Source organism: Cricetulus griseus, chromosome 2 (genome assembly GCF_003668045.3).
Source record: "Cricetulus griseus strain 17A/GY chromosome 2, alternate assembly CriGri-PICRH-1.0, whole genome shotgun sequence".
In the NCBI taxonomy this organism is placed as follows: Eukaryota; Metazoa; Chordata; class Mammalia; order Rodentia; family Cricetidae; genus Cricetulus; species Cricetulus griseus.
In genome coordinates this window covers 355,909,543-355,981,631 of record NC_048595.1, presented here as the reverse complement: position 1 = coordinate 355,981,631, position 72,089 = coordinate 355,909,543, and the positions used below count along the sequence as shown (strand labels likewise).

At 39.8% G+C, this 72,089-nt stretch overlaps 1 pseudogene; it reads left to right on the top strand.

Moving 5' to 3' along the window:
* Positions 1 to 33,205: 33,205 nt before the first annotated feature.
* On the top strand, positions 33,206 to 64,038 carry LOC100755675 (annotated as a pseudogene).
* Positions 64,039 to 72,089: the final 8,051 nt, after the last annotated feature.

Sequence of the window (72,089 nt, the reverse complement as noted above, 5' to 3'; positions counted from 1 at the left end):
TTATGTGGCAATGGGACTTCTTTTTGTGGTCCAATCTATTCGATGTTCTTTAAGCTTCTTGTAGTTTCATAGGCATATCCTTCTGTAGTTTGGGGAAGTTTTCTTCTATGATTTTGTTTAATAAGTTTTCTGTACCTTTGAGCTGAATTTATTCACCTTCATCTATACCTATTATTCTTAGGTTTGGTCTTTTCACGGTGTCCCATATTTCCAGGATATTTTGTGTTAGGGATTTGTTGGACTTGAGATTTTCTTTGGCCCATGGCTGTATGTCCTCTATTGAGTCTCCAACACCTGAGATTTTTCTCTTCCATCTCTTGTATTCTATTGGTATGCTTACATCAGAGGTTCCTGATCGTTTACCCAGCTTTTCTATTTCCAGCATCCCCTCATTCTGTGTTTTCCTTATTGTTTCTAATACTGCTTTCAAACCATGAACTGTTTGAATTGTTTCCTTCACTTGTTTGGTTGTTTTTTCTAGGCTTTCTTTAGATTCTTTAAGAGATTTATTTATTTCTTGAATTTTTTTGGTTTTCATTTCCTCCATTTCATGTAATTTTTTGCTTGTTTTTTCTTCTATTTCTTTAAGGGAATATGTTGTTTCCTCTTTAATGGTCTCTATCATCTTCATAAGGTAATTTTTAAGGCCCATCTTTTTTTCATCCTCTGAGTTGGGCTTTTCAGATCTTGCTGGTATGGAGTCCCTAGATTCTGGTGGTGTCATATTGGTCATTCTGTTGTTGAGTGTGTTCTTATTCTGTTGTCTTCCCATCCCTTCTTTCAGTGGATGCAGGTGGGGTCTCTTCCTTTCTCAGGTGGCCGGTGGAGGGTGGAGAGGTTACAAGGGTCAGGTGTGTCAGGACTCAGGGTGGGCCTTCCTGTCTGGGCAGGTGCACTCTTGTCCAGGGAGAGGCTCAGGAAGAAGCGATCAGGGGGTGATGGGTGAAGCTGGGGGCAGAGCAGTGCCCAGACTCGCCTCAGGCAGCAGGCAGAGGGCAGAGGGGGGACAAAGGTGAGGTGCATCTGGACACAGGGTGGGCCAGCTTTTAAAAATTAAAATAATTACACCATTTATCTTTCCTTCCTCCAACTCCTTTGTGCTTTCTTACTCTCTGCCCCCTAATAATATACTCTTTTTATTTTGATTAAAAAACTATTTTTCATTTTACATATGAACCCCGGTTCTCCCTCCCTCTTTTTCTCCAGTCCCCTGACTCCCCCCTTTTGCACACCCCAATCAACTCATCATAGGGTGTAAGGCATTAATTGGGAATTCAGCAATTCTTGCATACTAAGTTGAGGCAGGACCAAGGCCTTCCCCCTTGTATCAATGTTGAGCAAGATATCCCACCATAGAGAATGGGCTCCAGAATGCCAGTTCATGCCCCTAGGATAGGTTCTGGTGCCACTGCCAGCTCCCACAACAGATCAAGTCACATAACTTTCTCCCACATTCAGAGGATCTAGTTTGGTCCCATGCAGGTTCCCCAGCTGTCAGTCCAGAGGCTGTGAGCTCCCACTAGCTTGGGTCAGCCATCCCTGTGGTTTTCCTCATCATGGTCTTGACCTCTCTTGTTCATATGATCCCTTCTCCCTCTCTTTAACTGAACTCCAAGAGCTCAACCCAGTGCTTGGCTGTGGGTCATTGCATCTGCTTCCATCAGTTCCTGGATGTAGGTTCATGATGACAATTAGGGCAGTCACTAATCTGATTAAAGGGGAAGGCCTGTTCAGACACCCTCTTCATAATCGCTAGGAGTCTTAGCTGGGTTCATCCTTGTGAATTCCTGAGAATTTCTTTAGGATCAGTTTTCTCCCTAACCCAATAATGACTCCGTCTATCAAGATACCTTTTTCATTGCTCTCCACATCCCTCCCTGCCCTACCTTGGTCTTCTTGATCCCTCATGTTCATCCCCCATCCTCTCCCTTCTACCCCCTTCCTCCCAGTTTACCCAGGAGATTTTAACTATTTTTCCTTCCTGGGGCTCTCCATGTGTGTCCCTATTATGGTCTCCCTTTACACATAGCTTTTCTGGGGTTGTGGATTGTAGCCTGGTTACCCTTTGCCTTACATCATTATTATAAGTGAATACATACCCTGTTTGTCTTTCTGTGTCTGGGTTATCTCATTCAGAATGGTTTCTTCTAGTTCCACCCATTTGCCTGTGAATTTCAGGATGTCATTTTCTTTAACTGCTGAGTAGTGCTCCATTGTGTAAATGTACCACATTTTCCTTATCTATTCTTCATCTGAGGGGCATCTAGGTTGTTTCCAGGTTCCAGCTATTACCAGTAATGCAGTACAGACTCTTGATGCATAGCCGAAGAGTTACTGTTTATTGTCAATTTGATTGAATCTAGAGTCATCCAGGAGAAGGACCTCTGCACATGCCTCTTGCTTCGTTAATTGTGAGAAAACCCAGTCTGAGTGTGGATGGGTCCATTTCATGGGTAGGAGATCCTGGATTGCATAAAGTGGACAAAGCAAGTTGTTCACTAGCAAGCCCATCTGTTGTTCTTTGCTTTTCAGCTCTGGATGTGATGTTACCAGCCATTTCAACCTCCTGCTACCTTGGCCCCAGGCCAGGATGGGCTAGAATAAACCCTGGATAGTTTATTCCAGCATCAGAAAAATAAGTTAAAAATAGCAGCTTAGAACTCACTAAGTATGCTGGCCTGGCCTTGAACTTGCAACCCTCTGCCTCCCCAGTTTTGGGATCAAAATTGTGTGCTTCCTACTTGGCTCTGAGAGTATCATGGCCTCTCTGGGACTCAGTCTTCTATATAAGATAAATGCTGGCTTGAGTCTCTTTTGGTCCCAAAGTTTTGTTTGTATTCAATTAATGTCCTGATTAAAATTCTCTTAATTTTCTTGCTGTCAAGAAAATAGAACACCTTCTAATTTAATATGTGTTGTTTAAAAATAAAAAATAAAAAAGTTAAAACATCTGAACATGTCTTTAACTACATTTCTCCCAGTCAATCAAACCTATTTTGGAAGGTAATGGCTGATCAGTGAACTGGAGTTGCTGAAATCCCTGTTTACCAGAGAATAATCTGGACAAAAGCAGCTTGATGGAGGAAATGGAGAACAACGGTGGAACTCAGTAAACAGCTGAGTCACAGCTAACACTCCTGGCAGAGAGAGGTAAGGGTTTGTTTAGAGGCCACAATGCCTTGCCATAGTTTCAACTGGCAGGAGGCACTGGCACCAGTGGTGGATAACATTTAAGCTCTCCTTTCCAGAATGGCAATCAATATTGTGATTTGCTTTAGTCAGGGTTGCTATTCTTGTTGGGTAGCTGTGGCCATGATAGAAAGGTAGTAAACCCATCAAGAAAGGCTGACCTGTGTTGGCTGGCTGTAGCATAGAATTTGAGAACAATGGATGGCACAATAATGCAGTGTGTAGCTGTGTTTGGACCTGGCTATCATTCATAGGTTGAACACAAAGCTATTTTTACTGGTGTAGTTAAACATTTGGCAACTGCTGATCAGACATTGTACTGGATGTCCTACTGAAGTAGCATGGTTCAGTGGGCAGAACATTGATTGAACTAGAATATAAAAATATTTGTACTTGAGTGAGTCTGTTTTGCTATTGATTGCTCTTGTGGGTTTGGATGTAGTCATTTGCATTATGGTGTGTGTGTGTGTGTGTGTGTGTGTGTGTGTGTTCATTACTTTGTTCTACATGCAGTCAGAAGATAGAGTAATTTTTGGAATACATCTTTAAAATACTGAAAGAAAGAGTAAAATCACACATTAGAAAAGAAGCAAAATTGAACAAAATTACAAGAAAACTAAGCATTTATGTGAGGAGACTTAAAACAGAGTATTTGACATGTCTGAGACCTGTGTGCTAGAAACACCAAGAGATGGGAAGATAATGGACTGTTGACTCAGACTTGCTAAGTATATCATGTTTACTTATTTCCTATAGCCTTAGGATGGTTTTAATTATGTTAGAAGTCACTACTCCTGTGTTCAAATCCAGGCCCATTTTCCACTGTGAGAACTACATAGATTTTACTCTCCCTTTTTCTCTTACTTGGCTTCAATGCATATACCATATACCATGGTGGAAGTCTTTATCATCACTCTTTGTGGTGGTGGCACCTTAAGCTTTACATTTATGTAGCACTCTGGGCAAGTGTATGTGTGCATCTCTCTCTCTCTCTCTGTAATGTTTGTATGTATGTACCTGTACTCACATCTATGGTGGCCAGTATCTTCATCAATCACTCTCTACCTTACTTTTGGAGACATTGTCTTTCACTAAGTCTACAGGCCATCAATTTATCTAGACTATATGGGCAATTTCCTCCAGGGATCTATCTGTCCCCCACCTCCCATCCCTGGGGTTACAGGCATGTGTTGTATGTCTAACTATTTCTATCTGGGTTCTGGAGGTCTGAACTCTGACCTCTATGTTCATGCTGCAATCATTTTACCAACGGAAACATCTCCCCAGCCATATGTAGCACTTTTGTTTACACTTAATTTTAGTAGCGTATATATATATATATATATATATATAATATATATATATATATATATATATGAAATGTAACGTAGATGATATTGACAGTAACAGTGATAGTTCTAGGAGCAATCTACCTCCTTCTCTAAACGGGTGATGACTAATTTCCCTCTTAGACTAAACAAGTTTCTCTCTTTCTTGTGTACTTGTCACCAGGTTCCAAGGGTTTGAACTTTTGGAGTAGTGGCTTACAGAAGCTGGAGACAAGATAAACTAAGCTCCAAAGGCATAGAGTTGGAACAAAGTACCACACAAGGAAAGAAGCTGTAGGGCTACACAGACAGCACTCTAGTCCTCAATCCACTTAAGGAAATAGAGCATGCTGGAGAAGTGACTCCTTCATTAGTAGAGATCCAACATGTTCAGTGGAGTTTGGGAAAGTGCATAATTAGTAGTAATTTTTTCCCCACAAAACTCTAAGAGGAAAGGAGACACATGGAAGGGAGAGTAAGGATGCACTGAAGAGAACAATCCCCAGAAGACAAGCTGAGATATATATATTTACTTTATTTCAGCCACAGGAAATTCATGCTCACTCTGAATTACAAGATTTCAGCTCTGGACTATCCATGCTCTCCCACTCCAGAGGTGCTGTATCAAGGGAAATGGTGCCATCTCTGCACTCATTCTCCTTCCCTACTCTTCACTGATTTCTTCTATCTTGGCGAAGATACCTTAAACTCCCCAGACCCCAGTTTACTCAAGGGTATGATGTTAACATCACAGTATCCCACCCAGGAGTGCTTGCAGGCATTCAATGTGTGAGGAGCAGTAGCTGAGCCCTCGCCCAGTTGGGATGAGCACACTCATTTCCTTTAGAGAAGCAGGTGAAGAGATTTTGATTATTGAAGATGTAACTGGGCCCTTGTATGTCATGACATTATTTGTCTCAAAGTGCACTGATATGTTAGCTTGAAAATGAATGTGGACACCAACCAGTTCCTGTGTTGTGATAAGTTAACAGGAATGTTTGGGTAATTTCTTTTAACTTCTGAATTTTAGGCTCCATTGAATTTATTGCTTTTCTCTCTCCTTTTCTTTTTTCTTTCTTTTTTAAAATCAGAGGTGTTAATATTCAGGCATCTGTGCTGGCCTGTCCTTAGGGTTCTGACAGGATACACCCTCAGCTGCAGCCACTAAGAGCACCACCTGTGCACAGTCACTATGTTCACCTTTAAAAGGGCTCTGCCCACCTCCCACCCTTCTCTCTCTCTTTCTGTCTGTTCCCTCCCTCTCTCTCCTTCTTTCTTTCTCTCCCCCTTTCTTCTCTCCTCTCTCCTGCTGCTCTTATCTCCAGAGGCTGGGTCTCTGCACCCTTTCCCCCTTTTATTATCACTTTCCCTAATAAAAGCCCCTCTGCTTTAACCCTATGGCATGGTGTCTTTCTCTAGCTCATTGCTTTTCTTAAACAAAAAGGACCTCTCCTTTTGTTCCTGAAGAGTAAGCTCCCTAGGTGGGCTCCAATCTGGTTCTACAGTCTGTCTTTCCATGCTCCTGGTGAAGTATCTTCTATGCATATACTTTGACTTAACTTTCTGCAACAGGATCCTGCTTTAAAATGCTAGGGTTTAATAGTGGAATACATGCAACAATCTGCAGTACTCTCTATAATTTTGATGATATATATTCACTCAAAGATGAATGAAAGTTTAGTTGAATATTATTAAATTTCCACATGTACTATAAAGCACATTCATTTTACTATAAGGTTAATGTATACTTAATTTAATGAAAATCTTCAAATACTATCATATATGATGACTAATTCAAAGTAGTAAAAATGCTCAGTTGGAAATCTCAGAATTTCTTATGTCCTACAATTATTATTATTTTATTTTAGAGATATTCATGATGGCAGGGAAGGATTTATTGTCATTAGGGAGTTGAGTGGTCACCACTGTCATATTCTGCATGTGACATAAGAGAAAAATTCCACGGGGTGGTGACGGCAGAAGCATAGGAGTTAATAATAATTACAGAAATGAAGAGAGCATTGTTTGATAACTTTGAGGAGGATTCCAACTTAGTGATGGGAGAGCACGTAATGCAGCCAGAGGGTGTATGAAAAGGAGTCAATTGTTTTCAACATAGGAAATATTTGACAGTATTCAAATATGTATAGAATAAAAGCATTATGACTAAAGGAGAGATAAGTAAGGATTTTTGCCAGAAAGGTTTTAGTGATAGAATAATTCATACGTAAGGGAAGAGCCAGCATCATGATGATGAAAGAGATCTGAATAGCTGATTTGAGGGCAGATATGGATACAGATGTGGTAAGAACAAAGTGAGTTTTTATCTGGAAGAAAAATGTTTTCATATGACATGACTGTCATTTCTTTTGATTTCACACACCTTGCTAAAAATGGGCTAACACATTCAAATTCCATAGTTGGAGACTCTACAGACTGAGTTTGTGGTTTAGGTGCTTAGGGGCAGGGAATAGACTCAGCCTCACACAGCTAGCAGGCCCTTTATCACCGAGCTGCATCCAGAGCTCAGCAGCCTTCTTAGAGCAGAGGAAAGAGCACAAGGTATACCAGAGGTCTGTGCACAGAGGCTAGGTGAGGGCTGATTGCTGTGCTAGGCAAGGATTCAGGGTCAGAGGGTAGAGAGCTATTTTATTCCTCTTCTACCTGGAGATATGCCAATCAACTCAGGACAAGCTTTTCAGGTTTTCCTTTCTTTTCTCTCTCTCAGTCTTTCTTCCCATCTGTCCTGATCTTTTCATTCTCAAAGAGCAGAGGTGCCCACTATAAGGAAGACCTACACCAAGCTGGTGGAGATGAAGACTTGGGGTATATCTTCCCATGCTACACAACACAGTGTCCTGTTGGGAAGGGCATCTTTCTCTGCACCTCGTGGGCTTTCTCCCTTTACATCAACCAGTCTGGAAAAGGAAGCATGAAGATAGCTTATAAGCATTGTGTGGCTTTCACCTCACCATCGGCTCATTTCCAAGCCACCACAGTACTACATCGGTTAACAGGAATTCTGGGAAAACAAATGGGAAGTTTCTGATAGCTGTATAAGTGACTTTTTAAAAATTTTATGTTCACATTGAATATTTTTTCTTTATTCTTTCATGCAGTACATTGCAACCACAGCCTCTCCTACTTCTCCTCCCCCCCAGTCCTCCCTGAACTCAGCCTCTTCCCTGGACCCACTACACTTCCATTTCCCTTCAGATAAAAACATACTTCCTAGGGATATCAGACAAATACAACATAGCAAGATGTAATAAGATTAGGACAGAGGCAAAGCTCAGGGGGTGTGTCTCAGGGGCTGCTCTGCTCACCTTTTTGACACAGGGACCTGGGGCTCACTGATAAGACAGGAGATCTGGCTAGCAAGCCTCTGGGATTCACCTGACTCTGCCTCTCCAGTGCTGGAATTCAGAATCTGTATCACCACACCCAGCTTTTCCCTCAGGTGTCATGTTTGCAGAGCTGTGACTTTCTGACTGAGCTATCTCTGCAGCGTAACACGCCTTTAAATGAAAATGATCTCTGAATATGAGCACATGATTAAGGACTGACTACTTTGGCATAAGCTTGAGTGCTTTGAATTCTTGGAATTGCCCATTTTGACATCAAGGATGGTCTGCATATTTTATAAATACCATGCCGAAAGACATGAGAACATGTATGCAGAGGCAAAAGGTATTGAGAAATTGTTAAAAGTGATACTGAGTTATTTCAGGTGGTGGTATCATGAATGTTATGGTGTGAGTTATGTATACTTATTAGCATTAAATTATAAAATCTAGAGGAAGCAAGTTTAATCATTAAGAAACAATAATGAATGACTCTGTGGCATCAGGGATAATAACTTGGTTGTTAAAGCACGGGTCATGAAAGTGGAGGATTTAATTTTAATCCCCAGAATCCACATAAAAACGTTGTACTTGATCATGCATATTTGTAATCCCTGCACTATTAGGAATAGCACAAGGAACAGGAGGATCCCTGGAACTCATTGCCAGTTAGAGGCTCACTGCCAGCTAAACTAGCATGATAGGAGCATTCTAGGTCCCTGTCCAAGGTCTTGTTCATAAATCCGAAGGGGACTGCCACTCAGCAAAGATACAGAGATTGGCTTCTGGCCTCTGTATGCACATGCCAATGCATGCATCTGCAAACATATGTGTATTCTACACTTAAATATAAACACAGAAGGAGAGAGAGGGAGAGAGGAGGGAGAGACAGAGAGGGACATACAATAGATAGACAGAAGTCAGAGAGAGTGAGACAGAGACAGACAGACCGATGGACAGACAGTCAGAGAGTGAGATAGACAGAGACAGATAGAGAGACAAAGAGGAAGGCAGAGAGAGAGAGAGAGAGAGAGAGAGAGAGAGAGAGAGAGAGAGGAGAGAGAGACTCTTACCCAGATGAATCCAGACAGATCAAACTTAATTGATTGTCTGGGTCAAAGAATGTATTTCCATTGTGGGAGAGAGTGACAGAATGAATATCATTATAGGGAAACAAGGTGGGGAATTAAGTTGAGGAGACCCTAGTGTATCAGAAAGCAATTAGTTTTGTTACTTGTAAGGGATTCTTACAAAACAGGTAGGAAAGCCACAAACTGATAGAAATGAGCTTGTTAAGTGCAGAAGGATATTTATCCCCACAGTTTTTGAGATTGACTCAAGGACAGTTATTAATGAGGTCAGGGTCATGTCTTAGATCCCCAGATAGCACAGTTAATTTGCAAAGAGAAAATTGCATTTTTGAACTGTAGACTTTATGATCAACTTCATGGGTTCATGTTTGAAACAAGCAAAAACAAGCACAGATGTTCTAGAAATGTGGTAACTTAATGCCCAAGAGCATAAACTCCTGCTACAGAATTACAAAATGTAATTATATTAAGTTTATCAGTCAGTACTTTCTGATAAAGACTTTATAAATTTCTGACATAATTTACACCAGTGAATGCCTGTTAAATGAGTAGAATTACACTGGTGACGCAGGAGAAAAATGAGGGTCTGTGGACTAGTCTCATGGTGATTCTTATATCTCCCAACTTCACTGGCTTCCTACTTCCTCTAAAACAATTGTTAAAGTGTGACAGTGGGGTTCTGTTAAACACAGTGGCTCAAATACTTATCTAGCCAGACACTATCATTTAAGAAGTGAGAAAATGGTAATTTATCTGTGACTACCCAACCAGGTAGTGGTGAAGCTGGGCTGTCCACTCTCATGTTGCAATTCTGTATTTACAAGGTGATCTATATTGACAGTGATTAGCAGTTATTCGTCTTCTGTTTAGCAGACTATGTCGAGCTTTCCACATTTCGAGTACCTGCACTTCATATGATGAGACTTGTTCTTTAGAGTTTAGACTTCTAGCTGTCATATTTTTCCACCACCATTTTGGGTACTATGATTGACTTCATTCGAAACCAGGTCCAATGGTTCTGATGGTAGTAACAAAATAGTGTGGAGAAGACAGAATCATTAAACTGTGTCCTAGACTTGTGAGTGGAACTCAGACACCTGACCCCATTTAGCTGTAAATGAGCCTGGACAGTCATGGTCCCCAAAGATAAGAGGGTAGTTTTTGACGGACAAATCCAAATCTCTCTCATCAAACCCCTTTGTGTCCTCAAATTGTGTAGTGGGAGCATTTCTTTCAGTTCTAATAACAAATGTTACATACTCTGTTTAAGAAATCTTGATTTACATTTGTTCTTCTCAAGTTATGCTGCTATAACACAATACTTAAGACTGGGTGACTTCTGAAGAAGATTAGTTATTAGAGTCTGAGGAGCTCAAGATCAAGGTGCCTACACATTTGGAGTGGATGCTTTCTGATCCCAAGACAGGACTCTGTTATAATACCTGTATGTGCTAGAGGATAGACCAGAAAGACAGTGTTTGCTTCAACCTTAGGGTATTTTATGGGTGCTATCCATTTGTGAGAGTAGAGCCCTCATACCTAATTACTTCCTAAAACCCCACTTCAGAAATCACTACAGTAGAGATTAAATTTCAACAAGAATTTTCAAGGGAACACATTCAAATTACAGAACATCACCAAGTGCTGAAAACACCAACGTCCTTAGGGAAGAGGAATTTCCCAATAACCCATTTTAAATGATTTCTTTTGTTTTTGAGATTATAATATAATTACATAATTTCCCTCTCCCTGATCCTCCCATCAAATCCCCCATATATGTATATACATATATATTCCTAAATAGAAACTTCTCCGTTTGTGTATTGTTATTTATTTGTGTGTTCTCAGTACTGACCATTTGGTATTGGATAATCAATTGGTGTGTTCTTCCCTGGGAAAGACTGTTACTCCCACTGTCAGAATTCTGTAGTTGCCTGTAGTTCATTGTGTAGGGTAGAGACCTCTTGGGCTGTCCCCAGTCAACTTTGGCATGTCTATTGTTGTTGTCTTTACTTAGCTCATATTGGTGAGACTTTATGGGTGTTGCTTCTGATGTTCCCAGAAACACAGTTTCAAAGCAAGCTCCCTGATCCTCTGGCTATTATAATGTTTCTGTCCCTCTTTTACAATATTCCCTGAATCCTAGGTACCAGAGTTGTTTTGTAGATGTGTCCACTGGGACTGGACTCCACTACTCTACTTTTTTGTTTGGTCATGATTTTCTGTAATGGTCTCTCTCTGTTACAAGGAGAAGTTGCTTTGAAGAGGGGTTAGGACTATGCTTATCTGTGGATATAAGGACTAATATTTAGAATGTTCTTAGGGATTATGCTGGTTTAGGAAAGTGGTGTTTGTAGGTTCTCATCTAAAATGTATAATTTCATGAGCCTTGGATATGTGGGTAGGTTTCCAGTACCAGGCATGATTTCCTTCTTGTTCAGTGGGTCTTAAGTCCCTATTGCTGAAGACACCATGTACTTCAGATATAGAGTTCAGAAGCCCTTAAGGATGGCACTGACCCGAATGCTTCCTCTCTGAGTACCAGCTTTCATGGTAGCAGAGTGTCATTAGAGCTTTTGTAGGAGGGAAGCAACCAACATTCCTATCAGCTATGATGCCTGTGAATCTCAACAACAGCCAACATGACAGCATAACATCAAGAGTGCAGCAGTAGAATGCATGTCTTGGCAATAACCCAGTCATCTTAAGAGTGAGCTTAACTTCTTTAGAAGTACAGAATTAAGAGCTTTTAAATTTAAAGTTTGTTAAACCTTTAAGAAAGGCAACTTATTAGTAGAGATTATCCTTTTGGTTAGGTTATAAAATCTCCCTATTAATTCTCATTCCCTTAAGGATATTTCAGGTACTATTTTCTGCTTCTTAGTAGTTTATAAACAAGTTGAGATCTCCTCCTGTATTCTCATAGCCCACGAAGGATGCCTTAACATAGAAGCTGGATAAATCTCATGTCAGTTCTAAACACTGATGCCTGCCCCAGCACTCATGATCAGCTGGTAGCTGTGCTTGGCTATAGTCTTGGTTGGCTTGTTTTGTCAGCTTTCCCATTACATCAATGGTTACAAATTGATACCAACACTTTCTACACAATGAAGGGACATAAAACAGACATTAACATAAAATAGTATTAGGCAGATTAGTTTGTAGGCAATTTGAAACTTACAGATGAACACAATGTTCAGGGATGCGATTGGTCAGTAACTGATGAGCCACACTTATACAGATAGATTAAATGCTTAGTTGAAATGATATGTAATTTTATATGATGAACATATTCTTTATGATAAGATACTAACTGTGAGATCATAAGTTGGCGAGCTCAAGAACAAATAAAAGTAAAATATTTCCTTGGTTTCCAATCCATTCCTTTCTGAAGGTTAAAGAAAAGTTACAATTTAACTAAATGTCTCCTTGTTTCTGTTGTGTGAAATCAATTTTGGGACAAGGTTTAACAAGAATGACACAAACAACAGTTATTTTTCCTGAAATAAAATTGGAAGTGGCATGTGCTATTCTGTTCTGGAGAGTCACTCTAAATATCCACATAATAAAGGACTTAAGATGAGTCTGGCAAAAAATAATGGGGGGGTACCATTCTCTAGGCAGGGGGTCCTGAACTATATAATGATATGAAAAAATCTAGTTTTAAGCAAGCAAGCAAACAAACAAACATCAAGCATACAAACAAACAACAAAAAAAAAACAGCAAGCAAGCAACAGGCAAGCAAGCAAGCAGCAGGCAAGCAAGCAAGCAGCAGTCAAGCAGCAAACAAGCAAGCAGCAGGCAATCAAGCATGTGGTGCTTATTTCTCTTTGTTCTTCACTTCAGATATTTGTGAGTACATGCTTGAGCTCCTGCCTTGGCTTTTTCTCAGTGATGGACTGTAACCTGGAGATGAAAACCAAATAAACCCTTTTTTTTTTTTCCTAAGTTGCTTCTGACCAAGATATTTGCCACAGCAACAGAAATCAAACTATAGCATACCCACTGAGCATCAATTCTTCCTTTCCTGCTCTCACCAAATCCTGGTGTCCATTCTATCTGTGAATTTAGATACTCTAGATACCACATACTAACGGGCTCCCACAGCCTCTTCCTTCTTGTGCTTATCTTATTGCATTCATCTGCCTCAAGTTTCACGTATGTTGCAGCATGTTTTAGAATTCCATTCTTTTTAAAAAGCTGATTCAGATTCCATTGAGCACATTTGTCATGCTTGGCTTTCATTTCTCTTTGGTTCAGGAGACTCCTGAGTTGTTTCTACCCTTTTGTTATTATGAATAACACTGTTAAGTATATGAGTGTAGCAATAGCTCTTCAAGACTCTCCTTACTATTTATTTGAATACACAGCAATTAGAGTAGTTCGTATTCTATGGTAATCATGTAGGACGATCCAATCCTATTTTTCATAGTGGCTAGACCATTTCCTTACATTGGTGTCTAATTAGGTGAGCATTCTAGTAATATTTTGAGCTTAGAATTGATCAATATCATTCAGATTAATTAGTAGGAATTATAAAAATGGTTAAAAGCCCTGGCAAAGTCTACTAGACTGTAGAGCATCATGTAGAAAAGGGTCTACCTGATACAGAGTTGATGTAGCTGCCACCTATTGTAGTAAGAACAATTAGGTAATCACTTCCACAGGAACTAAAAGGTTAATCTTCTGACATTTAATGTATACTAATTATAACCTCATGCCTTCATGGTGCTGTTAAGAGCTAAGGATTCATCTATCTGAAAATGTCAGTGCTTTGCTGTTAATGGCTTGTAGTTTCTTACTAAGATTTGGTACTTAATTTGAAGCATGTTTTGTTTCCCCATTCTTCGTGTATTCTATATTTGAGGTTTAAAGTTTCAGAAAAGCAAGTTAACTTATACATAACTTCTGGTAGTGTATGACTCCATATATTATATACAAGCTGCATCTCAGTCATGTAATTTTAGTATTTATAAATCATGCCAAAATAATTGCTATTCAATGCCTAGAAATCAGCACTGGAGTAGATCCCAGCTGCCCTGAGCTGTGCTTTATTAGTTAAGACAGTAGGATCTACCAGTGTTTTCCCCTAAACTCTAACATCCGTATAAATTAGTCAGTCATACTAGTTCTGATCCAGGAGATGGGGTGGTCCTACAGCAGGATTCTTCCTCCTCAACACTCCTCCTCATCTGACCTGTAGTCTAAAGACTGTGCCTTTCATGGCTGGTGAGATAGCTCAGTGGAGGAAAGGAGCTTATTGCCAGCCCAATGAGCTGAGTTCACCCCCCAAGATCCACAGGGATGGAAAAAGTGGATTTAGCTGTGAAATCTGTCCTCTTACCTTCACACACGTGTATGTAGCATGTCCCCCAATAATTTTTTTTTTAATTTCCCACATCTAGAACAACAGGAGAATGGAGGACCAACAACAGTCTCCTTATGGCACTAGATAAATTGACCTTGGAAGGTAGTTTTATTCTAGGAAATTATCATTATTAAGGATGTATTTTTCCTGAGGACAAAAAATTCATTTAGCCCAACCCTGTCTCAAAAAACAAAAAAAACAAAAATATTTCATTCATCCCTAACTTGATGAATTGATTCTCTTTTCTGTTTCCTCATTCTGTCAGCATCACATTCTTCTTAGTTTCAATTAGCAATTTTCTTAGTCACAAACTTTAGGTATTTTTCCGGCTCAGCACTGCAATTTCTTGTTTCTCTAAACCCCTAGATTAATTATTTTCAGCTGCCAACTCTTCAACTTTTAATTTACATGACATGTTGGAAAATGTTTATATATATATATATATATATATATATATATGATTATATACATATACTACACACATAATACATTTAAAATTTTGATATAAATACTATGATAGTTAAATAATAGTGTTTTGTTTTTCTAACCATTAGAGACTATGTTGAGCTTGGGGTAGGAGAATAATGACTTTTGCGCTTAATTTTTATCTTAGAGAGATATACTATTTTGAGCACTTACATTGTGCATATCTAATACTCTGATATATATATATATATATATATATATATATATATATATATATATAACAGCTGTATCACCATTGGCATTCATATAAAATGTTATCTTTTAAAAAACAATAAATCAATACCTGTAACTGCCTTCCCCATTATAACACACAGTGGTCTCACATTAATTTTTCTTACTCTAGTGGGGTTTCTATAATCACTTACTGGAGTGATGTTTGGGAAAGTAATTTTATTCAAATACAGACTGTATTATTTTCTGCCTCATTTGCTACCCAGCATGATATTTCTTAGGATGTAATATTATATCCATAGTTACATTTCATGTAATCATAAAGGGTTTACCAACAGAATTCTCACCTTTCCATTTGGGGATTCATTGGTGTTTGTATTTATTTATTTTAGGTTTAGTTGTATTTTCTGACTTTCCCTTCATTGAGTGTACGTTGATTTAAGAGTAAAATTAAGCAAGAGAATTTATGAGAAAGAGTTAGCTTGGTTTGAGTCCTGTCACTATGTAAAGTCTTTCTTCGTGTGTCCTACTCTCTCAATATGCGGTGCAGGTATGAGAATTTTTAGATGGATGTATGTCCACTCTACAAAGTAATGTGTTTCAATATTTTATCTTTCATGCATATATATCATATACTTTGATCATATTCATCCATTGTTGTTATCCATAACCACTGGCCGCCATCATCCTTCTACTACTGGACTGGTTCTTTTTCATTTCTACATTCAAGTCTTTTTTTCTTCCATATAAGGCAGAAAACACACAATTATAACTGTGGTTTCATTTGCTTAACTTAATGAATTTTGTAAGTATATGTGACGAATTTTGGTTGGAATGTCTTGGGAATATAATATGAGGTATGTTATTGCTCGTATCTGTTCACAACCATTGTACCCGTTCTCAACCATTTCAGCAGCATATGCTTCTGCTTTCCTTTGCTGTCCCCCACTATAGAACACTTAAGGAGATGCTCAACAAACAAGCTTGGAAGACTAAACCCCCCCCCCAAACATAGGTTACATAATGCTTTATTTACACTAAACTTTCTTAATGCCAATGAAAAAGGACAAACAGCTACAGAAAGACACTGGACTACGGAAAAAACTGCTGAAACTCAATCAGCCGGTATACTTCAAAGATGTACTAACCTCTGTATGGAAACCAGGACACGTGTTCCGTTGGGGTAGGGGTTTTGCATTTGTTTCTACAGGAGAAGAAAAACTTTGGATACCATCAATGTTGATCAAGATTCGAGTGGAAAAGGAAAAACTTCTCGACGAGGACAAATGACAGGTATTCTACTAAGGTATATCTTATAAACTAAATAGAAACCCCCCAAAGGAAAGGGAAGTGTTTTGCTTTTATCTTCACAGGAAAACTCATCTCCAGAAGGCAAAGGACACTACATGGGTAGATACTTGGGAAAAAAGGTAGCTATAACCATCAAACAAAAGGAATGTGCCATATGGTAAACTTTACAGCTGTCTCTCAGAGAACTATTTCTCTTTATTTCCTAGTCCCTATTCAATTAAACCAATGCTGGGTTTAGAGGTGGATTTGGCTTTCCTCCTCTAAAATCCAAGCACGTTATTTAACTAAACTTTAGTGTTTCTGTGTTGTATCAAGAAGCCAATTGATGTAATACAGAATAAAGGAAGAATTTGGGGACTGTCTTTTTTTTTCTTGGAACTTTCTCTCAAGGTGTACACCCTCTTATAATTGTTATGCTCTCATGGTTGCATTCCCCAGCATGTGTATATACACAAGCAAACATTTCTCTGCTGTTTATGTTTGAGTCCCACACAGCCAATGAAGACCTGCCTGACAGCAATCCCTGGACACCCTGGAAAGGAAATGGGCCACACCTCCTCGACTGCACTGGATCCAACTTGCTCCATTTCAACTGACACTCCGGCCAGAGGTTCGGGTACTGACTTCAATCAAGTTGAGGATTTCCAGCAAGATCTTCAATCAAGTGAATCCCATCTAACATGGACTGGATAAAATTCATTCAATACTTTCACTATACTAACATTTTCTTCCTATAGGACCCCACATGACTATCATCGTCCTATTTCAGCAGGAAGTAACTTGGAGAATGCTACACCCCCTTTCCCCATTGTTGCCACTTAGGATAGTGTATATACCTAGTTAGGGATAGCTTCCTATTGTTTATGGTTGGGATTGGAAGGAGGTGTTCAGGCTTGGACACCTCTTTCAGATGACTTTAGGGTTTAGTTAAAATAGATAGTTAGGATGTGACATAAGCAGATCGTTGTATCTTCTTATATTTTACCTTTATTATTGTTAATTTTGGTTACTTTAAACTGTTAAATTTTAATCCTCTTTTAGATTAAAAGGGGAATTGTAGGGGAAGCTGTAGCCACGCCTACTTAGGGCTGGCTACAGGTGTGACTGACCACACCCTCACAAGCTTGCGAGGGCATGGTCAGGCGACGTAGGGGGACTGCATTTGTTCTTTCGCTTTCACTTTGCTTCTTGCTGGACAACTGCTGCCAAGCCAGCTGGCTAGGTCACTCTGTAAGTAAGGCTTTTCCCTATTAAATACCCTTATATTTCTACCTGACTCTGTATTAGTAATTTCCCACTATAGAACTGTTTCTGAAAATGCGCACATCTCTTTGCTGCTCAGAGCCCAGACCATTCCTATCCCGACTAAGGAGAAAGGTAAAGATATAGGACTTTGCAGACTTAAGTTTTTAATGGCCACAAAATCTGCACCAAGTTTTAGTGCCACTAAGGTGAAGGAAAAATGTTGGCTTGAACAAAATGGATCATTGCTTACATGGCATGAGATAGGAGCAGCAAATGTCCAGTGCCTGCCATAGAATTCCATCTTTCCCTCTGTGATGGAAAGAGTGCATTTCAGGTTTGAAAGGTTAGGCCAGGGCTCTTGCTAAATTCCTGGGAAGGTCTTATCTCCACTTCTCTTGTATTATCTGAAAAAAAAAATTCCAGAGAAAAGGCACCAGGACATTCTTCAGGGTGAGCATTCCAGATGGCTGGGATTAGAAGAAATTCCTGGCAGCCTCATCCCTGTGATGTGGTGGTCTCATGAGCTCTCACTATTGGTCTGAAACTTAACGATGTGAATCATTGGTGTCTGTGTCTAAAGAAATTATGTCTCAAAAGTGAAATGTTAAACAATCGAAGTCATTATCTGGATGGTGAGAGATGTTGCTAAGACTGAGAACATGACAGTAGTCCAAGGTGACAAGTCTGTATCTAAATACAGTCGTTAGGGTATATGTTGTAACACTGTACTAACAGGCTGCAAAGATATCTGGTATTTGTGGCCATAAGAGAAAGGGGTTTGGTTACTATTTTCCTTAATCTTAAGAATTTGAATAACCTACTAATAATGGAGTGGCCTAACAGTAATTGTAATGGATTAAACCTGGAAGGCAAAAGAAGATACTTAAAATTCTCTCCATGGTTTCAAGTAATTTAGTGAGGTTGTCGTTTTTGTTAGATATGGGATGACTTGATTGTCTGAAAATATGTGTACAATTTTCACTCTCATTTCTGCCTTGCCCAGTACTTCTCAACATTTGGCACCCCTAAGAATGGCAGTGGTGGAGTTTAAACATAAGACACTGTGTGCTATTCTTTGTTGACAATTTAAGAAAACTTCCAGGATTTTTTTTTTAAGTATACAGGATTTCCAGTTTCTATTTAGGAATTGAATCCATGCCTAGTGAGTGTCTCCACTTGCATATTTTTCATTGCAGCAGTCACAATTCTGTGAAGTAGAAAATGTAGGTCCTATCTCCCCTTGGAGGATAGGTAAGTAAGGCTGAACACTCATGAGCACAGGAGATAAGCTCTGAAACCTTATCTACTGATCACTGGTTTCTCCCTCAGCATGTCCTGGTGGGTGCTTCTTTCTCCTGAGGAGGAGGTGTGGATTTTGATTGTGACTCTTACAATGGGATTGCAATGGATGGAATCAACTCTATGCTCCTCCAATTTTGCTGAGAGAAGAAATGCTCTTAGAAAACTCAATGGAAAGTCCCAAGGAGGCAAGATGCACTGTTTGTGTCACAGTGATAGACTGGAGAAGAAATAGAATTATTCTCCAAATTCTGACTTGCTGGGAGACTAGAGGAAATATTTCTTGTAGTGTAGGAAGGACACCTGGATGGATGCTGACTTGGGGAAGGTCCTTTGTGTGTGGACTGTACTAGGAGTCTTAAATAGCAGAGTCAAATCATCGATAAATGTTCCCTACTTTGTGTGTGAACCAAAATTAGTTCACAATGTATGTTTGATTGTGATTTCTAGCCATTTATCTGTAGATAGAACATTGGTAGTGCATGAGAGAAACCATGAGGAGACTAGTCGAAAGTATGATGAGCCGAATGATGGTAGATCTGGCTGTGGGGCAGGAACCAGTGCAGAGAGAGCAGGAGACATGAGTAGTGAAGTTTTGCTTGATTTAAGTGGCTTGTCTAGGCTTCTTGGTACTTCTATCTCATTTTCCTTCCAGATGGTTGGAGTTCCCACTGTCACCTTTGCACTTGGCACAGAATTAACATCTGCTTCTGTCTGAGTCTTTCCACAATGAAATCTCATTTTCTTTTTCAAATTGCTCCTGATATTTCTGTCAACTTCTACACTCATTGACTTGAGCTATCATTATTCACAAACTCTCTCTCTAATCCCAACCTTTGTTCATTTTCTTTCCTAATATATCACATTTTTATCTAAATATGATAAAATATCACTGAAGACTCATAAAAAAGACCATCTTCATTTAGGGATTCCCTCCCCCACAGAAAGTGAAAATTTCTGTCCATAAACCACAAAGGTTCTGCAACTCTTTCTTGTTTCAGAAAAATGCAGCAAACTTTTGCTTGGTATCTCACTGAGACATGTCCCATTCATCTCTGCTGTTCTCTGTATCCCAGAGCCCTGGTCTTTGCAAGGTATGCTTGTCAGGTTTTCTGAACAAATGGCTGTCCTCTATGTTGGCCCAATAGGAGACATATGAAAGTTCACAAAGTGTAAGGATGAAACAGTGGCAATCCCCACCCCCACCCATGGTTCTGTAGCTTGCTCACATGGGAGAACATTTTCCTTCTGCTGAAATACCCAAGTATGCCCTGTCCTCCCAAATCTGGCATCCCATATTCACAGCCAGTGTAACTGGGCATCCAGATCCTAGCTCTGAGTCTGCAAAGGTGATGCCTTCCTGCAAACAATTAATATCCTTCCCAGAGCTTTCCCATTGCTGATTGTTTAGCTCAGCTCACCACCCAAGCCTTAGCTCTTGGAACTTTTGGTTTTCTAATACACAGAGAGATTGTTTCCCACATTAAAAAGCTCCCTGAGACTTATTCTCGAGAATATTCGTTCTGTTAGCTCAGGTTTCCTGTATGATATTTGTGCTATGTGCTTTCGCTGTAGCATTCCCTCCCTCCACTAGGCCCCAGGCAGCAGAGGCTGTGGGAACATTATCTTTACACCCTCTCCTGGGCTTCCAGCTCTGATACTGACTCCTGCAAATCTTTGGCATGCCTTCTCCTCTGAGGACAGTAAGCTCCTGCAACACCTTTGCAGTTACATTCCCCAGCCAAATTCCTCTGTGAGACTTTCTGGCATGCCTTCTGTTTCCCTGGCTAGAGATACAGTATTTAAAAGAAAAAAAAAACAAAAAAAAAAAACAAAAAAAACTCCCCCCAAAAACTGTAATTAGGATCAAAGGAACTTTAAAAATAACACAAAACTGAGCATGGTGGTCCACATCTTTAATCCCAGAACTCAGGAGTCAGAAGTAAATAGATCACCGTGAGTTCAAGGCCAGCCTGGTCTACATAGTGGGTTTCAGGACAGCCAGGGCTAAATAGAGAGACCCTGTCTTACCCTCATTCCCTCACATGATCCTAGCTTTGCCAGTGATTACGTCATTGAGCAAGTAACTACATTTCTGTGAATCATGCCTTTGTTTTGTAATTTGGGGCTGTCATTTTAGGAGTAAATGTTTGAGATTTAACTATGATTGAGTGTAGGATGGTGCTGTGTGAGGCTCTGAGTAGGCACAGGCTGAACCTTTTACTGGCACATTCTTTATCTTCTTGTGAATTGTTTCTTGTCCTCCTAAATAGATTATCTGCTTCACGTGGGCACAGATTTTATCCAGTATTTCTTCGTATAACCTCCCATTGAGTTATATGCTATTGTTGCTTAATACATAACAAGTGTTTGACAAATCTAGTATAGTGTGTCTAGGAAAATAACGAATCTATTTCCCCAATACCATGCCATTTCTGTGCTTTCATTTTCCAAAGAGAACAATGTAACCGGTACATAAGGGATCTGAAAAATTGGAATAAAAGCATTCCGTGGAATAGGCTCAACAACTTCAGTAACTCTACAATAGGACACAGGGAGGGGACAAAACAGTTTTAATCATTGGGAATGTGTCTTCACGGTTACTCCCAAAAGATAGTATTGATTTCTTTTTTTTTTCTGATTTAAGTCATGAAAAAAATGCAGGATGCAGCTCTTGAATTCCTAGTAGGAGGCAGCAGGAGAAGACATTTGCATTCCAAGGAGGTTTGTCATCCCTTCCCTGGCTCCAGCACTGCTTAGATTCTTTCTAATTCGGTGGTTCTCAACCTTCCTAATGCTATGACCCTGTAACACATTTCCTCCTGTTGTGGTGACCCCCAATCATGAAATTCCTTTCCTTGCTACTTCATGACTGTAATTTTGCTACTGCTATGAATCATAATGTAAATATCTGTGTTTTCCCATTGTCTTAGGTGACCCCTGTGGAAGACCCACAGGTTGAGAACCTCTGCTTTAATGGTTGTAATTAGAATAGGAAAAAAAAAAAAAAAAAAAAAAAAAAAAACACTATGAAAAGGACAGAGTACAAGGCAAGAGCTCCTGCTGTTGAAGCAGAGAGCACACACATTTTTAAGAACCAGGCTTTGAGCGTTTTCAATCACGGTAACAGCACATGGGGAGAATATTGATTTAACAAAAAGAAATGGTGGGTTTGGCATGAAGAAATGAAAGACAAAAGAGGCAGTGAAGTAGTCAGCTGTGGAAAACCAAAGGAGTGCCCTGAGGTGATGTGTTCTCCTTCCGGGTAAAGGCACCGGATGCTGACCCTGGGAAGAGGAATTATCCGTTCACATCAGAGCCATACTGCAACCGTTTCATGTATTGCTTATGATTAAAACTAGCCACCATTTTAAACGGTGTGCGGAGAACTCTGTCAATACTTCTTATTTGGCTTGCTGTATCTTCTGGATTTCGTGTTGAGCAGCTCACCGGTTCCGTGCTTTGATCAGGATCTTGGGATGATAGAACCAGCAGACATTGCAAGCACTGTATCAAAAAGGCCCTTTACAGGAACACTGTCAGAACTTTCCATTTCGGGCTATTTCAGTTGCGCGTGACCTCTTTAAAATTGGAGGGTGTGATTTGGTGCCTATTTATATGGTTTGTGTGTATATCTATCTATATGTGAGTGCTGTAAGTGCCTGTGTTTCCTAGGACACGTTCTGAGAATCCTTCTTGAGTTAATGGCACTGGTGCATATCCCTATCTCACTGGTTGCACTTCAAAGAAATCCATTTGTTGCGGCGTCATCTGAGAAATGTGCTAGGTTGAACAGTTTCTCTTTTAATCATGGGTTAGGATTAACGAGTTTGCAGAATTGTTGCCTTGTTTTGAGAAAATGATTCAGTAAGATTTTTTTTTTCCCCCTGCAGATAGCAGCAATCAGATAGCAGCAATCAAGTTTATAACTCAAAAGAGCTGGCCTGGCCCTAGGTTTATATCCAGATTTGTCATGGATGTGAACATTTCTGTTTACTGCTAAAAGTAGTTTGGCTGAGATCTGAAGTGTAATTAACTGAATGTCAAAATACACGACTTTTCACAAACCTGTCACTAAATGAGTCTAATCGAGTATCAGTTAAACCATTGGTAATGACTTCCAAAATTAGTATTTCCTGGCTACTGAGACGTCCTGACACTTTTTTCAGGCTTCCATTTGCCTTGTCACTGTATGTTTGTGAGTGTATATGTGTGCGTTCGGGTGCACATTCATGTGTTCCCATGAGTCTTATGCCAGGGTCATATTCTACACATCTTCCATTGTCATTCCCCACTTCCTCTTTTGAGACAAGGATTCTCATTGAACCCAAAGCTCACCAATTAGCTAGACTGGATAACCCATTAGTTCTGGGGATCTGCCTATCTCTGCCACCCTCCGCTACACAGGAATCAAGCTACAGACTGACAAGGTTACTTCCAGCTTTTTTATAGGTTCTGGGTATCTACACTCAGATTCCTCATGCTTACACAGCAAACACATCACTGGCCACACCCCTGTTTATCTTTTCATGTAGTCTACTTTCTCAGTTGCTATTTGTTGCAAATAGATACCCCAAAGGTTGAAAAATCACTCTGCCCTTCTGATGACGCTTTTAAGTGTTTTCTTATGAGCTTTGCCATGATGGAGACATAGTAAAGTATTAAACGGAGCTCTAGTTTTGAATATGTGTCTAATGATGCAATGGTTAAGGCAGAAATTTGGTGATAAACAATTTGGATTCATGCTAAATCCCATAAACAAGGTTCCTCAGGCTTGGTTTCCAGCTTAAGAAAAAAATTCCACAGAGCGATTTGCTTCACATGCTGTTACTTGGTTCGATAACTTTTTTATTTAACTTTTAAAATCATCCCAATTCACAGAGAGCCTGCACGGCTGTAATGTAGTCACAACTTTTTGCCCTAATTATGCATACATGATTTAAGGTGTCTTAATTTTCTTAATACCCTCCTGCTTTTTAGAGGATCTTTTTGGGAGAGCCATTGTTGTTGGGCTGAAAACACTGCTGGTAGGTCAGCATGGTTTGGAGCTTGTGTTGTTTTTTCCTGCTTTTTTTTTTTTAAATGACCGTGGATGGTTGTTTCTGGATCCCTGAAATCTCTGAGGGACCTTTGACTGAATTCAGCAGAGCTCTGAATCTGACTTTGCACCAAAGCCTGAAGGGTTTTGGTTGTCATGGAAACGAGACATAAATTTCTGTGGCGAATGCTTGAGGGTGGTCCACAGGAAACTCTTTCACACTGAGCTGTCCAATCTCCCCAACTTTCTCATGCTCCACGGAAATCAAAGGACTCTAGATTCCCAACACTTCCTGCTGTCCCTTGACCCAGTTCTGATAGGCATTCCTTGTGTTTCCTGGCTCTCCTCAAATTCAGGGTCTTTATGTGTGGCTCCTCTGGTCTCTACAATGACATGTAATTGCATTCAGCTTTGACCTCTAGCAATATATTGAGTGAACGTTCAGAGAACAGCAATTGTCTTGGAATTAGTAGCCATTTGTGTACAAACCTCTCAGGGAGTCTAGGGCAGGGAGTGTGGCATCCTTAGCCCTACCATTTCCTTCTGTATTTAGCACAATGCCTTGTACAAGTGATGTGAAGATCGTGCACATGGAATGTCAGGGTTTATGGAAGTCAGTTTGAACTGATAATAACGGTATCTTCCTTATGAGGACAGTTGCAATGATGATGTAAGTTAATATGTGTCAAGTGCTTAGATTAACAATGGATATACATTATCATGGGTTTGCTAAAAGAAAAAAAATAAAAGGCTAACAGTTTTATAAAACATTGCAGGCTCAAAAACATATACAATTCTAACACACTTCTGCTCTTTTTCAGAACTGTTTTGATTTTAGATAAGGAGCAAAGCTCTTATAAGTGTGTGGATATGTTTGTACACAGTCTCTCACCACTCTCTGCCCCTCAGACCTATCTTTCTCCTTATGGATATCTGCTTTTATTGATTCCTTGTTTATTATCCTACAAATAGCATTGGACCTTTTGTGTGTGTGTGAAAACAAAAGCGAGCAAAAAGTGCTATTTTTAATGGGATTATGTCAAGAATCATGGAGAAACAGAATGTCTTGAATGAAGCAGGGGTGGGGTGTGTGTGTGTGACTGTCTTGTTTAGGATTGTGGAAGTCTCCACACAGAAATGTGAGAGTAACGTTTGCCATAAGAGGAAAGCAGCTTCCTGTACAGATGTAGCGCACAGTTCAGGAAAGTCAGGGAACAGCTGGACATTTAAGGCAGAACCGGATCTGAGACCTTGCAAGAAAGATGTTCTTGAAGCGGTACGTGAAGACGACCTGAGGAGACTGCCTGCTTAAATACCTGACTTCAGGTTTGATATCTGTCCCCGGGCAACACAAAGGAGTGGGGTTTTTAAGCATGTAGTCAATGATGTCAGATTTGTTTTGATAGCAGCAGGACCAGAAACCTCTAGTCAGACTTTTTCATCTGATCTGCATTTCCTGCTCTATTGCAAGAACACTGCTGACATTGAAACAGACAGCTTTAGCCATCTGGAGGGACATATCCACTGACTGTTACATAGCAGAAGACGTTCGTGGAGGGCAAAGTATTTTTGGTTCAGATTTGTGTAGTTTGAAATATGTCTTATTTTAAATAAAGACCATATTCTGAGAGCTGGGAGGCAGCTGTGGGACAGTCTGCAGGCCGCACACTGGAGAGGCCGCAGAGGGGAGGGCAGGCAAGGGCTCTGTATCTCCATCAACTTCCTCATCTCCTCTGGTTCACTGCACTGCCCTAGATGGTGCACTCTCGTGTTTCATCTTCCGACTCTTCTGCTTATTCTGCCACTAAACGCCGCTGTTTCTTCTGACGAAACTGCTCACTCTCCAGTCTACTGTTTTTTTTTTTTTTTTTAATTTAAAAAAATGTATTCTTCTCTCATACAGTGTATCCAGACCGTAGGCTCCCGCCCCTCCACATGCCCAGTCCCACCCCAACCTCCTCTTTCTCCTACATCCACGGCTCCTCGGTTTCCAAAGAGCATGCCTCCGAGTGGTATCAACCAAACATAGCATGACAAGTTGCAGCAAGACCAGGTGGTGGTGGCGCCCGCCTTTAATCCCAGCACTCAGAGGCACAGATAGGCGGATCTCAGTGAGTTTAAGGCCAGCCTGGTCTACAGAGCGATTTCTAGGACAGGCTCAAAAGCTACAGAGAAACCCTGGCTCTCAAAAAAAAAAACAAAACAAAACAAACAAACAAATAAGCAAAAGAGTCAAGGATATCCCACTCTTAGGAGTCCCACAAACACCCCAAGCTAAGCAACAACAGCATGTACGCAGAGGGCCTAGCACACACTCGTGCCGCCCAGTGGCTGCCACTTCACTCTGAGTCTCTGTGAGCCCTGTTTAGTTGATTATGTGGGCTGTGTTCCCCGGTGTCATTGACTTCTCTGGCTCCTACAGTCCTTCTTCCCCATCTTCAGTAGGGTTCCCTAGCTCCACCTAATGTTTGGGTGTGGGTCTCTGCCTGCTAGATCCGATAGTACACAGTTTACACAGTTCGCTGGCACTTTGCTTGAAGCAGATTGTTTTCTCCCCCACGAATATGTTGTACAGTAATTACCTATTTTGGATCATAACTTCTTTCAATTAGGGAAGTCCCTCAGAATGACTTGACTGATCAGTTTCCGGCATCAGCTTTTAAGGCAGGGAAACTGGATCTAAACAAATATTTTCACGTGATAGAGAAAAGTGCTGTACTTTTTCACAAAGCGGCAGTGGTCTTACTTCCTGTGGGGAGACGAAGGAGAATGCTGGACTGACAGAAGGCATGCTTGTGGTCGCAAGGTCTTCCTAATGCCAGCTAAATGATGTCTAGATGTCTGCTTACTTATACAACATCTCAGCACACACTGATATGGAGGAGTTTCACTGCAGGTTTTAACTAGCCTGTTAAATGTCTCTCATCTAAAGATTGGGGACAATCAGCTCTGGTCTGATGAACACAGTGGAGGGAAGCATTGAGTCTGACTTTCTCGGTGGGAACATCTTATTTATAGGCAGTCCTTCCAGCAGAAGTTAGCACTGTCTGGACTTCTACATCACTGCCAAGCGAATGAAATTCAGACTTTGCTCCAAGGTATTAGTTTCTATATTTACAGCAAACTCTGCCCATAGCTGCCTGCTTGCATTAATTTCAGCCTCTCTGGACAGGGCAAATGCAGTAAACCAGGGTAACAAAGGAGGTTAGGAATGGAAAAGGGAAGCAAGCCTCTATATTCTCAGACGCAGATATAGTTCTGAAGATGATGCTTTAAAAGCCAGGCTCTATCCCGTTGTAGTTTCTGTGTTCTGAAGGAGTTTATTCTGCAAATTATAATTCTTAAGGTGTTGCACAGTTGTCATCATAAATAAATCACTTTACTTCTGTTTGCTGGTGATTACTTCCCATGACTTAAAAATTTTTTGTTGGCATACATGCATTGTATATGTTTCCGGGTTTTATAAGGACATTTCTTAAAGTATATCACATATTTTGAGCATATTCAGCACCATTTCTTCCCCTTTCTATTCCCTCCCACTAGTCTCCTCAGTTCCTCAGTTTTGCTTCTACTTACATATATATATATATATATATATATATATATATATATATATATAATTTTATTTGTTTACGTAAAATCTAGGATTCAAAAATGAGAGAAAAATTGTAACATTTGCTTGAGTATGACTTAAATCACTTACTATGACGATGGTGTTTCTAGTTGCATTTATTTTCTTACAAATGGTGTAATTGAATTCTTCATTATAGTTTTGCAGCTGAAATGAAGCTCCAATGTGTGTATGTATCACAGCTTTTAAATCCACCCACCTCTTGACAAACAGATAGGGTTGTCTGTAACTTGGTTCTTATGAATACTGCCATAGTTAACACTGGTGTGAGCGTATCTGTGTGGTATGTTGTTCTAGGGTCCTCTGGTTATAAACCCTGGGTGGTATAGCTGGGTCACATGGTTGAATTTAGGGTTTTAAGGATCTACGTTCTGATTTCCATAGTGAGTGGACTCTACATTTCCACCAGCAGTGCCTGGGTTTCCCCTTTCCATACTTCCTTCTGAGTGTTTGTTGTTTTTGACTATCACTCCGACTGGGATAAGATGGAATCTCAGTGTAGTTTCCATTTTCTTTGCCCTGGTGGCTAAAGATGTTAACCATTTTTTCATGCTTGGTGGTGATTTACACTTTGCCACTTTTGTACTGTCTGTCCACTTCATTAGTCATTTATGAATTGGACTGTTTGACTTACTACTTAGTTTGGAGTTCCTTAAATAGTCTAGATACTAATCTTTTATAAAGTGCTTTACTTCTGTTTGCTGGTGATTACTTCCCATGACTTAAAAATTTTTTGTTGGCATACATGCATTGTATATGTTTCTGGGTTTTATAAGGACAACTCACATAGATTTTTCTCCTACCCCATACTATTTTTTTTCACATAATTGCTCCCTTTTCTGTACAGAAGAAAAGTTAAATTCGTGTGATACAATGTGTCAATTCTTGGTATTATTTTCCGAGCTATTAGAGTCCTTTTCAGAAAGTTCTTGCTTATCGATAAATCTTCAAATTGTTTTCTATTATGATTTACCTTAACAGTTTTAGAGTTTCAGGTCTTATGTTGAGGCTTTTGGTTCATTTTGAATTGATTTTTAATTTGTTTTTTGTACAGAGTGGGGGTTGTAATTTAACTTGGTTCTTCTACATGTGGCTACCCAGCTTTCCCAGTTCTCTTCAGTGAAGAAGTCTTTTCTCTAAAGTGTATTTTGTGCCATTACAAAAAGTCAGGTGGATGAGCTGTGTGGGTTTATTTTTGGTCCCTGTACTCTGTTCTATTGAGATAGCTACACATCTGGGTTTGTGCTAGTAGCATGCTGTGCCTGTTAATATTCTTGTGTAGCATAACTTGAAATCAATTTTGGTAATACCATCAGCATTTTTTAATTAGTCAGCACTGTTTAATTAAGAGATATGAGAGTTTTAGAAAGCCCCATTTTATGTTCACATCTAAATTTCACTCATTTAATTCACAGTAGTCTTGACCCAGAAGAAATCTTGATTTGTAGTTCTAGTTTTATATTGGCAGTGACTATGGGCTTTTTCTGGGGTGCAGTAAACTTCCAGAGTTTAAATAAAGGTCAGGTCCCAGCAGCACAAAAGGGCTTGTGTTAGGTGAAAGAAAAGTCAGTCTCTCTCTCTCTCTCTCTCTCTCTCTCTCTCTCTCTCTCTCTCTGTGTGTGTGTGTGTGTGCACCAGAGAACAACCTTCAGTGTTATACTTACGCTTCTCTCCATATTTTTATTTTTCTGAGACAACATCTCTTTGGCTTGAAACTAGCCAAATATGCTTATCTGGCTGGCCAGGAGCCTCAGTTTTACCCCTTCCTCTGTCTTCCCATTACTGGGATTACAAATGGGCCACTATGAAGGGTCTGAGCCCAACCAAGGAAGGCTGAACTGGGTCGAAGGAAAGGTAAGTGTGCTGCTTGACCATTTCCCATCATCCCAGGAACCTAGAGATAATCAGACACAGCAGGGGCCTAATCAAGAAGGAACTCGTTTATTGTCCCACAGTAAGCATCTTTTAAAGGAAAAAAAAAAACAACACAGATTGGGAGCAGCTAGCCAAGGGTTTTAAAGCTCAGCCTATCAGGTGCCTAGTCACCCTATGCTTTACCTAGAGAACATGAGCTGTTCATGCAGTGACCTCATCTGATTTGATCTAGGCAACCAATCATCTTTTTTATAAACAATCATCTTTTTTATAAACAACTCAGGACTGCTCTCTTGACCCTCAGGACCATTGTTGACTGGCTCTTGTGACCTATACCACTACAGCCATTCCTTCTTTTAAACATGGGGTCAAACTCAGGTCTTCATTCTTGTAAGGCAAGCACTGTATTGACTGAGCCATCACTCTAGTCTTCAATTGTTTCTTCTTATATGTAATTTATTTGTTACTATGATAGGATACATCTGTTACTGTGTCATTAAACTTGTTACCTTGTCAAGTTTTGAATGACTAATTCTTATTATTTTTATTTCTAATTATTTTGTCTTCTTATATTAGTTAAGGGAAAACCCACTTCTGAGGGTGTCTACACATTGCATTAAAGGTTCAAGCAAATAAATGATCTTTGTGAGGAACTGGAGAGATAGCTCAGTGGTTAAGATCATTGACTGCTCTTCCAGAGGAGCTGGGTTTGATTCCCAGCATCCACATGGTAGCTCACAACTGTCTGTAACTCTGTTTCAAGAGATCTACCACACTTCTGGCCTTCACCGGCATTATATACATGTGGTGTACAGACATACATGCAGGCAAAATACCCATACACATAAAAATTGAAAAAAACAATTAATGATACATGTGACAATATGTTGAATGATAGTAAAAAAGCAGTGCCCCCTCCAGAAAGAATAGACAAACTCAAACAAAAACACTTTCCTGCAACCAGAAGCTAGAAAACCAAAGTCATGTACTGCTCTCCTCCAATTAAAATGACCATGACCAAAGGTTGGTTACAGAGGACACGCAGTGAATGTATTCAATAGTTGCATTTTCTGAATTTAAGTTAGTCATTCTCAGCTCCTGCTACAGGTAGGATGACACCTCACAGAATCATCAGAAATGGGGGTGTGCACATAAGCACTGGCATAAACAACATCTCACAGGGTTGTACGAAATGGGAGTGTGCCTTAAGCTTTGGGAATGTTTGATGCAATTACCCTGAAATAAATCTTAATAACAACATATTTAGCAGATGCACACTATCAAAAAGAGAACATGATTACATTTATAACATAGACTAATAGAATGTTTCATTATTCAGAAATCCTGAAGAGAATTGAAACCTTCCATTTACATGGCTGTTACTTTATTCTGTAGAGGCTTATATACAGGTTCTAATCACAATGACATGCCTTTTGGCTTTGGACTATGTAATTTTCAAATTACACATCACGAAAAGAAACCAAGTTAGACCATCCAGATCATACCCCTTATTGCATAGGTTGAAGAATACAGCCCCAGGGACAAAAGATAGGCTCAAACTCAAAGGCAGCTGTTGTTAAAGTGTGCCTGAAGGGCTGGAGAAAATCACTTACTGTACGAGTATGAGGGCTTCACGGGACAAGGTATCATGGTCTGTTATCCCAGACCTCCTACATCAAGAAGGGAGATACAAACAGGAGAGTCCCTGGAACCTCTTTAACTAGCTAGCCTGGAATCCACAGGGCAGACAAGAGACCTTGCCAAGGCAGATGGCAAGGACCAACACTGGAGATTGTCCTTTGGACTCTATATGTACACCATGGGTTGAAATATAAGAAAAGCATCTCATGAGAGAAAGGTGCCATGCAACAGGGTTCAAGCAGAGGAGCTTATTATCAAAAGGAATCACAAAAAGGGGAAAGGGAAAGGAGGAGACCAGCCTTTGGAGACAGGAGTAGCAGGAGATAGGAAAAAGGGGGAGAGAGAGGGGAGAGAGAGAGAGAGAGAGAGAGAGAGAGAGAGAGAGAGAGAGAGAGAGAGAGATTGAGAAAGAGAGAGAAATAGATAGAGAGAGGGAGAGAAAGAGAGAGAGAGAAGGAAGGGAGGTAGTAGGCAGGGCTCTTTTAAAAGGAAACATAGTGAATGTGCACAGGTAATGCTCTTAGTGGCTGCAGCTGAGGGCAGATCCGGTCAGAACCCCAAGAACAGGCCAGTACAGATGTCTGAATACTAACACTGTGATATATACACACTCCCAGGCATGAACACACATACTTGCATGCGCACACTCAAATATAACGTTAAAAAATTCAGGGATGGGGCAGGTGTTAGCATGGTGGCTGGGAAATTAGACAAGGCCATCAGCATCTTGACAGGGAGGTGAGTTTATTAAGCTGTGAGGAGATTTCGAAAGAAGAACAGGAACATACACATTGAGTACAATGTATTTGCATGAGAATAGAGGAAATACTTCAATGATATAATCTGGTTTGTATTCAGCCAATTCTATTTTAGTGCTGGAATAAGTATTAAGACAGAGATTAGAATGAAGGCAGGACTTATTTTGCATAATTTTATATGTATGAAGTTCAGTTAACACAGTAGTCAAATAACACTCAGAATATAGCTCAAATTTCAGTTATCATGATGTATTAACGCTCTACACAGAATAGAGAGTGTAAACTTCAATGTTGCTCTTTAGGCCACAACACACCCTGTACATAACCTTTAAGCATCATGCTCAGTAACCAGTCACATCAAAATATCTGTTGGTGATTGGTGATTGGGAATGTTTCTTATTCAGATCACACACAGCTTGCGATTGAGAGGCCTCCTTGTTTTCAGGAATAAACCTATGTGGCATTTCACAGAACTAGATAATCGTGAGAGGAAATTGGCTAAGAAAGATAAAAAGTCCAGCAGAGAACAAAAACTGATAAGGCTAGCACAAAGCTTATGTGGAAAGCAATGGCCTGTATAAAATGAGTCCCTGAGAAATGTGAACACAGCCCACCAGGTCCACCATGCACCCAAGGAACTGAGTGAGTGAGAATCACTGACATAAATGGATTTGATTGTGACCAAAAGATAAAAATACCAGGAGGAAATGATGTTAGCAAAAACACCCATAGAGGAACTTTCACACATATTTCATTATGTTGAAGAATAATGAAGATCCATCTAAACTTGGGGGAGAATGCAATATTTCAGCAAGGAATAGAAAAAAAAAAAGACGTTCAATCTAAATTTGCAATTATCAAACCAGGAAAGATAAATTAGAAAAATGACTTCCATTATGAAAAACTCCATTTCCATGCATTAAAAAAATTGTCCTAGTCTATGATGGCTACAATGGAAATAATGTGTCTGCAGATGAGCTCTGAATTGCACACCAAGCAGATGCCATAGTGGTTCTGACTGATTTCAGGGGTTCTTAGCCCAGCTTTTAGAGATAACCTTATACAGGAACTAGACCACAAGGGCTGAGGAAGAATGAATTGTTCTTCGTGGAATGGGCAAGGCAAGCTTTAAAATGAAGAGGAAGTAAACAACCAGAGCTAGGACTGGGGAAAGGCAAGGGAGCCTTAGTCACACAAATGATGTGCGTGCCTCTTAGCTTTAATTTTTTGTTTATTCCTTAGATATTTTGCATTAAATGGGATTAAAGAGACAAAATGTTCAGTATTTATTCAGAGGAGCTGGAAACGTGGGCCACACAAATATCTGCACATGCATGTTTGTAGCACTTTGATTCATAGTTCCCTAAATCGTCCTGAAGACATGGATGGAAGATCCGGACAATTGGATGTTCTTCATTGCTAAGAAGAAATGAACCATCATGCCATGAAAGCCTGTGGAGGACATCAGCGCATATCCCAAAGGGAAGGAAGCCAGACTGCAATGGTCACCTACAGTATGATTTCCAAAGCATTACATTCTGGCCAAGGCAAAGCCGTGCAAACAGTGAAAGATCCCTCCTTGCCAGGCACTAAGAAAGGAGAGGTGAGCAGCCAGAGTGAGGGGAGTCTTTAGGGCAATGAAGCTATTGAACTTCATCATGGAGTAGTGGATACAGGTCTGGTACACGCTTGTCCATCTCCTGAGAATGTGCAGCACCAAGGGGGAACCTTAATGTGTGGGGGGGACCGAATATCCCTGTTATGGGATATTTTGGGTTCCAGGCTCTGGCTACCGTTCGTGCCAGGAAGCTATGGGTCAGCATTGTATTGTTAATTAACACTAGGTTGTTACTGTTACAGACTCAAGGTAATATGCCTCTTATTTGCATCTGTATGTGCCTAAGCATCTGGATAGGCCCTCACTTGGGTGGAGTAGCTAGAGGTATGTGAGTAACATATGAGGACAGAAGGTTAGGAGCTAGGAGCAAAGCGGGCTAGTGGGGAGAGGGGAGAGGAGAACAAAGAGTATTAGCAGGATGGTTAAGAGACACCAGAAAAGATGGCTAATAAGCAAATGACTCTAGTTCCACAACATGGAACTCAGAGCTCTCTGAAGATGACAAGATGCCTGTGTTTGGTCTTTATCGCCGTTGGGTTCCTCGAAGCTTCCAGGGCCACACACCCCCACTCAGGTAGAACCCCATTGACTAAAGCTGAGACATGCTGGGCCACGACAAATGTGCAGAGTGGACCTTGGGTGCTCTAGATGTGTCTGAGCTCCTTCACTGGAGACAACCAACTCACCACTCATCAGGTCCTCAGAGTGCTTTCATTAGGGAAGAAATAATCTCTGTATGTCCCCCTCAATGCTGCTGTGACTCTAAAATAAGAGGTAAGAATATCAAAATAGATCACTTAAGTGTTGTTAAATTGGTGCCCCTTATATCTGACTCACTTTACACTGTTTATTTTCCTGCAACTTCAGGACATAAGAAGCAGCATGGGAGACACCCATGAAGAATTTATACCCTGGAGGGAGAGGAGGACTAACTATTGTTCTAATGTACTTTGTTTCCCTGAGTTCAAGGACACATACACACTGCATTAGTTTTGTCTTTGCTGCAGTGGTCTGGTAGTGTACATCAGCCTTTGAATATAAATCAGAGTGGGGAAATTTGATGTAATTTTTTTTCTTTTCTTTTTGTTTCTCCTCCTTCTCCTGCTTCTTCTTTTTCTTTCCTGTTCTATTTTATTTTTGCTTTCGAAATTTCACAGTGTCTCACCATGCAGTCTCGGCTGCCTTGGAATTCTATGAGTAGTACAGGCTGGGAGTTGAATTCATGATCCTCTTGTATCTGTTTTGGGTGCTGGGATCAAGGTATGTGACACCACACTTTGCCTTTGCTTCTCAAGTCTCCTCATCACAAACTCTTTCCTCAGCACCCCTCTGCTACCCTCTCCACTTCTCTTCGCTTTTAATAAATTTATGTTTTTGAGATTATAATATAATTGAATCATTTCATCCTTCCCTTCCCCCACTCTAAACCCTCTCATGTACCCTTCCTGATCTCTTTCAAATTCATGGCCTCCTTCATTAACTGTTGCTACCTATGAGTATGTACATGTATATGTATAATATTTCAAATACATAAATACAACCTGCTCAATCTGTACAGTATTACTTGTATATATGTTTTCAGGGCTGATCCAATTGGATAACCAATTGATGAGCTCTTCTAGGGTAAGACTATTGAACCCAGAACTTTAAATATGCTAGATCAGCCCTTTACTACATTGAGTATAGTCACTTTAATTTTATGATAAGCTCTATCAGATTGTTGCATGTACTTATATATACTTGATATTCAGATTGCTGCATTTAGCAAGCAAAAATAATATCTAATTAAATTGGAACCCTAGACAAGTAACAAGTACTATTTCAATATGAGCACATCTCATGAAACATTTGGGACAAACTTACACTGAAAAAAAAAAACCCTACTACCCATTTGAAATTCAAATTTAACGGAGCATTCAGTATTTTATTTGACATGCCTAAAGTTTTCTTAGGTGGAGTTGTTTATAAAAACTTAATTCCTAGATTTTTCTCTTTAATGCTATTATTTAATGCTGGTGCTATGCATAGATATTTATGTGAATTGAAGTGGATTGTTAAAGACATGTTCAAGAAAGGTAAGAAAGAAGCAGGGGTGTGGCTGAAGTTTCATAACACACCTTAGTCATTTCTCAGCTTATATCTCAACATCCACTGGGTACCACTATTTCAATAGCAAGTTGCTTTGGCTGCCAAGTTCAAGAGAAAGGAGTGGATTTTAGCTCTTCTCCTTCTAAATATAAGCAACCAAGGAAGCTTCAGTCCCTGACTCTGACCCTTCTCGATAATTAGACATGAGTACTAGTTGAGGTAAGTTGTGAGATGGATTAGCCCTGGCAGGGAACACTCATGCTTGGCAGACTTCCAAATGGTTGGGAGCCAGCAGGATGTCTCACAAAGCCAAACAGTCAAGATTCATAACCAGAAGTAAAGCAGAGGAGCTTTGGAGGGAGGGAGAGTGCTGACCATCATTATAGCAAAGGTATCAATTATGTATGAGTAGTTCCTCATGTCTCACAAATTATATATATGTACACACATATACATATATGAGCACAGCTATAGTTATTTTAAATGAAAATTGTTTTCACAGAAAAGAAAAAATTAAGTAAATACCTGGCATTTTAAGGTCTATGATCGCAAAATATTTGATAGACTTTTAAAAAACTAGAATCCTATGTAAAGGAAAGTTGAAATTTGGATTAAAGTCTTTATTCATAGTCAGTTGAGAAAGCACAGTTCCCACTTTGTGGTGGTTTGAATAAGAACGGTCCTGTATGCTCATGGATTGGAAGGCTTAGTCATTAAGGAGTGGCACTACTTGACAGAGATTAGGAGATGTCACCTTGTTGAATTGAGTGTGTGTCTAGAGCCCTTACCAGGTTTGACCTGGGAGGAATGAGACTCCGCCAGTTGGTTTTGAGTATGTAAGTTTTACTTCACACTTAACACCAAAGTAAAACACACACACACACACACACACACACACACACACACACACACACACACACACGCACACACACACACACACACACATGCATAAGCAAACAATCCTAAAAACCTAAAAACCACAGACAATAGGCTCACAGCAGGGGTACCTCTCCTGCTGTGGCCTGCAAGTTCAGGCTCTCGACTTCTGTTTGCACTCAGCTTGATGAACTGGTTGTTTCAGGTTAGCAGAGGAAAGCTCCAGGACATAGAGTGGTGGTACACTCTAAAATTCCCAATTCTGAGCTGGTCCCTTAAATAGCTCACTAAATGTTGCTAATCACACTTTGCCACACTCCACACATTCTCAATCTTATCTACAATGGCCAGGTAGTGGACCTATACTCCCGTTCTTTTAATCTTTCTTCAGGCAGGCCTTTGCCTGCCTGGTTGAAAGCTTTTGTCTTAATCTCCCTCCAGTCAGGCCTTTGCCTGCCTGGTTACAAGCTCCTTACAGTGTGGCTTTGTTGGAGGAAGGGTGTCATTGGAGGTGGGCTTTGGGGTCTCAAATACTCAAGCCAGGCCAGGTGTCTCTATGTCTTCCTGGTGACTGTGGATCCAGATGTAGATCTCCCAGCTGCTTCTCCGGCACCATATCTGCCTGCAGGCTGATATGCTTCCCACCATGATGATAATGGACTAAACCTCTGAAACTATAAGCCAGCCCCAATTAAATGTTTCCCTTTATAACAGTTCTGTGGTCATGGTGTCTCTTCACAGCAATGGAACATTAGCTAAGACACACTTTAACCTGACATTGGGACCCTAGGGTCTTTTTTTATATGTGCTATTGTTATGCTATGTTGGAATCCCCAGGGAAGGGGCAAGTAGATGCTGAATCAGTGACACAGACATCAGGGATCAGGTAAGCTCCCTTTGTTTTTAGGAGGAGGAAAGCCTATATGCCCTCCACCCATGTAGAGATGGGGAGCAGGAGCTCTGGACTTAGGTCATCTGTCCTTGCAGCCTTTGATTTGTCCGGCTCATCTTGTTTTGTCACTTGGCAGCAGCTGCTGGGTCCCCTTCGTAGACCTAGGTTGGCTTATGGGGAAGTTAATACTGTGCATGGTCAAGTAACTGTTTCACTCCAGTTTGAACCTGTATTCATGCATGTCCAGACTCCTTTTGTCTGATCATGTTTGTCCTACAATATGTGTGTGCCTCCATGTTATATGTTCTTTATATGAAGGCACATGTGTGCATGTGGGCATAGGTGTGTATGAGGGGGCACAGGTGTGCCTGTGGGCTCATGTGTGTGTGTGTGGGTTGATGTGTGAATGTGAGTTCATGTGTGATTGTGGGAACAGGTGTGTATGTATGAGCTATGTGTGGAGACTTTTTGCCTTATATAAGGAAATCAGAATTTCTAACTGAACCCAAAGCTCACCCTTTGGCTACACTTAGCTGGCTTGCTGAGGAATCCCTTGTCTTCTTCCCAAGTGCTGGGACAAGAGGGTCACCACACCCATCCAGTGGAATCTGGTTATCTGAACTCTGATTCTCATTTGTGCAGGGCAAACCTTTTCCCTACTAAGCTGTCCCCAGTCCCAGTCCTGGTGTCTTGACAGTGGGCTGTTGTGTCAGCTGATCACTCTCCAGGGCAGTTGCTTAGTTAACGACTACAGGAATGTGACAAAACTGAGCTTCATTTGAATCAATTCAATTAAACCCAGGAAAAGTCCACTGTTTTTATGTACCCTTCACAATGAAGCCAGATCTTCTCTGAAAGTGACCAGACTGACTATAGCTTGACTGTTGATTTTGGTTTGTCTATATTCTAGGATCTACAAACATTTGTACTGCTTTAATAAAGAATGTGTATCTTAGTAAAGGTTGGTTAACATTTGAAAAACTAAAACTCATCCCATGCCCAGAGGGGATTCATAAAAGTTGGCAGATGACATATGTCCAATCAACCCCACACAGTCACAAAAGTTGCATAGTAGGTTTGAGCAAAATAAGCAGTGTTCAAGTCCTATACATTGTATTCAAATATTGTGACTGTTCACTGGTGACCTTCGATGACTGGGGTCAGAGACAGAAATGCCTAATATCCTTTCTGGATTGTACCTTAGTCTGGGATTTTGGTTAGTCTTAGGGACAGCTTTACCAGAGATCTTTGATGTTTGGGTTTGCTGAGCCTGTTAGCTGAATCCTATTGTTTGCATATTGTTCAACCTATTCCAAATGAACAGATGAGGCAAAGTGGTCTCTGCATGCCAGTCAAATCATGAAGACTTTGTTTGCTTTTCAAAATGTGCACATGTGACTGTACAGGAACATGTTTATTTTTATATGTGTGGTTGAATTCAGTTTGTCAAATCCACTTTTTCATTGTAAAACACCTCATGGCTTTAACATTTCCAGAAAGGAACACAGCAGCCCTCACCTCCCTGGTTTTATTGGTAACAGCATTATCTACCCAGGGAGAAAAATCTGATATTTACAAAGGGCTTCCCATCAGTGTGTCTGCTATGTCAAATACTTCATGGCCTTTTCTCCTTCAGCCACACACAAGGGGAAGGACTGCAAACTAAGCCAATGATGACTGGATAATATGATATGGTGCATTTCTAATTTTTTTTTTTTACTCTTAGTAGATAGACCTTCTAAAAGGTAGTTAGTGTTTGAAGAATTTTCAAAAGAATTTCCTGCTTTTGTACCTTATCTACAATGATAACTTTTTTTCTCTTTTTCCTAATAGCAATGTCAGAGAAGGGTATTTTAAAAGAGAATTTTGTTACAATGATTAAAAGAAACATTTGCAGGTTATAAAAGTTGTTTTCTGGGGGAGACAGCTGGTGCTAAAACAGAGGTCAAGCAAAGGATGAAAAGGGTAGTTCCCACAACAATGCAAAGAACACATTCAAAATCCATTATCTACAAAACACCCTGTCTGGGATCTAGATACACTTGCAGGGCATTTATTTGATGATAAAGTAAAATAACATTTTTTGAGATGCAAATGAAAACCTGTTCCTTGCAGATTGACACTATGGGGACACTAGGGAAAGATAAGGAAAACAAACCCATTTAAATAATAAGGCCACTGAAAAAGGGAGCAGAAGAAAGTTGCTTCATTAAAATGTATTCATTGCTGGGCGTTGGTGGCACATGCCTTTAATTCCAGGACTTGGGAGGCAAAGGCAGGCAGATCTCTGTGAGTTTGAGGCCAGCCTGGCCTCCAGAGCAAATGCCAGGATAGTCTCCAAAGCTACACAGAGAAACCCTGTCTCGAAAAACCAAAAAAAAAAAAAAAAAAAAAAAAAGTGTTTTTCAGACCCCTGACCCTTCTGTTTACATTTGGTGAGGAGCTTGGTTAGTTTCTGGGAAATAACTGGCCTTAGAAATTCTTCTCATTGCTTAAATGCTCACAGCCTCATGCCAGGGAAGAAGAGACCTAGCACCGTGCGTTTTCCTTCCTTCCAGAAAATGGATCATATCTGTTCTTGTAGCTTGCACATAATACATTTACAAGCACTTCATTTATTGGAAGTAGGTAATAAAAATGAAATTTCCTTTAACTAGCACTGGTGTCCTGACGTTCATAGAAATGAAGTAGTACAATCATTTAGGCAGTCTAGAAGAAGGCCACAAGCCAAATGGTGTGAGTTTAAATAATACAAAGAACAGTGTCAAAGTGGCTCAATCGGGAATACACAAATTTCCATCAAATTATAGGAAGAAGACTATTCTTTTTACAATAAGTACTGCAGGAAGCTGGGCTCCACGAGGCTAGCTCAGAGAGAGGCAAGAAAACCTAACAGTTTGTGAAATCCAAATTGCTTTGAATAATTTGCAGTACATTGTGACTTGGGTGTGTGTGGGTGGTGGTGGGGCACTGTCATTCTACAGGAATCATAATAAAGAAGGAAAACCTGTCTGTTCCTTGAACAGTGTATATCAAAGTAAGTTCTGTACGTTTGGGATCAGCAACAGCTAGACCAACCAAATGTGGCTCAAATAATAACCCAGCTCAAATAAATGGATCTGGTTTGATAATTTTCTTCTAAACTAGTGTAATTTTTAGTTATACTTTTATGATCTTGAAATCATTATCCTTAGATTGAAATTATGAGACATAGAACATCCTGTAGGCTCCTTTTTACACAAAGCCTTTTTATGTATCATCTCTCACTACTTCTGCTAATGAAACAATAATGGCAAAACATAGTGGCAGATGCATAATTGAGTGAAGCATTTTCACTGAACAGAACAGGCAACACTTGAAGGCTGATGGCCACAGACATAAAGCATCTCATGGTCCAAGAATTCTTACAATGCTCCACCAGAAGACTGTGATGCAAACAAAACTATTCTTTTGACTTTCTCCTCTTGCCTTTTTTTTTTCTTCTCGGTGAATAACCTTCCAGCTTTTAAAATTGAACCCTTCAGTAAAATTGTCAGTAAAACATTGCATAGGTAAGGAAGGTGTAAAGTGAGGTTGCTGTCCTAAATATACCCACCATGACAGTCAAATGTCATTACAGATGAGGTCTTTTTTTTTTTTTCTTCATCTTTGTATCTCACCACTTCCTTCTACTAAGCAACATTTCCAGGTGTTTTCTGCAGTGAATTACTAAAAAGAGGTGACTTGTGTGTGATCAAATTTTAGCCCCAGGGGAGACTCACAATCCACCTAGTCTAACTGGGTTATACTGTATCTGAGGTGCCATGCCCAAGGTCTCATACTTTTCCTGTTGCTCCTTTCCTGACATTTTGTTCTATTAGTTTATTTTGCTAAGAAACTTAAGAGAGCTCCTAATACTCTGGTCCCTGTCGGTCCTCTATCTCTCCATCTGTGCAAGCATCTGGTCTACACAGTTTATGTTCCTTCCCTAGGATCTGAATCTTTACTTCCCAACTGACTCATTGTCTCAGCTGGCCAATCTACCCGCCTGCTCCAGGGACGGAGTCCTAAGACCTCTTTGCTTCAAGGGAGAGCAGAAGGTTTTCAGGGGCTGGAACTAATTGTTCACACCCTGTGGCTGTGCCTTGTGTAGACATGAATGCACATTAGTTGTACCACTTAACCACAGACAAATATTATTTAAGAATTATTGGTATGCATGTGTTTTTCTACTTTCCATAAAAGCGGGTGTTTCCATGTTTACTGATAAATTAAAATACTAAATGGCGATAAATGATAAACAGTGACACTAAAAAATACAAAAGAAAGTAAAAAAAAATCATAGTTTTTAAAGAACTTGACCAGAAATATAGTCTGAAAAATAAAATGAATTAAAAAATTTAAATTATAAATATTTTGGCTTGAAGATGTCATGAAGAGTTTTCAGTCTTTATCCCCTTAAATTGAAAAATCATATACTCTAGAAATTAATTAAAAATCATAATATATCCGATTATCTTTAGCATTTTATTTGTGTGGAGGTGGCAAAATTATGCTGGTGTAACTAAAGAATAATAAATGAATGACTTAAAAAAAGGTATCTCCTTCATAGCCTTTTGGTGTGCCTTTTCTGGTTTTGATATTGGAGTATTCCAGCTTCATGAGATGAATCTGAGTTTCCTTAATGGGAGGCCACAGATAAGGAGGTAAAACAGAGTCCAGAAAAACACCAACTTGAAGCTTGGTTAAGTACATGTATCTCCAATGCCATCAAGTATGTTCGGCTTACGCTGGGTAGTGAGTGTTGTAAAAGTGAGCTTAGAAAGAAAGTGGAGTTCTTATGTAGTGTGACAGTGAACTTGGGCAGCCGGATCTCTACCAGTCTCAAGTTTCAACTCCCACATATTAAGAATTTCAAAATTGAGGAGTGTCTTCCTTCGTAGCAGGATCATCACATAGTTTTATTTTAAGTTATTGGATCATTTAATTTTTATACATTATTATATTCTAAGTTAGAGAATAAGGCTTTGACAGAATATGTTGCTTTTATGTTTAAGGCTATATAATTGCACCATTCTAGGTCATGATAGTATCCGTCTATACTCCCAGCACTCAAGTAGGTGAAGCAGGATTACAAGTTTATTTGGTAATGGTTAGGCCTCTGATTAGACCATTCTCATACTCTGAGGGACACCAACAAGAATAGGGTAAAAACATGTTTGATGGGGCCCAGAGTAAACATGATTTGACAGAGTTATATGAAGGTGTGTCTGGTATGTTGTGAGAGCACTGATGAAGTTTTATTAAGCAGAGTTGCCGAGAGGAGGGGGTTGAGACTGAGTATGGGCATGAACACAGTTCAGTGTACTAATTGTTGATATTTGATGTTGTTCATATGTAGCAAATTTAAAAATGTAGTATATTCTCATGTTCCATTATGGGTTAATGACCCCTTTGACTAAAGACAAGGATTTCTGTCACACCCATTATATACAGACAGCAAGGTCCAAAGAATATGACCTCCTAAGAAAGGTCACATTAGATGAAGGATAGGTCTCTCAGTAGAGTAAGATGCCCAAAGGGAAAACAGCAATGAGAATGCTAGTATTAGGAAAATAAAGGTGTTTGGGGTTAGTAAAGGTGATGGATCTGGCAGCGATCACTTATAAATTACTACATTGGATTCATATAGCAACCTTGTTAGCTATTGATATTGTGCTCACTCTTCAGGTAATATAACTAAGATGCAGATGCTTAAGGGACACCTCAAGACCACATAAATAATAAATAGCAGAGGTGGGACTAAGAACCGCACAGTATGCACATGTTAATAGCTAATTATTCCACAGAACAATGTCACAGAGCTAGGGGTAATGATGTCTGAGTTTGTATCTAGTAAAAGCTCAGTAAAGTTTAATTTAAACATCTCGACAACATTGCTTTAAAACAAGTAAGATTTGAAATATGTGCACTATATTTTTCTTTACATTTTGTTAGTGTTAATACTTATTTTCTTCAAGAATACTTAATGGTTCTCTCATGGCAATTGTTGGACTATTTCAACCCATATTTTGATAGAGAAATATAGGGAAGTAAACTATTAATTATCTGTTCATTTGTTATAGCTTACAAGTTACACTAATGCTTATTGGCCCATGCCTAAGACTTATAGATTTCAAGGCATTGCAAGAAGGAACATTTTATTGAAGTTTGTGTCAGAAATGCTTATCTAAATTTGCTATGAACTTATTTGCTATCAACGTTAAGAACTTTTCTGGATGTGAGGACTCAGAAGTGATGGGCTGATGTCAGTGTAGCAGGAAGCATGCCAAGACTGAAAGAGACCAACCCAGCACAAGCATTAGGGGAAAAAAAAGTGATGCTCAGGACCAAGGACAGCGACCCAATCATTCACACTTCCAGTGATTACATACTGAACAAAAAGGCACAGATAGGGAGTAAATTCTGATGCTTAATTTCTTTGAATCTGTAAACTTTGACATTTGGAGATATGTATAGATAACTAATTCTGTCATGATAAAGATGTTACCCACGATTTGGAAGAGGAATCTATGTTTTGCTAAGCTCTACTTGCCTGCAACTTGCTTTTCAGGACTTGATGTGGAAACTATTTCCATTTCTTTCATTTCATCTCACATTTTCTATATGTTGTATTTTTGGAAATGTTTTCAACCTATCACTGTGAAGACAGCCATGAGATAGACGTCATTCCGATAGAGGAGAAAGGCCAGCTCTTAAGAGAGGGAAAAGACACCCCAAGCCAATCCAGTTCCATTTTAGCCTGCTGGTTCTGATGAGAGTACAATACTCCAATCCAGCTTGGGCATAATTGAGGCTGTGTCTGTTTATATAAAGAGCCAAGGACCATGAGGCAGTTGGGCAATAAGTTAACAACCTTAATTACCAACTAAAATTAAAGTAAAGGCAGACATTGGAACAAACAATCCTTGCAGTCAATTAAAGCATCTGAGGTACATAAGATAAAATCTGCCCTTCTTTTCCAGCTGAGTCAGGGAGTGAATAGTGACACTACTTAGAATTAAAGCTATTTAGAATTTAGACCACTGCAGACAGGCTTTCAGGCCAGATCCAGACCTAAGTGTGCCCTTAGTTCCTGGGAGGCAACCAATAGCTACAGCAATAACCTACTTGTTTTGGGAGCCATGTGTATCATTGTAGATAACCATCTGAAAGGAGAATTTCTCATGTGTGGTACTGGAGTTTTGCTAGTCCATGGTTCTTTTGGGGACTACTGTCAGTTCAAGGATCAACTCTCTCTCTCTTCTCTTTTCCTCTCTTTCAGTCTCTCTCTCTCTCTCTCTCTCTCTCTCTCTCTCTCTCTCTCTCTCTCTCATACACACACACACACACATACAGACATACCCACATATGTGTCTGTTTATGAACATAAACTTATACATACTGTATATAATTTTTGATAAATATGAAGTAATATGTTTCTTTGAGGATTTATTAAACAGTCCTGGCATTATTTGTTCCTTGTCCATCCTTCTGGACCTCCCTTCTACCTTCTCAATTGGACATACCTCTCCCTTATTCTGTTCCTTCTTCTTAGTACTGATGTCCTGCTATTCTCCTCTCAATGAACCCCCTGGTATCTATGGTTACTTCATGTTGTATACTCACACTTGAGGATTTGGATCTAGGAGCCACAAATGAGAAAGAACATGAGACATTTGTCTTTCTAGGCCTGATTTACTCATTAACACAATCTTTTTGTAGGTCCATTTATTTACCTGTCAGTTTCACGATTTCAGTTTTCTTTACAGTTGTATAGTATTCCATTGTGTCTGTGTATCACATTTCATTGCACTTCATCCATCTGTTGAAGGACATTTAGGTTATTCCCCTTTACTGGTTATTAGTCACCCTATGGTATCTATGAACATTGCTGAAAAAGTATCTGGGGAGTAGGATGTCCAGTCCTTTGGCCATTTGCCAAGGAGTGGTATGTCTGGGGCATGTGGCATATGCACTTTTTGTTCTTTTTGAGAATACTTCAAACTGATTTCCAGGGTGATTACACCAATTTTCTTTCCCACCAGGGCTGAATAACTGTTCCTCTTTTCCCACAACCTTCTCCACATTTGTTATCAGTTGTTTTGTTGATCTTTGCTATCCTGATTGAGGTGAAATGAAGTCTCAATGTTGTTTTAACTTGCATTTCCCTAGTTGCTAAGGATGATGAACACATTTTGAGGTATTTCTTAGTCAGTCTTCTTTCTTTCCTTTTTAAGAACTCTCTGTTTAGAACCCTAGTCCACATTTAGCTGAGTTATTTGTTCCCCTGACTTTATTTTTTGAGTTTTGTATATACTGGATATTAATCATTTGTCAAATGTATAGCTAGTTAAGATTCTTTGCCATTCTGTGGTTTTTTTCCTTACTCATTTGATTGTTTCCTTAGCTGTACAGAAGCTTTTTGATCTTATTAAGTCACAGTTGTCAATTGCTGGCCTTAATTCCTTGTGTTTATAGATGTTTCTTATACTTATATCTTGTAGGTTACAACTTATGTTTTCTTCCAGCAGTTTTGGTGTTTCTGCTTTCAAATTGAGGTTTTTGTTCCACTTGGACTAGTCTCTCTCTCTCTCTCTCTCTCTCTCTCTCTCTCTCTCTCTCTGTGTGTGTGTGTGTGTGTGTGTGTGTGCATGTGCGCAGAGTTATAGATATAGATCTAATTTAATTCTTCTGCATATGGACATCTAGTTCCCCAGAAATGTTTATTGAGGATCTGTCTTTTCTTTGGTATATGTTTTTTGGCTCTTTGTTAATACCAGCTGGTTGACAGAGAAATCGGACTATGAGATTTTATTTTGCTTCTTGCCATTTAGCACTGTTTCTGTTAGAAAAGAAGGAAACTGAGTTATAGAAATATGTGTCCTTTTTGTTGTCCTGACCTGTCTTATCCTGTTGTCCTGAGAAACAGAGCAAAGATGTATTCATTTAGTTACATGTCCCTTGCCCTCTAATACTAATCATCAACACTGCCACCTCTACAAAGTGAATCTTCAGGGATTGTACCCTCAGTTTTTGGAGAGAATTCAGTATCCAACCTGAATCTTGCCCTATAGCAATACCTAATCACCTTGTAAATTAAGATCAAATCATTGTTAAAGTCTCAAGGGAAAGACATGGGCATAAACTACTTGTTCAGCTGTTAAGTCTTCCCCCTCCAAAAGATTAAAATGCAGCATTTTTTTTTATTGTGATGTGAATGGTAGTGGAACCTGGGTCTGTTTTATAGTTTTGGGTGCTGTAATAACTAATAGTGGGAACTAATTTTGCAAATATATACGAATAGGATATTTGTAAATAGTTCTGTTTTAGTCACTAAGCACAGGGTGAATCAAATTATTTGATTCTGCTTGAGTAGCATTGAACTTATTTGAATAGCTTCATTTTGTGGTGTCAGTCCAACCCCTCACCCCTCCACACACACATTACTATTTACAGTGTTGATTCATTCTTCTGGAGATAAAGATGAGGTGATAGTGGTGTTATTACTTTGGCAACAAAAACCACAATGACATTCAGGGATGAGTTAGAGCTGTCCTATAATGTGAGATCCAGAAGGCCAGATACAAAGCTTTAAACAATTAGCACATAAAAAATGTTAGTAAAGTGGAAGATGACCACATCCCTCTCCTCACATTGAGGCGAGCTAAAACTGAATGAGAATGTCTGAGAGTATCCTATAGTTCATAATAGTATAACAACCCCCCAGAAACAGGTGATATATGGAGTTGTATATAGAGCTATCCATTACAGAAAATATTAAGACAAACGTGCTTGTAAATGAACCTTTAATTCCAGCCAGGATAGCATAGAAAGTCCAGCTTTTTGTACACTTGGACCCCAAAGATGCTAAAATCTTTCTTTTGTTTTGGCTGCCTTTTCTTAATAAGTCATTTCTGCTTCTGCTGCACCTGTATGTCTCTGCTCTGTTCTTTGTTTGGTGACATCCCTATAAAGATACCCTCTGAACTCTGGTATCAACCAATAAAATTTCCAGCAAATATGAAAGTATATGGAGCTCTGTGGTGGTGGATATCTTCAGTCTTAACACGTGGAAGGAGAGGCAGGAGGTTTGCTATAATTGCAGGCCAACCAAGTCTATATAGTGAGACTCTGTTTCAATGAAAGAAACAAAAAGAAAAAGTCAAGACAGCTCAGCTATAATAAGAAAGATATGATGCTATAAATTACTCTAATATTTTAAGTAACATAGAAAAATATACAGATTTTCTGAGAAAAATACCTGTTTAAAAATATAATAGTAAAAAATGGATGCCACTCACATAAAGTAAGAAGTTGAATAGAATGGACAGTATAGAATAAACTACACATGTTAAGTGTTAAGAAACAAATACTGCATTAACATGACATTTCATCTTGAGAAATACCTGAAATTTGCTTGTGAAAAAGCCTCAGCTTCTAGGTCATGGTTAACTAGCAGACATGTATTAATTTTGAAGTCACTGTAACTCACACTACATAATGGCTCAAAACCCTTGGATAGACAGAGGAAGATTGGCAGATGTTCAATGTGCATCTTGTGAGCTTCCAGGAGGCTCAGGTTACTTAGCTTCATTTTCTGCATTCATTAGTTGTTGCTTTTGGATGAAATAATTGTAAGTAACAAAAATTTGAAGTCCACACTACGTTAAAAAATTTTCCTAATATGCCCAAAGCGTTGGAGCAAATTCACATATCCAAACCAACATACATGAATAAATTGTGTGTTTTCCTAAATGACCAATTATCATGATCATTAACATTTTCAGGAGTTTACTTTGTAATTACTTTTTAGGTGTACATTTTATCTTTTAAAATATTGATTTGAACCATAATAACATGTTTGAAACAGAACTCTTTTTCAAAATAAGATTAAACTTTGATTTTATATCAGACAAAAAATATCCATTAGGTAATCTTCTTGCATCTTTGATGGTTTTGTTTTTAGCTTTAGATTTTCCTGAGAGTGGGGCTCCTGCAATCATCTCTCCCAGTACTGGTAGAAAAGAGCCTGGCATATGTGTATTGGTTTTCTTTGCCTTGAGAAAGCATCAGAGAAGTAATGCTGACCAAAAAAATCCAAACTTCTATTTTTTGAAATCCTTTTCAGAAACGATGGAGATGTATTTCAATACATACTGTCACAAAAGCTATGGAGAGTGACCCTAGAGAGATGTCTCAGCAGATAAGAACTTGTTTGTTTTGCAGAGGACCTGGTTTGGTTCTCAGCATCCACACAACAACTCACACCATCTGTAACTCCAGTTCCAGTGCCTGCCATCTTTCAGCTCTGAAGGCATCAGGAGCTCATGTGGTGCACAAACATATCTGACCCGACCCGTGGGTCAGTCATTCAGGATTCCGAAGGGGGGCTGCCTGAAAGAGTCATGGGCGAGAGAAGGAAGGAGACCAAGTGGCGCAAAAGAGGGGACCAGAGTCCATCTGTGCAATTGTCAAGGTCTCAATTTATTGGGGCTCAGAGTGGGCTTATATAGCCCTGCAACAAGGAAATTAGGCAAGCGAGGGGGATAGCAGGAAGGAACGTCTGGTATTTACTGGGATTGGGACATTCTTGCGGTATCTTCGAAACAGCAGGCAGAAAAGCCCATGCCTTTTCTCCGAACGCAGTCGTTAGCAGTCCCGCTTGGCCAAACTTATCTAATTATGGGTCACATGAGGCTCACAGAGTTGTCTTTAAGCCAAAAACTTAAAGGTCATAAAAGGACTTACAAAGATGGGCTTTTAAACCCCACAGTTTAGGGCCCACGGCCCTTAACACATACCGGTGACCAAAACACATGTATATAGAAGATAAATATCAATAAATCTTTAAAATTTTTCTTTTTTAAAAAGAGTTATGGGAAAGAATTCATGTATAATGTTGGTCAGGAGTATTAAGGGAGAAAATACATTGCACAGGTTAAAGGAGATGATCATGCCTGACTATCTACTTTGGTCATCAAGTTCTTTTCACTTTAGTTTGTGAGGCTTACTGAGAAATCTTTCCCATTTGTGGTGTCCCAGAGCTCTTGAATTCTGTTGAGGACCACGAAACATCCATTTTTTTTTTTTTTTTTTAGAAAACCTGAGTGCTTCCACTCTCAAGCACAATTTCTCAAAATACTTGAGAAATTAATTTAATTCTAAATATATGTATCAGTCTCTCAGACACCTAATGCTCAAAGGAAGCTGGGTAACATGGTCCATCTATGTTGGGTCTCCTCTAGTAGTGTGCTAAGAAAAAACTGAAATGAGTATTTATCAGTCCCTTCAAGAATAATATCAAATATGCATTAATTATTTCTGGCAATTATAGACGGGAGTACCATGAGTTGTAGGTTTACTATGGCTTTTTGTCAAGTTGGAATAGGGTAGATTCTGTCACAGAGCCTGTAGAAGCTTGATCTTGATGGCAGCTATGGAAGGGAAAGTTGAGGAGGGTCCTTACTGATGAGATCACATGTTTGCAACTTTTCTGATGACCATGATTGCCATGGCCACTTATTTGGGGATACCAACCAAAATTTAGTTTTATTTATTTATTTATTTATTTATTTATTTATTTTCAAGACTGGGTTTCTCTGTGTAGCCCTAGCTGTCCTGGAGCTAGCTCTGTAGACCAGGCTGGCCTCAAACTCACAGAGCTCAACCTGCCTCTGAGTTCTGGGATTAACGTTGTGCACCACCAACACCCAGCTTTAGTATTGCTCATTAAAGATTCTACTCACTTAATATGTAATGAAACTTATCAATAAAGAGGAAACCAGATTACAGGTCTTATATGGCATCTGTTTCCTTATTGAACCATAAATTGAAAACTGATTTTATCAGTCATTTATCTGCCATTAGTTAGTCTTTGATGATTTATTGATTGATAGTAACACTGAACAAAAAGAATCATTACACAATAGTAGAGATATACATTCCCAATAAGACCCACAGTTAAAGGAGAAAAAATGGGGTCCTATAAGATAACTAAATTAAGCATTAAATTCATAATAAAGACAACCCTAATGCTTTGAAATATTTGTTTGGTTTCTTTTCCTCAAAGGGCAAAAAGCATAGAACATAATTAAAATTCAATATGTAAGAATGGATGCTATTCTTGTATCAACTAGACATGTCAGGGACCAGTCTGAGGCTTCATAGATGTTGATGTTTCTCTAACTTCTTTCCCATTTTATTGGCAATGAACATGGTTTTTCTTGGTGACTGTTAACTGATTTTTCTTTTGCTTTTGTGCCAGACTTTCAAATTTACAATCGTCATGGTTTTATGTAGCTTAGAATTCAAACCAAGGAAAGCCATTCATGTTTCTAGGGAGAGTTCCTCATGATAACAAGCAACACTTCTTTAACTTGTGCATATCGAATTAAATTTTTGCCTAAAGACCAAATTTTTTCCTATGATGTGTATTTCTGAAAGAGAAATGTGTACTTTAATTTAATCCTCTATTATACTCTGCCAGAGGATAATACAAATTTTACACATTTCAAATTAGTTTTAAAAAAATCTCAGTAATGTTTTCTTTCTGTTTTGGGGAGGAAGCTTTGAGTTTCTTATTTATAGTAAAAGAAAGAAGGCAGGAAAAGGGACTGTGGGAGTTTGCAAGGGGAAGCCAGTGATGGAGGTGCATGGCATGTACCTGGGGCAACAGACAGCTAATGAGGATGTCCTTTGAATATGGATCAGTTAGGAAAATCTTTAATAACCCTTTCCAAATCTCTGTATTTATAACGCAATTGTATTTCTTACTCTGATGTGTAAAGGAACTGTATTCTGATTGAAGTTTACACAAAGTTCAAAGAGGAATTAACTTGGTACCAAGGATTGTTTAAAAGTTTCTTGTAATGATAAAAGTACAGTTTGAATTTATGAAAGCAAATTGTTAAAATTAGGTTTTAAGTATGAAGCCCAGCCCTAGGAACAGTATCTCTTTACTTCATGTTAATAGAAACATAGTCTAGTCATGAGAATTAATTTAAATGTAATCAAATTGATACTGCCAAACATGGTAGTGGTGGTGGTAAATAACTTTCACACTACAGCAACACATTTAAAAATCCATTTCTGATTCCTTTATTCTACCAATATATGCAATATCCTATTTCTTAGTGGAAACAAAACCCCCATTCCAGCTCCATCTCTAATCCCTCTCCAAACTCTCTGGTTTTGTGGCTATGTTTTCTGGTTGGACATCATCACTATCATTGAACCAGAGCAGCTGTGGCTATTTGCACAAGACTCTCTCAAGATTGGGCCCCTTAATATTCAGTCATGGAAAGTGGGACTCACGGGAATCACCATGGCTCTTGAGATAATAAGGGCTCATTTTGTGTTAGTGATAATGCAATTAAGTTATCAGCTGGTGTGGTTGTGTTTTGCTTTACGTGTATGTTCAGCCCCACAGGAACAAATGTGAAGTAAGCAGGTGAGACAGAGTAAGGCTAGAATAGGAGGGCATATTCATGGAGTGGTGGCAATAGTAGTGGTGGTGAATTGTGGAGCAGAGTTAGCACTTAGTATTGAAGAGGAAGGAAAGGTAATTAGAGGTAACAAAAGGAAAGGAAATAGGAGGCTGTAGAATATGATCAAGGAAGTAAGAAGAAGGAGATAGAAATTAGTAAATATTAGTTGATCATAGAAGTAAACATTATCATAGACAAAAGTGAGAAATTGATCCTACAGAAATAGTAGTTATTGGAATCACAGATTCATGGGCGTGGATTTTGTTTTAATGTTTACTGTTTGTTTTTCTACTTTTTCATAAGGGAACTATTTCCTAAGCATAAATTGGCCTTTGCAAGTTAGAAAACACAATATCCTATTCAAAAGCTTGGAAGTATGGAGTGGAAGAGGTCATAAAATGTCTAGAAGGCCACAAAAACTGGAGAAAGCATGGGCACAGGAGGATGCGGAACACTCCATATTTGGTTGTTTTCTTTTTCTTTTTTCCTTTGCATGTGCATGTTTGAACACGTGCATGTATTTAAGTATGAATGTAGAGACTTATGTCAAGTGTCTACCATTACTTGCTGCCTTAGATAAACAGACAAGGCCTTTCACTTGAACCCAGAGCTCCCAGATTCATCTAGGTGAGCTTCTCAGTTTGTTCTGGGGAACCCCATCTCTGCCTCCAGATCACTGGGATTATGTGTGAGACTCTTTCCTGTCTGCAGATTCTGGAGATGCTTGCATTGCAGACATTCTACACACTCAACCATGTCACCAGCTTTATCTTTTTACATTTTTAAGCCTTAAGAAAAATTTATGCTGCAAGCATAAATGATTGTTTGAATGATTGATGATTACACCTCAAGAAAATTTCTTTATAACTCCTTGCCTGTCTGCAGCATGGACAAGCAGTTTAAAAATGAGAGAAATATAACCTTGTGTTGTTTAGGAAATGAAATGCCAATAAATAATGTCACTTTCTTTCTTTCTTTCTTTCTTTCTTTCTTTCTTTCTTTCTTTCTTTCTTTCTTTCTTTCTTCCTTCCTTCCTTCCTTCCTTCCTTTCTTTCTTACTTTCTTTCTTTTATTTTTTGCTGCAAACTGCATGAAGATTTACTGTTGTTTAACGAGCTAACCCCATGTTACCTTGGGTCTTTCACCCACTTGCCATGGCAGATGGCTAGCAAAGACAGCTCGAAGGGGCTGCATAGAGATCTTGTAGGGCAGCATAAGGGGAGTGTCTAGGGCTACGCACAGGCTCAGGATTGGTGTGCCTCCAGGCTTGGAGGGTTTGCCCTGTGTTGATTGGCCAACTGGTTGTTATAGCCCATAGGCCCTTCCAGGGTGGTTGCTATGTTCTTCGGTCATTGCTGTGCACTTGTGCGTAAAGCACACCCAGAGCCGTAAAGCATTGCACCACCAGCTAACTTCGGATTGGTTCCTTGCCACAAGCCAGGCACCTAACCTCTAGTGATCAAGGCAAAGTCAGAAAAGCATGTGTTACTATCATGGCTGCCGAAATGGGGAGCTGGTCCCTTCATTCCCCCATTGCTTTTTGAAATTCCAATCATGGAATTGCTCTCTCTCTAGCGCCCCCATCAGGGAGTGAGAGATATTGGCATCCCCATGCAAGGGAGTTCCTTTTGACTTAGCATTTTAACCAGGGAAAATGGACAACGTATTCTTTCCCATGCTAATTCCTGCTGACTTTGGGACGAAGTTCGGGACCCAAGAAGGCTGAAATGCTAGTCAAAAGCAAAAAGGAAATTTAGGCAATGGGGAATTCATCAGGAGCTTCTGGTTACCAGACTCTGTTGCAGAGACAGGGGGTGTACATATCAGCTGGACTGGTTCACATCCACAGCACGTCCAGGGCTTGCAGTCTACTTAGAACAGCCTGTAGTCAGCAACTGATACTCAGATGTCTGCCAGAAGCAGAAACCTGTTTAAGACATGTTTAAACTAGGAACAGAAGTTAAACCTTATTTACTGAAGCCCACAGTGCAGAAAAAGCAGATATCTAGATATCTGTTCAAACAGCAGGAACATATTTATAATTTTGAGTCCTAGCAATAACTACAGATTTGGGCTAGAAGCAAGTACATTTTTCTTCTGTCCAGAGATCCAGGTATGGATTGGACACAAGTGCCTTTGGCCTGATGAAAAGCCCTTTAAGTTTATACCTAAATGACAACCAAAATAAACTTAAAAACCTTGAACTTGTGACTGAACAGTAGGTAGTCATTACTTTATCAGCTAACATGCTGACTATAGCCTATAGTGGATCTGCCTGTCTGATGCTGTCAAGCTGACAACCATTAATATTTCAGAGATCTGAGAAGGGTATATTTTATCCGAATATACTAAAAAGTGACAGAAGCCAGTTAGAAGCCAGTCCATATACAGTTAGCCATACCCAAGTTTCTCCATTACCGCTGGAGGCAGATGTTTCAAAGAACAGCAATCTTCCCCAGGCCTTTAAGTGAGAGGCTTTTTTTTCTCTCTGTGGAAGAGGGACATGGAAAAGACTGACCTTGTTTTGTCTAGACAAAGGAGGTGCAATCAATTTTCCAGTGTCCAGCAGCTTTGTCCACAGTCTCGGCCAGGTCCTGGCAGGCAGCAGTTATCACATTTGAGCATCTTGCTCACTGGTCCAGGTGCAGGAACTGGGGTGCCTCATAATCTTCTTTGGAGACTTTGGGTCACTGTCAGGATCTGGCAGTCTGTCTGATATTATAAACTTTAAAGATAAAAATTTAAATGCCATATTCTGCAGGTCTCTGAAGCATTAGAGGTCTGTCTGTCTGTTTTAGTTACTTGCCCTAAGCACACAAGAAGCATACAGGTGGCTAGGTAAGGTCTTATTTCTGTAATTAACTCTCAGCCTGACTGTAACTGGTTTTAACTTAGTAAAATATTTGAAACTTAGCACAGCTGAATTTAAAACTGCATAGAGTTACCTTATAGTCCTTAAACAGTAGCTACATGTACATATTTTAGCTGCTTGCTTAAACTTCTTTCTGAGACAGGGTTTGCCTGTCACTCTTTCTTTACTGCTGAATTGCTTACTTTTTTCTCCTCTGGGAGGACATGGTATGAAACTAAAGGACTCCACAGACCCCATTCTGATACCGTAGCAAAGGGGGTCCATTGTGTTACAGGGAACACTGCATTTTTGAAGTTCTCTGAGGACATTATTCAACAAAAAGATAGCAGAATGTATGATTCTTTGGGGAATTTAGGGAGCTGCTCATCCAGGAAGGCGTTAAGGAGTGGGAGATTCTTAGAGTGTTTCAAATGACATGAAGAACAGAGATCAAGCAAAGCAGGAAGTTTTATAGCCATCAAGCATTAAATGTTCTAGACTGGAATCATTGTTGCTTATTAATGATAACTTGTGGACTTTGGGTGAAGAAATTAAGATGGATTAAAGTGTTAAGCATAATGGAAAAGACAGGGTTATTAATTTTTTTTGATCTTAGTCATTCTGACAGGCTTAAGATGGAATCTCAGAGTCACTTTGATTTGCATTTCCCTAATGCGTAAGGATGTTGAACATTTCTTTAAGTGTTTCTTGGCCATTTGAGTTTCCTCTGCTGAGAATTCTCTGTTTAGGTCTAGACCCACTTTAAAATTGGATTACTTGGTTTTCTTACTTCCTTCCTTCTGTCCTTCCTTCTTTTCTTTCTTTCTTTCTTTCTTTCTTTCTTTCTTTCTTTCTTTCTTTCATTTTTTGATGTCTAGTTTCTTGAGTTCTTTATGTATTTTGGAAATTAGCTGTCTTTTGCCCTGGGACTTCTTACCTGATGCTCACCTGTGGAGACAGTACCCTGCCTGTGTTGGCCATCTCTCTCTCTCTCTCTCTCTCTCTCTCTCTCTCTCTCTCTCTCTCTCTTTCAGGTATGTGACTCTGCTTACCTCTGCCCACTCTTCTATAGACACCCTTTCTCCTCTTCCAGTAGACACTTCCATGGGACCCATCTTAAGGTCTGACCTCCAGGAAAATTCATTTGTGGATTTAGAGAAGCTGTTTGGGAGTAGAAATGCTGCTTCCCTCAGGAGATCCACCTATTCTTTATAGGTTTTAGTTCTCACGTGTTTCCCTAAATGTCATTCCCTTAGTTTGCAGTTGAGGAGAAGCACCACCTCCTTTCCCCAGCCCAGGGCTGTGTGTGGGAGTCACTAGAGCTGACTGACAACTCATTCTAAAGAATTCTTTTTTTTTATTAAAAAATATTTTCCATTTTACATACCAACCCCAGACTTTAGTCATTTTTAGGCTAAGGTCAGTGACTTGCTAGTGCTAAAAAAGACTCATTTGGTCCATTTTCTCACCAATATCCACAAATCCTAAAGGAATAATTTATGCTACATCTCTCTTCAAAATATAAGTGTGCTAGGGGCTAATTATTTAGTACTTCCTTCTAGATGGATTTTCATGATGTAGGAAGAGCAATAGAATTTAATGACATACTGCACTCCCAAATTGGAAAATCCAGGAAGTCAGAGATGAAGTAAGTCAAGAAGGATATTTTATTCAATCCAACCACTGTATAAAAATGGCACAAGAACTCTGTAATGTGAGACAGTGGCCACTAAGTCTGGAGGGCCAGTTTGAGACACACAGAATTAAACCTTTCCATTTTGGACTCGACAGATCCAGTCAGGCACACCTTTCTTTAAGGGTTATATTTTCCTGTTTATTCAGAGTTAGACCTGAAAGTTAACATGAAAGTCAAAGAGGGTGGTCATATGGAAATGAAGAAGCTAAGAACAAAGTAGTACCTTTCCATATTACAAAGAAACCCACAAAGAGCATCTAGCCTTGCTTCCTGCAATTTTATACTCATGTTTTCCTGGTTTTAGGACTCTAATTCTGGAGCAAAACTTCAAATCTAAGCATCAACCCAGACAAGTCTGGTAGGCAAACTTCTAGGCTATGCTGATCCTCAAGAAGAAACATAAATTTATTCTTGTCTCCAGTTTGTGAAATGGGAATGGAAACTCATTCAGGTTAAAGATGTGGGGAGTCACTAGATATAACATTGAATTCTTCTTATATGCAGGATTCTTGTTTATTTGTAGCACATATGCCTTTATTTGGGAGTTATTTCTTATTTTAGTCAGGTAGAAAAATATTTAGAAGGAATAAGAGCAAAAACCTTGGAAACCCCCCCCTCTCTCTCTCTCTCTCTCTCTCTCTCACACACACACACACACACACACACGTACACATGTATCATTAAAAAGTCTTCATTAAAATTACCAATTTGCTAGAAAAGTTTCATTTTGGTCTATTTGGACTTGAAATTACTGAGTTTTTCAGATGTATGGGGAAAGTGCAAGTTTCAATTTGTTTTAATTGTCAGAAACAGTTTAAAAGAGCTTATTTTATAAATTATGTCAAGTATGGAAAAAGTAATGAGAAACATTATTTTAAATTACCCAGTCATCCGAAGTATACTTTGTTATACTAATATTTCAAAGTTGGCTTTGGCGTGAACATAATTTCTCATATCTTCAAAAATTCAAGTGCATTTCCTCAAACCAATTCTGGTGGGGGTTAACATTAATTAAGTGATCTATGACTTGGTTTTAGGTCATTTTTTCTTTTCTTTTTCTGTGTGCTAGGGACTATGTCAATACAAGGGAATTAATTAGACTATGGCTCAAGGTCATTGAGCAATCTGTGTGACTAATTTGGCAGAATTTTAAGAGAACAGTTTTTAGCTTTGCTTTTCCTGTCTTAGAGTTAAAATCCCATTTCAGTGAGGGGACTGTACACTTAAAGTGCTGTTCATCCAAGAGTGGCAATTGTTCAGCCACACAGGAATTGTCTGTATCTGGAGCTGTCTCTATAATTATGGAAGGCAAAAGTTAGCTAGTATGGTGTTGTAGGGGAAGCTGTAGCCACGCCTACTTAGGGGCTGGCTACAGGTGTGCCTGACCACGCCCTCGCAAGCTTGCAAGGGCGTGGTCAGGGGACATAGGGTGACTGCATTTTCGCTTTTGGTTTCTCTTTTGGGCTTGCATACAGACTGCTGCCACGCCGGCTGGCTAGGCTGGCTAGGTCACTCTGTAAGTAAGGCTTTTCCCTATTAAATACCCTTATATTTCTACCTGACTCCGTATTGGTAATTTCCCATTATATGGTGTCATTAGGAATACCCTTCCTATTAAGAAATTAAGTCACTTTTATTCTTTAATGATTATTAATATTAACTGAGGTATTTCTCATTTGTATAGCCAATTGCTTTTCACCTCAAACTTCTGGAGCCTCCACTGATAATGTAAATGACTAAATACTCTCAATATAGTCTTCTATTCATGATAGATTTATTTTGTCTCTTGTAAAACAAAACTTGGAAACTGAATGCATGGATACTCATTTCAATATTATAGACACTAAAAACACATAGATTTCTTTATATTTAAAATTATTAAATAATTTCTTACTGAAGCTAATATATATTTTCATTTACATAAAGTTGCAGTTAGATTACAGTTTAGTAGCTGAGACAGTCCTGTGAAATAGACCATTATAGCTGCTCATCTCTTCTATTTGCTGATGTTAAGCTTTTGTTTCAAATTTCAGTATTTTTCAGGGCATGAAATGGTATTAAAATATGGGTGTTGCTATGCACAACACAATATACTGGAACCCTCAAAGAATAGAGGTGGAGTTTTCGCGCTTGAATTGGTAGAGAAAGTTAAGGAAGTGGAAGTGGGCAAAGGCGGAAGTTGAAAGACAGAGTTACTGCACCCAAATCCTCAGAAGACTCCCTGCAGTGATGGGGATAGGAGAGTCCTGCTGAGTTTTCTGAAATAGAGGCAAGAGGGCTGAGTCTATGCCCACCTGCAATGACCTGACATTTATTTTAGACAGCTGCTAGAGTGAGGATGGAATTTGGGGCTGGATAATGGTCCAGAAGACTCATCTGAGAACTTTTGGTTCCTAGAGTTAGCTAGAGACATGAATGTTTCAGTTTGGACGCACATGGGCAGATGGTTGGTGCAGCTTCCAGGTTGGTTTCCCTGGGCTCTTGGGTCCTGGGAATAACAGGCAAGGAAAACTCCAGAAGCTTAAACCGGAATCCCTAATATGACTACAAGGCTACCACTTATGTACGAAAACTATTAAAAGTACCTCACTAAATGTTTTGAGTTTCCTCTAATGAGTTAATACTAACAACAGTTGCTCACCTTAGTTAAGGTCAATGATGAGGTGGCAATAGGGAACAAGGAGTAATAGGTGTTTGCATCTGAATTATCCTTAGGTGCCCACCTGGAAGAGGGCAATTGTTTCATTTCTTGCATTCATTATAGGTGTTGATGTGGTAGGTAGTATGAGGACTGGAGATGGAGAAGGGACTTCCTATCCTCCACTTGATGAATTTCTTCAGGAGGAATGAATCAATAGTCATTACTGGCACAATGCTGTGATAAGCAGTAGGAGAGGCCAAGGATTATGAAGGACAGTGAGTCAGTGGTTAGAGTCAGCTTAATCCATTCACAAGAGCAGGTTAAAATTTCAGAAATTGCCAACTTGTAGTTAAACATAGAAATTATTATAGAAGAAATTATATAAACTTAGCATTTGTGATGGCTAATCTTGTTAATGTGCTTATATCTGAACTCAACTAAAACCCAAACAGACAGCAGGACTTTGAAGAATTTTCTTGATTTAATCATTAGAGGTGAGAAGATACAACCTAAATCTGTTGTGATATTTTGTGTTCTGACAAATAAAGCTTGCCTGGAGATCAGAGGGTACAGCTAGCCACTAGTAAACAATAGAAGTCTTGGAGGTTTTACAGAGAAGACACAGGAAGTGGCAATACTGGGAGGAGACAGGAAGTGATAAGGTGGGGAGTAGACGGGATTTTGGCCCTTTCAGTCTGAGGACTCTGAGAGGTAGAAGTGACTGTGGCTGCTCCTTTGCTCCTCTGATCTTTCAGCATATGTTGATATCTGACTACAGGTTTTTATTGATAAGACTAATTAGGATCACTCTTTACTAAATCTGTGTCACATTCTCTGGTGGCCCCCTACATAAAAGGACATGGAAGGAGGAAGCATTTTGATTTTTGCCTGCTTACCCTCACTCTCACTGGCAGGTCCATGTTTACTATCCCTAAGGCATTATCCTTTACTGGTTTTAGAACCTACTTCTCTGGGATTTCATTACAGACTGAAGACCAGCAGCTCTCTAGGACTTCCCAGGGACTCCAGCAGCAGATTGGGAAGGTTGAGATAGTTAATCTCATGGCCTTTCTGTTAGGAGCCATTCAATGTTGTACTAATCAGATCACAGCCTGTTAACCACTCTAATCTCTCTCTCTCTCTCTCTCTCTCTCTCTCTCTCTCTCTCTCTGTGTGTGTGTGTTTGTGTGTGTGTGTGCTTCTATCATTTCTGTTCCTGGATAATCCTGACTAATGTACCTTAAATAAATTCTATTAAAAATGAGGCTGAACAGCCATGAAGGCAGAGGGGCATGTCTTTTCACAGTTCTGAGAATAAGTAAGTGTTGAGTGCTCAGTCCTTAACAGGACACAGACACACCCTCTCTAAGCCCTAGGGAATGTACTAGAGGGTCAGAAAGAAAGAACATATGAAATGAAAATAGAGAGAAAGGCTGTAGACCACTATCTACTGGACATGACATGACATGACCATTGAAGTCATGAACTCACAGCAGTTATGGTTGCCAGGACCTGGTCTGCACAAGCCTGGGCCTGTCAATAGTCAACCATTGATGAAGCTATTAACTATGGATGGATGTTTGGGGAGGGGTAGTCATTGTCTTCAGTTGTGTACTCCCTGATGAGTCCACTAGTGTCTCATTGGTAATTACATATCTATGGCCACATGGATTGCCCTAGTTACACTTAGTGGCTCATAAAACAAGCTACCAAAAACATGAACAGGGGAGAGAGATTATTAGGCAGAAGGTTTTAGGTGTGGGGGGGAATTGATAATATGGGCATGATGGTAATCAGAATATATGATATACATGCATGAAATTGTCATAGGATTCTTTAATAATAAAATAAGGCTGATGTGTGTTTGAAACTCATCTCTGACTTCCTATACTGTAATTCACACTCTTGAGGATTTCATGATCCTTGCATTTATCTGGAGGAAATGTATAACGGTGTGTTACCCTGAATATCTTCCCATTTCTGCATTCAGGAACACTATAGCAAAACCTTTGAATTGGTCATGCTGGGGTTCTTTAGGTGACAGAGACTGTCAAGTGCTTCCTTTCACATTTGAAGACCAGACAGTGTTTGGTTTATTATTGCACTGACTTTCTAGACTTAGGAAAGCAAAGGAGAAAACAGTAACACAGAGCAATGTGGCCATATCATCCTTATGGCATGTTCACTTTCGTTCTAAAAGGAAAAAGAGAATAACAACCAATAGTGATGCCAGAGTCACTTCCATTACCCAAGGATATGAGCGGCTTCAAAGCTGGAAAATAATAAGACTGAGGCCACTCATTTGTACATCTCCTTTCTTCTATTCCCTTTCTCATGTGACTCCTCAGATATTTTCCTTCCTTACCTCATCACTTTGTCTTAGGTACCAACACTCAGAGGCTTTCTCAAACTGGAAAGCCATGGACCATTCTGGCCTGGAACTCAGGTAGGTGATCTTCACCCTCTTTCCTGTCTTCTAATTCCAATTCCCCAGTTCTACTCCCAGCTCAGTATCAAACCTCTCTGACCTAGTTCCATGGAGATTCCACATCCTCAAGGGATCCAGCCTTCCTCCCTCATACCATCCCCTTGTGTCAGGCTCCAATACCCTGAGGCACTCTTTACTTATGAACCACCTGGCCAAGCAGACTGAGAAACAGGTCGGTGATCCTCACTCTCCTCCCTACCCTACCTTTCCAGTCTCCCAATCTCATCTCCAGCCCTGCAATAGAATGCCTACAGCGGCCCCTCTTCCCTTTCTGCCTCCATTTCCTAGGGATTCCACAAATCCTCCAGGCAGAGATACCTCTCTCCATTCCTGTGAGCACCCTCAGCCCCCCATTCTAGAAAAATCACATTCCTCCATGTCAACTCCCAGTACCTAGGAACATGTTCTACCCTGGACCTCCAGTGGCGCACCTGTCAGGGACTCAAGCCTTCCCTACTAGGCAACCCATAGCTATCATCCTCTTCTAAGACCTAGAGAAGGCCAGAACATCCAAGGAGAGGAACATTTACCTAACTAGGCAAGACTAGATATCAACACCTAGAATTATAATCATTCTAACACCAGATGCCTAGATACCAGTGTAGAACCACAATTATTAACAGCCAGTACAGTATGTCTCCACCACAATCCAGCAACCCAACTACAGTAGCTCCATGGAAATGCAATATACTTAAAGCATAAGATAAAGACTTCAAAATAGGCAACAGCAGCAGCTTGGCGAGCATGTCCACCCCTATGGCAACTCTTAAGCAGGCAAAGCCAGCCCCGGGTCCAGGGCCGATGAGGTGGCCCGCAAGCAGCACAGCGAAAGGTCGACTCTTTTCTGGAGAAGGCTGAAGCTCGTGCATTTGAGGAGGATCAGGTGGCAGGGTACTTAAAGGAGAACCTACTTGAGCAGAGAGGCAGGTTACAGAAATCAGTGGCAAAGGAGATACAGGCCCCAGATCCCACCGACATTCGAGTTTTATGTGGCCACCAGCTCTCCATCACATGCTTGGTTGTCACTCCCAAAGACCTGGCCATCTTCGCCACCGCCAAAGACTGCACCATCATTAAGTGGAGTGTAGAGAGTGGGCAGAAGCTGCATGTGATCCCTCGAGCCAAGAAGGCCACCCAGTGGCAGCCTGCAGGCTACAATAGCCACATCCTCTACATGGCCATCTCCTCTAATGGCAAGTACCTTGCCTCTGGTGACCGTAGCAAACTCATTCTAATTTGGGAGGCCTGGAGCTGCCAGAACCTGTACACCTTCACAGGACTGTGTTGGGACTGGCCTTCCGAAGGGGTACCCACCAGCTCTACAGCACTTCCCATGACCGTGAAGGTGTGGAACTTAGCAGAGAACTCGTACGTGGAGACACTCTTCGGGCACCAGGATGCTGTGGCTGCATTGGATGCCCTGAGCCAAGAGTGCTGAATGACAACTGGGGGCCGGGATGGGACTGTGCATGTGTGGAAGACCCCAGAGGAATCTCAGCTTGTCTTCTATGGCCACCAGGGCTCCATTGACTGCATCTATCTGATCAATGAGGAACACATGGTGTTGGGTGTGGATGATGGCTCTGTGGCCTTGTGGGGCCTCTCTAAGAAATGGCCATTTGCCCTCCAGCGTGAGGCTCACAGGCTACATGGGGAGCCGGGCCTGGAACAGTCCTTCTGGGTGTCATTGGTGCAGCCCTACTCAATACAGACCTTGTGGCCACAGGCTCCCACAATGCCTGTGTGCGGCTTTGACAGTGTGGAGAGGGCTTCCGGCAGCTTGGCCCTCTTTGTGACATCCCCCTGTTTGGTTTTATCAACAGCCTCAAGTTCTCCAGTGCTGGGGACTTTTTAGTGGCTGGACTGGGACAGGAGCACAGGCTTGGCTGATGGTGGAGGATCAAAGAGGCTTGGAACTCAAGTCTGCATCATCCCATTGCACAGACTTCCCTGCGCCCCCCGTTTCTGGCTCCTGATACTCATCCTTATTTAAGTGCTTTCCAGGCCCTGCCCACCTTTTGTATTAAAGCCTCCTATTTTTTTAAAGACTTCAAAATAGCTGTTTTGAATATGAGATGATATGAATAAATACATTAGTGAAACCAATGACTACACAGACACCAGAATGAAATGAAGAAGACAGCTCAAGACATGAAAGTAGAAATGGAATCACTAAAGAAAACTTGAATTGAGGTAAAATTGAAAGTGAAATATTTAAGCACTCAAACAAAAATCTCAGAAGCAAACCTCACCAACAGAATACAAAAGATGGAAGAAAGAATATAAGGCATTAGATAGAAGAAATGGATAGCTGAGCCAAGGAAATGTTAAATCTTAAAAAAAAAAGGCACGAAACATCTAGGAAATCTGAGACACTATGAAAAGACCAAACCTAATAATAGTACGAACAGAGGAAGGAGAACAAACACAGGTTAAAGCTACAGAAAATATTTTCAACCAAATCACAGAAGAAAATTTCCCTAACCTACAAAAGAGGCTATCAAAACAGAATAAATATCCAGAACACTAAATAAACTATCAGAAAAGGAATCCCTATGCCAATAATCATGACTTTACATGCTCAGAACAAAGAAAGAATCCTAAAAATTACAAGGGAGGAGAACCTACTTGAGCAGAGAGGCCAAGACCAAGTAACACAAAGGCAGATCTATTAAAATAACATATTGTACATGTATATAATTCTCAAGGAATAAATAAGAATTTATTAAAAAAGAAAAAATAAAATATAATGCTGTAAATATAGTGCAATTTTGTAAAATCATAGTTAATGCAGCCATAGCTGTCAAAGGACACGAGAGTTCAGCAGATTTGAGATGAATATTCTGTAAAAATAAACTATTTATGTGATATCTATAATACTGAATGCTGTATCTTTCATTATTTTTGTACTTGTGTTATACATATCCCAAATATTTTAGTAAAATATATAAAAGTTTTTCTATAAGCTAAATTTCAACTATTTATTCTACCAATCTATCATTATCATCTACCATTTCTCTATTCTGTCTGTCATCTAGCATCAGTTTATCTACATACCATTCATCTATCTTTCTCATCTATCTATCTATCTATCTACCTATCTCCAACTATCAATCTATATTTATATATCATCTATCTTGTGTGTCTACCAACCTATCATCTATGTGTCCATGTATCTATCATCTATCTACCTATTATCTATCTCTATCATGTCAATCTTCTATTTATCTGCCCATCTCTATCAATCTATCTATATTCATCCATCATCTAAGTATCTATCATCTATCTATATTTCTCAATCATCTTTCTCTTTCTCTCTATCTGTCATCTATCTATGTGTCTATCCATCCATCCATCCTTCTATCATCTACCTATCTTCATGGTCATAATTATCATCTGTTGATATTATCCCTCTAATGTATCCACATATCATATTCTTCATGCAGTTCTGTTCCTACAAAATGGATTGTTATATATTTACTAGCACTTTACTGGGCCAAGCAGAGCTAGTCCAGAAGCTTGCATTGTTTACTACAGAAGCACAGTGGGGAAGTGAGTAATAAATCTAAAAGGATGGAGGGAGGGGTGGAAAGAAGAGAAAGATGAAGACTGAGTTGCGGTCACCTGTAGAATTCTGGTTTCTCCTTTTTTTCCATACAAAGCTCTACTTTGTGGTAGATAATTGGAGGATGAAATGTAGTCTTCCACTCTGCCATATGCATTTTTTTGTGTTATTTTAAAGCAAAAAATTTAAGTTAGAATGCAAAGTAAAATACTCCATTGCAGTATTTTCACACATATATGTCAGACTTCATCTTTATTTATCCCCCTCTGCCTGTGCCTTCTCTCATCCCCTCTCCCCACCTCTGTTGGTTGGTCATTTTCCTTTTCCTCAGTCCTATGCTCTGCTTTCATATTAAATGTATTCCACTGGCTTCTTTTATCCTACTACCCCCTCCTTATCCCCCCCAAGAGTTCCTTTGTTATTTTAATGCCCTGCAAATGCACACCCATGCATATACACACAGCCACAAATTCAAATCTAAGTCCACAATGGAATTTTGTCCATTATTAAAGAAGAGAGAAATCATAACACATTCAGGAAAATGGATGGAGCTGCAGATTACTACAGTAAGTGGAACAAACCAGATTTCCAGTTCTCCCTGTTTCTGCCACAGCCACATTGCTTGATCACTCTCTACAGCACTGCTGCGAGTGCCTGCTTCCCTTCTTGAGACAGAGTTGCCTTTGTACAGTCAGGCTGATCTGCATTCTTTCTAGTGGTTAGTATGGCAGGACCGTTTCTCTCAGTTTTGTGGTGACTCTCAAACTTTGTGCTCACTACTGGAGAGCACCATCCTTCTTAATCTCTAAATGGCAGGCTGATTCTTAGGTTCCCTGGTGTCTATGATGCCTGCAGTGTGGTGGGTTGCAGTACTTTGCAAGCCACTGGTAGGCTCTGCCCTCTGCCTTTCTCGGTCTATTTTATGAATTCACAGATCTCACGTGAAATCTCCATACATTGGCTGCTTTTCTCAGGTGGAAATGTATTGTTTCATCATTGAAGAATTCGTAATACTGAACATTTTATATAGCTAATGTATTTTTAAATTTAGACTTAAAAATTCATAATTTTCTAGCCTGATCTGTTTTTGAAATACCTTAAAATGATTGTGTGTGTGTGTGTGTGTGTGTGTGTGTGTGTGTGTGTGTGTGTGTGTGTGTGATCTCTTTTGAATCAGATGAAGATGACAAGACAGAAAATCTGGGAGCACACATTCATCTCCTCAATTGAAAAAGACATTAAGGTTTTGGGGACATTAATTTCAGGAGACAAATACAGTAGCTAATAATCATTGCATAAAGACTTGGCATTATTGGTTCATAAAGTTTGAAAAGCTACATATTCTATCCAGTGACACACAGAAGTGATGCTTTAAACATCCTATGTATAAATATAATCTCTCTTCACTGTATGGCCACAATTAGTGATTTGTTTGTGGTCCACTGGCACGGATTCCTGTAAATGGTTGTGAAGTTCAAAAGGCATGCTTTTAAAGGTAATTTTATTTACTCAGGAAAGAAGGGGAACTTAGATTGTCTGGGATTTCTAACAGCAGCCTTAATAGTCAGAGTGAGGGTTTAGCTCCCCTGGAAAAGAAATGGGACCTTAGGATTACACCATTGAGAGGTCTGTGCCTGTCTCGAAATCAACTCTCTCTGAATTCCCGTGATGCTAGAATTGCAAACCCTTGGGTCTTACTTCTCTGACTCATTCATGAGAGCTGTGTCATCATCTATACCTCCTTGCTCCTATTGGGTTGCTTTTTGGAGACCCACTGACCATTCTTAATCAGCTATTGCTGCAGGACTACCAGCATTTGGCCATAGAGCCGGAGGTGCAAGGTTACCAAACATGTCCAAGTGACGCTGTGGTGATGGGAAAGGACCAGGTGCTTTGAGCCCTAGGGAGTAGATTTGGATCCATCAAGAATGACATTTTTCCAGGTTCAGGTGGTGCCTGACATTCCACAGAGCCTGAACAGTGAAGTGAAACTGCCAGCTACTCCAGGAGTTGGCTAGCACCCCAATTTTCCCAGGTCCTCCAAAGATGAACAACACCTCTCAAGTCAGCAAGAAGTAATCTTGAAAACATGGCATCCTTGTCCCCACCTCACCTGCTACCCCTTTCTTACTCCTCACCTTTTTATAATAAATAAAAATGGAGGAATGTAGCATTCAGACATCTGTACTGGACTGTCCTTGGGGTTCTGATAGGATACATCTCAGCTGCACCTCCGGCTGTATGGACAACAGCTGCAGCCACTAAGAGCACCACCTGTGTCTATTCACTATGTTCCCTTTTAATGGGGCCCTACCCGCCTCCCATCCTTCTTTCTCTCCCTCTTTCTGTCACTCTGTCTGTCAGGTCCCTCCTGCCCCCCCATCTCTCCCCTTGTGCTTGAACACTGTCCCATGGTGTCTTTCTCTCTCTCATGCTGCTTTTCTTAAATCACAACAACTATAGATTGATCTGATCAGTTTGGAAACTAAACATGTGGAGAGGCAGCTGGAAAGTTAACACAAATGGATTGCTTAACACAATTTTTTATTCTTTTTCTTTTATACAATACATTCCAACCATAGTTTGTCCTAATTTTCATTAGTTCTTTTCTCTGTCAATTTCATACTTGTTTGCAATACCATCTGATTACCCATACCTCCTCCTATCTCTTGTGTCTCTGATTTTTAAAACCATTATTTGACTTTTATTAATATGTACGTGTGTGTCTGTGTGTGTTCATTCATGTATACATGTGTGTGAATGTCCATGGAGGTCAGAAGAGGGCATTGGATCACCTAGAGCTACAGACTTAGAGTTGTGAGCTGTCTGACATTAATGCTGAGAACTGAACTTCAGTTCTATGCAAGAAAGTGCTCTTACCTGCTGAACTATGTATCTAACCCCATCTCCCTGATTAAAAAACAAAAAACAAAACAAAAAACTTTCATTAAATATACTTTCTTACTTATTTTACTGTTTTAATACTTTGTTTATAATTAATTATATATTTCATTTATTTGTATGATAAAATGAGATGTTTAATTACTTGTGTCTATTGTAACAATTACCAATCTGCTTAGCAGATCCATCATTTATCATTTCTTTACAATGAGCACATTCAAATACCCCTCTTCTCTCTATTTTGAAATATTAATATGATAGTAATCTTTGAGCCCCTATGTGCAGGAAAACATAGGGCATGTTTAACATGGTAGACTTGTGCTTAGGTCCAAGAAAAGGTGAAGGAAAATCTGGCCTGAAAAACATAATTACAAAGATATTATCTGTGTGCTGCCTTGTGTCCATGAGAGCAGACATAGATTTCTAGATGCTGTGGTGAAACTGGGTACAAGCCAGACAGTGTCAATGATAACACATGTCTGGACTCTAAGGAATAGATCAGAAACCAATATGAAGAGCAAGTCATTCAGTCAAGTGGGCTCCTCCCTGATGGTCTCACAGCATGTCAGTGATGGTCCTCTGAAATATTTGGGTCTGGTAGAAATAGCATCTTTCACCTAACCAAAGTGAGCACGCCAAGATCTCTGGTGATGCAATGGTTTATGCCTGCACATTCGTTTTTTGCTTAGTCACAGCTGGGTATTGAGCCGGGTCCACCTGATCTGGATGCAGCATGTGACATGGACTTTTCTGAGAGACATGATTGCTGACTGCATGGGAAATAGACCAAGACAATGACAGTTCAGTGATCCTGACGTATGTTTCAGTTGCTGAGAAGTGCTGGGAACCTCACCTTAGTCATATGATGCTCTGGAGTGACAAAAGCTGGGTTGTAGACCAGGATTATAGTGTCGTAGAATGCTTGGAAGAAAGGTTTTTAAGTGTAAGAAAGGTATGAGCCTTAGAAGAATTGCAGTTTGTAAGGATGTTTGCCATGTGGCAGGCATTTATTCAACCTACTGTCTTTAAACTGGCCCCTTTATGATGGTTCAACCTCTCAACAAGTAACTTATAAACATGGCCTGGTTGGCACAAGGCCTCTGCTATTTGGAATATTTCTGTCACTTGCTCTGCCTATATTTAAAATCTTTGTCCATAGCAGCATTCTGAGACTAAATGTGTGTGTGTGTGTGTGTGTGTGTGTGTGTGTGTGTGTGTGTGTGTGTGTGTGTGTGTGTGTGTGTTTTGTTCTTGAATATCAGAGTTCCTGTTCCCAACAAGAAATACTCATTCAAATAGAACCTTGTGTCCAGGGAGTGGGTGGTGAGATAATAGAACTGAAGGTAACGCAAGCCACTTGTAAAGTAAAATTGCCTTATTTTGCTCAGGGCAAAGATGGCATCAGTTGCTTCAGTAATGAGAGGATTTGGGTTAATTATTAAGAACCAAAAAACGATGACTCTCTATTGTTCACTACTAGGACCTATCTGGGTTTTGTTCATTTATTTCTTTGCTGCACACAAATTTAGCTTTAGATGGTGAATACTTTTGAATGAATCAAGGTGGTCATAGATTTGTACACTGTCTGGTCCTGTTTGTGTCTGTTGAGCCCTTAGTTTCAAAGGAGATAGGACCTGTAAGTCAAACATGGCCTGCAAGGTCATGTGCTGTGACTTCAGGAAGGTTGTGATTTGTCACTGAAAGCTCAAATGTAAGCAAACACAATCATTCTTCCTATAGTCTTCAAATAAGTTTATCTTCTTTCTTTATTGACATGTTTAAGACTTTATTATAAATAACTTGCAAATAAAATGATTACTCATGGAAATTATTTCTAAATAGTCATTTTAAATTTCAAAAATTGAAAATATTTACAATTTTCTACAAAAATAATAGTAAAGGCTACTGTATCAACTGATGAAGATGAAAGATGAGTGCTTACTTTAAAACTATACTATTACACATCTGGTAAGAAATTATGATAATTACTTTTTATGTTGTGCCTTTCCCACTTAATTTAGTGCTGAGACTTCATATTGCAATTTGCAAAAAGCATAGAAATTGTGTGTTTTTCTGACATCAATGTATGAATTTACTTGTGGAGACCAGAGGAGAAACAGAATGTCAGAAGACAGAGACATACAGTACAAGGAAACAGAATTTTTTTTGGAAGCTTATAAAACATCTTTCGTGGGGGCTGTGATGTATATTTAAGTGATGGGGGATGCCCTTCTCTATATATGTTTCTCTTATTGATTGATGAATAAAACACTGTTTGGCCAATAGCCATGCAGGAAGCATAGGTGGGGGGACTAGACCAGGAGAGGGCTGGGAAAAAGGAAGGCAGAGGAAAGTAGAGGAAGGCCATGGAGAGGGATGCCATGTAGCCCCAAAAGGAGTAACAGATCTGAGCATTCTCTGGTAAGCCAAGATCATGTGAAAATACATAGATTAATAGTTATGGGTTAATAATTAAGGGGAAGTAGCCAGTAAGAAGCTTGTTGCCATCAGCCAACAGTTTTATAATTAATATAGCATCCGTGTGTTTAATTTGGGGCTAATTGCCTACGGGACCAGGGAAAGAAACTATATTTAATGTTTTCTTGTTGATATTCCTTGACCCCAGTAGCTAACTTTAGTACCACATACTGTAGCTTCTGTTATTAAAATGGATAACACAGTTTCTATAGCTCTATCGGTACAGCCGTCATAGGCAAAATGGCCCAGCTCTCTCAGTTTCAATCCACTAGGCTCAGCTGCTTGTCCCAATTTGCCAATTAAAGAGATGAGTAATAGCAAGAGAGAAGAAAAAGGAGATTTTAATTAATGTTACCGATTTGGCCAATACAGATGCAGTGATCCAATGATGCGAAATATGTCATCTAGACACTAACATGAACTTTGGGTTTAAACAGAGGAAGGAGTGGAGCCAGGACAAGAGGGATGTGGATTCAGCCATCTTGCTCAAATGACAGTCTGAAGCAAGTGTTTGAAAAGTCCTTCTTGCTGGAGGGAACAAGCCTGGTTTTACCAGATGACTATTCCTGCTGGGGAACAGTGTCTGCCAAACAAAGCTGTTGCTGGGATTCCAGGTGGCTGACGATTTAGGGTAATGACTGGAAACACCCAGGTGCCTCTCAAACAAAACACCGTAGAGCTGATAGTAAGATACCTCAGTTATTCTTATCTTGGTGCCTTTAGTTTTGAAGAGTGATAAGACAGCAGCACCACCAGTATGCAGAATGACATTCCTGTAATGGTTAAAGTGCCTCCATGTAGAGTGAGGTGAGAATCTAACCCAAATCACAGGAGATAGAAATGGAGGCAGACATGGCAGCCTCATCCTGATTCCAGTCTCCTTATAATGAAAAGCTGATGCTCGTTAGCAAAAGCAGTTTCTAAGTGCCTGACATGGATGAGCAAGTGAACTAGGTTCCTGGAGTCTATCCACTTTTCACAATGACTTCGACATCCCTTCTTGTGCTAAAGATGACACTATAACTGACTCTCAGCCAATGGAAGACTCCTGAGGCCCTGCTGATCACCCTGAAGATAAATCGTTACTTCCTTCTCTAGCTCCTTTGCTGACACTTAGATTTCTCAAATGCCCAAAGTAGTCCCTGTCCCTTTTACTCAGGTTCCCGTGCAACACTCTTTTCTGTTGGAAGTCCTGAGCTGCCAAGCAGAATAATGCAGAACTGGTGGGGTATTATCCCATGTCCAGGTTAAAAATGACCACTTCCATTTTGTTAGAGGACACTTCACAATTTTCTTGATCTAATGAAGCAATTTTCCATGTTGAAGAGAAGAAACTGAAGGTAGCCCTTGATGGTGCTCCCCCCCCCCCCAGGAACTTAGAAACAGAAGTGGAATTTTTTCTCCATTTTTTTATTTGAATTAGAAACAAGATTGTTTTACATGTCAATCCCAGTTCCCTCTCCCTTTACTCCTCCCTTCCCTCTCCAACTAACACCCTACCTACCCCATACCATTTCTGCTCCCCAGGAAGGGTGAGGTCTTCCATAGGGAGTCATCAGAGTCTGTCATATCCTTTGGGATAGGACCTAGGCCCACCCCATTTGTCTTGGCTCAGAGAGTATCCCTTTATAAGGAATGGGCTCCCAAAGTCCATTCCTATGCTAGGGTTAAGTACTGATCTACTACAAGGGGCCCCATCGATTTCTGAGGTC